The following is a 72,089-nucleotide window of genomic DNA, read 5'->3' on the forward strand; positions in this document are numbered from 1 at the left end:
TGAAACCTGTAACCAATGAACCTAATGAACATAGGGAGTCAACTAAAATGAACTCGGGGTAAAAGTTGTAGGAGCTAATGCAAAGGCTTGGGAGACATCCTAAAGTCGCGAAGTCGCCCTACAATTTTGAACCGGTCACATGAGGGGAGTGTTTGTCGAGTCGTATGTGTGTTTGGTTAACTTGTGTAAGAATGTGATGAAATGTGTTAATTGTTGGATGTTCGAAGTAGAAGGTTGAGAATGTGAAAGAAAGGTTAATGAAATATGTAGACTTGTTGTTGGAGTGATAACATGTTGGATGTTTTACAATGTGGCGTTTAATAACATGATGAAATGATCTCGTAGATCGTATGAAAAGATGCGTAGCATGTTTAGTTATGATATAATATGTGGTTTTATAAAGTTTAGCATGTTAGCATATGATATAGCATGCGGGTAGCGTTTCTGAGTTAGCATGACTCGATCGAGTGGGACTGACTTGATCGGGTGGGTTTTTGATGATTTTGAGTCCAGAATCATGTTTTTGGGTACTCGATCGAGTAACTAGGGGTACTCGATCGAGTAGGGGTCACTCGATCGAGTAGCCTAGCTACTCGGTCGAGTATGTAAGAGATCGAAGGTCCGTTTGGGGTCTGATGTTTGGGTACTCGATCGAGTATGTTGGGCACTCGATCGAGTAGCCCGTTACTCGATCGAGTGTGTGTGGGAACTCGATCGAGTAGGTTCTGGGCAGCGTGTTTTCATGTTTTGAGGTTTAGTACGTGTGTTTATGTCTACCCTTTCTTATATATAGTTTCAAGATGCCGCCAAGAAGACGCTTTGTATCGAGAGCCGAGCTTATGAACATAGATGACATCGTTAAGATGTTGGAGCATCAGGATGCTCTCACCGAGGCTTTAAAGACTGTGGGGAAAGATAAGGATAAGGAGAAGGAGAAGGAGGTTGATCATTCTAAAATCAGCCTCTATATTGCGAGGTTTAACCCGAAAGAGTACAAGGGAGTTGGGGAGCCTAACCTTCTTGATAGTTGGCTGAGAGAGATGGAGAACATATTAGATTTGGTTCACTGTCCGGATGAGATGAGAGTGGAACAGCTGCGTTCTATCCGAGGGGAGGTGGCAAGTGGTGGGATACGGTGAAAGTGAGTGCTAAGGAGATATATACAAATCAAGGGTTACCTGCTATACCTTGGGAGGAGTTTCGTAGGGCTGTGAGGAAGGAGTTTGTACCGGAACATGTGAGGAGTAAGTTGAGGGAAGAGTTTGACAGTTTTAAGATGACCCTGAGATGTCTGTGGCCGAGTACTACAGGCAATTCAATGAGAAGTCTAGGTATGCTGAGGATATGGGTTTGAGTGAGAAGAACCTGGCGTTGAGGTTTGAGAGGGGGTTGACCCCTAAGATTATGGATAAGTAACCCGTGGGGATCCTTACTGATGTTAAGGAAGTTTATGAGAGGGCTGGGAGAGCTGAGAGGTTGGTGGAGATGGCTCAGGAGAGGTTAGGTGGTGAGAAGAGGAAGTCTGAGAGCGAGGGTGGTGGCCAATCTAATCACAAGAAAGGCAACCACAATCAGTCTAAGGGATTTTCTTCTGGGTCAGGGTTCAGTGCTGGGGCTTCCTTTGGGCGCGGCCGTGGAAGTGTTAGTAGTAGTTGGGGAGTGACCTGCTATAGCTGTGGTGGTGTAGGCCACAAGAGACATGAGTGCACAAGTGCACCAGGATCTTTCCGGAGACTGCGCAGAGAGCTTCGCGAGCAAGCAGACCGGGTGGATCATGGCCAAACCGGGAAGTCGAGTTACAGAGTGGAGGCAACCGCACGGCGGTAATTCTTATCGAAACCACCAGCGAACAACAACAACAATCAAGGGTCGGGTGCTAAGCCGACCACATCGCCAAGATCTTGTCCACGGAGGTGGCGGAAGACCGATGGCAAGTTATTCATGATGGAGAAGAAAGCGGTGAGGAAGATGCGCACGTTATCACCGGTACTTTTCTTGTAAATGTTATTCCTACCTTTGTTTTGTTTGATTCGGGAGCTTCTCAGTCGTTTGTGTCTTCGAGTCATGTTAAATAGTTGGGTTTGAAGGTATATGAGTCTGTTAGTGAGCGAGTTTTTATACCTTCGGGTGAGTCTGTATCATGTGGGAGATTGTTTAGAGATGTATCTATGATAGTTGGGCAAGTTGATCTACCTGTAGACTTGCTAGAGTTTCCTTTTGACGGTTTTGAGATGATAGTCGGGATGGATTGGTTAGGAAAGTATAAAGCTAAGATAGACTGTCATCAAAAGAAAGTGTCTTTAAGAGGTCCTAAGGGTGTTAGTGTGTCTTATCGTGGGTTTCTAGTCAAACCCAAAGTTAAGTTGATTGCAGCTGTCACCTTGAAGTCTTATCTGAGGAAGGGATGTCCTTTGATCTTGTGCCATGTGAGAGATGACCGGATAGAGAGTCCGAAGCGATTGATGCGATACCGGTGGTGGGGAGTTTGCCGATGTCTTTCCGACGAGATTCTCGGGGTTGCCACCAAAGAGGGAGATAGATTTCACCGTTGAGTTGAAACCGGGGACGGGGCCAATCTCTAAGGCACCGTATCGTATGGGTCCTAAGGAGATGGAGGAGCTTGAGCGATTGGATGATTTGATAGAGAAGGGATACATTAGACCAAGTGTATCGCCATGGGGAGCACCAGTTCTTTTCGTGAAGAAGAAAGATGGGAGTTTAAGGTTATGCATAGATTACAGGGAGCTGAACCGAGTGACGATAAAGAACAAGTATCCTTTGCCAAGGATAGATGACCTGTTTGACCAGTTGAGTGGTGCATCAGTCTTTTCTAAGATTGATTTGAGGTCGGGGTACCATCAGGTGAAGATTAGAGAGGTGGACATACCAAAGACAGCTTTCACGTCGAGGTATGGCCATTATGAGTATGTGGTGATGCCGTTTAGGTTGTCTAATGCACCGGCAATGTTTATGGATTTGATGAATAGAATCTTCAGACAGTTCTTGGACCAGTTTGTAGTGGTATTTATCGATGACATCTTAGTCTACTCTAAGACTAAGGAGGAGCATCTGAGGATCGTGTTGCAAACTTTGAGGGATCATGAGTTGTATGCTAAGCTATCCAAGTGTGAGTTCAGTTAGAAAGTTGCTTTTCGGGGCATGTGATCTCTAAAGATGGGGTAGCTATGGATCCGGCGAAGATAGAAGCAGTGACAAAGTGGGAAGCACCAAAGAATGTTGCCGAGGTTAGGAGTTTCTTGGGTTTAGCTGGATACTACAGACGGTTCGTGAAGGATTTCTCAAAGATATCTAGACCTATGACAGCGTTGATGAGGAAAGAGAACAGGTTTCGTTGGGATGAGAGTTGTGAGACGGCGTTCCAAACATTAAAGGAGCGTTTGACCACGGCTCTAGTCTTAGCATTACTGAAGGGACCGAGAACTTTGAGGTTTATACAGATGCCTCGAAGAATGGGCTGGGATGTGTGTTGATGCAGAATGGTAAAGTGATTGCCTATGCTTCTAGGCAATTGAAGCCTTATGAGGAGAACTACCCTACTCATGATCTGGAGTTGGGGGCTGTGGTGTTTGCTCTCAAGATTTGGAGACACTAGGTTTGGTGCCCGGCTTCGCACGGGCTACCTCTATTTACCGTTATATTTTATTTTCAATGAAATAAACTATGTTGGAGTTGTCTAACTCACACGTTTACTATTTGTAATATATTTTTCTACCACACATCTTGTAATTATGATGAAATGTAAAATTTATTTTCAAATTTTGAGACACGTTCACTACCATGCTATTAATATTATTACTTTCACGACATTCTTTCTTAATATCATTACGCTCACTACTCCTGTGGTTACTATTGTTTCTTTTACTAATTCCTCTATTTTTTCTGTTAAATTCATTATTCCCGTTAATTTTATCCGGCCTATATTTAAATAAATAAAATATTTCTTTAAATCGATTGGTTATTTAATTGTTCATACTTTTCTCATTGTTACCACTGTTACTTTCACTACATTCGTAGTTACTTTCACTACTCCCACTATCATTATTATAACTGTCACGACTCCCACGTTAATACCGTTAATTTATTAATCTCGTTGCTGCTACAATTACTTTTACTACATTTAATTTAATGTATAATTATATGATGATACTAATTAATTCCAAAAGTGGGGCATGTTAATTTTAAGGAAACTTACTATATTCTTGTGTTTTCTAAATTTAATTACTTAATTTAATGTAGTTTCCATAAATATTCTTTATCAAGGCATCTTTATATTATACTTTTAACCAAAACTATATAATATTTATATTGAGGTCCCTTTATCAGATCCATCACACGGTGCTATCGATTTAAAACTATATAGTATAATTAATTTGTATAGATTTCTTTAATTACATTGAAGTCCCTTGGTTTCTGGAATTAATATATAGTATTGATTACCTTTACGGAGCAATCTTTAAGGTATTTTCTGATCACAAGAGTCTCAAGTACATCTTCACTCAGAAGGAGTTGAACATGAGACAGAGGAGGTGGATGAAGCTGATTGGCGATTATGACATGGAAATCATCTACCATGAAGGGAAGGCCAATGTTGTAGATGATGCTTTGAGTAGGAAGAGTGTACATTCTCTGTGTACAGCTCTATCTTTGATGAGGCTGAGAGATGAGGTAGCGAGCTTTGGGATACATATGATGCAGAAAGGAGATGCCATGGGTGATATGACAGTACAGCTTGAATTTTATGATGATATTCGAGGAAGGCAGGCGTTGGACCCTAAGATAGTGGAGTGGAGAGCTGGAGTAGAAAAAGGGACAGTGTCCCGGTTTTCTATTCATACAGATGGTAGTTTGAGGTTTGATGGTAGGTGGTGTGTTCCTAATGACGAGGAGTTGAAAAATACTATCATGACAGAGGCACATTGCACACCATATTCAGTACATCCGGGTGGAGACAAGCTATACAAGGATTTGAAGAAAACGTTTTGGTGGCCTGGGATAAAGAAAGAGACAGTGAGTTTGTGTCCGTTGTTTGACATGCCGAGAGAGTTAAAGGGGAACAAGCGACGACCACAAGGTAAGATTCAGTCTTTAGAGGTACCTGAGTGGAAGTGGGAATCCATTTCCATGGATTTCATTGTGGGTTTGCCAAAGAGTCAACAAGGTAACAACATGATTTGGGTAATAGTGGATCGACTTACCAAGTCAGCTCACTTTGTTCCAATGAAAGATACATGGACTAAGGCACAATTGGCTATGGCCTATCGAAAGAACGTGCTTAAGTTACATGGAGTCCCTAAGGACATAGTGTCTGACAGAGATGCGAGGTTTATATCGAGAATTTGGAAGGAGTTGCAGGAATCGTTGGGAACAACTTTGAAGATGAGTACACGCATTCCATCCCCGCGCTGACAGACGGCAGATCGAGAGAACAATCAAGACTCTTGAGGATATGTTGCGAGCTTGTGTGATGGATTTTGGTGGTAGCTGGGAGCAGAGGTTGGACTTGATAGAATTTTCTTACAATAACAGCTATCACACTAGTATTGGTATGGCACCGTTTGAGGCTTTGTATGGGAGAAGATGTAGGAGCCCAATCTGTTGGGACGATAGTGCTGAGGCAGTGGTTTTAGGACCAGAGATGGTGCATGAGATGGTGGAACAGATTAAGATGATCAGGGAAAGGATGAGAGCAGCTCAGGATCGACAAAAGAGTTATGCAGATCTACATCGCCGGGATATAGAGTTTCAGGTTGGGGATAAGGTTCTTCTGAAAGTGTCTCCTATGCGTGGGGTTATGAGATTTGGGAAGAAAGGCAAGCTAAGTCAGAAGTTTATAGGGCCGTATGAGATCTTAGAGCGGGTTGGGGAAGTTGCATATCGTCTGGCTTTACCAGCTGCATTAGAGAGAGTGCATAATGTGTTTCATGTATCGCAGCTGCGGAAGTATGTGAGTGACCCGTCACATGTGTTAGAGGCCGAGACCTTAGAGCTAGATGAGTCCTTATCATATCTTGAGGTGCCTAAACAGATTCTAGACCGAAAGGTTAGAAAGACTAGGAGTGGTGAGACAGTTCTGCTCAAGATCCTTTGGTCTAACCACGAGACCAAGGAAGCTACATGGGAGCCAGAGGAGGTTATGAAAGAGCGTTACCCTTTCCTTTTTGATCAGGTATGTATGGTTACGGGGACGTAACCTTGTTTCTTTTAGGGGGTAGGAGATGATCGCGAACAGTTTTTAAGAGTTTTATACCCCTTTTATATGTTGTGTCGGGATGTTTGTCGGGATGAGTTGGGTTAGTAACATGTTTTATGTTGAATTTTGTATGGTTGTTGAGTCGGGAATGTTATGGGAGTACCTTTGTTTAGTAGTGGTTTGAACTTCGGGGACGAAGTTCCTTTTAAGGAGGGAAGACTGTAATACTCCGTATTTATAAGTCTTGGGGTACTCTATCGAGTAGGCCTTACTCTGTCGAGTAAGGGTAAGTTGCGTTTTAGAAAGGTTTCTTACCTGTTGGGTACTCGATCGAGTAGCTGGGGCACTCGATCGAGTAAGGGGGGTACTCGATCGAGTACCTCGGGTACTCGATCGAGTAGCCGGTTTTACGAGGAGTTTTCTCGGGTTTTGTTAATTATGCGATTAAGGTATATAAGCTTTGTCGTCATTATTCTAAATCACTTTTGCAAAACCTAAATTACTGTTTAAGAGAGAAAGCAAGCCAGTTCTTCATCCTAATCGCATTATTAGCAATACCCGGAGTTTGGAAGGTCAGTTCTTAGCGTTGATTATACCGTTGAGTTCCTTGCGTCGAGGGTAAGATATATGTACCCTTTTTATTGTCTTTCCTTTGATTTGGTTAAACCCTAATTTAGAGATTTGGGGGTTTATGTGTAGTATGTGATTTGGTAGCCTTTATGTGTTGTATGATAGGAGGAGGGTTCATAGAGGAAGCTTTTGATTCAAAGAAGAGAGACCGTCTGATTGTGTGCTTACCAGGTAGGATTTCCTACTCAGTATTAGTCCCATAATGGGATATTGGTTGATGCGTTGTGTTTGGTTGTTTGATATAGTATTTATATTGTGATTGTGGTTGTGATCGTTGTCTATGGTTCGCGAGGCGTGTCCTCGGCTGAGTGGGGTCACTTGCGGGAGTGGCTTCACGCCCTAGTTTCGCCTTCTGTGGAACCCGCCACAGAAGGGATGTGCACATTAATGGACAGGGTTATCGCTCACTATGTGGAGCGGGGATTTGGTGGGTACGGCTGCGGTCCCCCATCAGCGGCTGGTCCAAGGTGGACGATCAGTGATTGAGATGATTGGATTTGGCGTGATTGTGTGTGTGATTAAAGTCATCTGTTTATCTTATTGTTAGTATATATTGAATTGTGTGATTAGTCGACCCGGTGTTGTTTTGTAAACTGCGGTGATCCATTCGGGGATGGTGAGCAGATATTGAGCAGGTATTGAGATGAGTCTTTGGGATATTTGGGATTGCCACGACATGATGATAGGAGTCTTCGTCGTAGCTTATTAGTTATTTACATTTCGATTAGAAAATCGGTTTGAGAACATGTATCGTACTTTTGGTTTGGTTTTGAGAATTGTAACTCTTCGCTAAGTATTTATAATAAACGTTGTTTCTTCATTGTTATTTGATTATCATTGCCTCGGGTAACCGAGATGGTAATGTCTTCATACCTGAGTGGTCCTGGTAAGGCACTTGGAGTATGGGAGTGTTACAGCCACGGTAGACCGATTCCTAGCATATTTCTCTCTTTTATCTGATTTACCCTTGTAGATAGTAAACCGCCTCCCTGTGGAGATCGACCCTACTTATCGCTAGCTTCTGTTAGTTATATTTAGGTATTTATTTTTGGTACATAACGACCGTATCACTTGTCTCGTACTCGATGAACTTTTTGCTGATGTAGTAGATGGCTCGTTCTTCGCCGTCGACTTTTTGTGCTAGCATAGCTCCCATGGTCGTGTTCGTAACAGTCAGGTATAGGGATAGAGGAATCCCCGGTTAAGGTGGCATGTGGACAGGAGGTTTGGATAGGATTTCCTTTATCCTGTCGAAGGCCTTTTAACAACCGTCGTCCCAATCGGTGTGATCGGAGGCGCGAAGTTTCTTGAATATTGGTTCACAAATCATGGTGAGCTTGGCAATGAAGCGGCTGATGTATTGGACCTGACCGAGAAATCCCCGAATCTCCTTCTCGTTCCTAGGCCGAGGCATTTGTTGAAGGGCTTTGATTTTGATTGGATCAATCTCAATGCCTCTTTTGCTGACGACATGTCCCAAGAGTTTTCCGGAGGTGACCCCGAATGCACACTTCTGAGGATTTAGTCTCATGTTATACTTCCGCTGACGAGCGAAGAATTTTCGAAGGGTGTTGATGTGGCGGTCCCGTTCTCTTGATTTGACAATCATGTCATCGACATAAACCTCTACCTCCTTGTGCATCATATCATGTAGGAGAGTGGTAGCGGTTCTTTGATAAGTAGCCCCGGCGTTAATGAGACCGAAGGGCATGACCGTGTAGCAGTATGTACCCCACTATGTAGTGAATGCAGTCTTGTGCATGGCTTCCTCAGCCATTTTAATCTGGTTGTATCCGGCATACCCATCCATGAATGATAGGAGAGCATGTTCGGCAGTGTTGTCTACCAGAATGTCAACATGTGGCAAAGGGAAGTCATCCTTTGGACTCACCTTGTTCAGATCCCTGAAGTCGACGCAAACCCGAATTCTCCGTCTTTCTTTGGTACGGGAACAATGTTGGCCACCCAATCAGAGTATTCAGACACTTTGATGAAACCAGCCTTGAACTGTTTATCCACTTCTTCCTTGATTTTTAGGGCCCATTCAGAACGCATCCGGCGTAGCTTCTGCTTCACAGGTTTAGCTCCGGGCATAATGGGTATCCGGTGCTCTGCAATTTCCCTGTCAATCCCAGGCATGTCTCTGTAGGACCGAGAAAATACGTCCTTGTATTCGTGGAGGAGGTCAATGAACTGTTGTCTTTCCGAGGGGTCCAGGGTTGTCCCTATCCTAAGTTCTTGAGGTGTGTTGTCGGTTCCTACGTTAATAGGTTCGGTCTCCTCAATGATGGGGGTTCTGGTTTCCCGTTTGTCAAGTTCTTTGGCTAGGTGAGGTGGGTAGTCACTCAAGTCAAATTCCTCATAGTCATTCACAATTGCATTGTAGTTAAATTGAGACGAGTCATAAGCAAACTTAGCGTTCATTAAGTTGACACGAGCGAAAAGCTCGGAGATGACAGACATCTCATGGTCGGTCAGAGGCGACGCAGCAGAGGAGGTGGTTCCTGGAACGGGCTCCAGGTTGTCACCTTTCATGGGAGTGGGGGTGACCCTTGTAGACTCGGCCTCTGAATCAGCCACGGCCTTGTGATAAAATAGTGGGAAGGGGACCTTGACTGGGACATCAGGAGTATTAGGATCTATGACGGACTCTAACTCCGACTCAGATTCAGATCCAGACTCTTCTCCACTTACCTCTTTGAACATAGGACCTTCTCCAGTTGTGATCTTGAGAATGCGGCCTTGGCGATCTGTCCACTTGACGGTTTTCCTCCAGCCCTGTGTAGCTTTCTCCGGGTCAGTGTCAGAGATCAAGGCAGTTGGGTCAAACTGATTGTCCTTCAGGGCGATGTTGATGATGTCCTCATAGTCGGGGTGCTTGATGTTACCTTCTCCAAAGAGGAGAGTGACAGCTTGTCCATCGAGGCATGACGACGGCTTAGACTCGGTTGATTCAGTTTCGGTGTTGTCGGGGATGAAGTAGCAGTCCTGGAAGACTTCCACACCCGGGTATCTATCCTTGGCCAGAGTCATAGATCGGCTCCGGAAAGCCATGGTAGAGCTCCGATTATCCCTCGGGGACAAAGTATCCATTGAGGGTCAGATGGTAGGGACGGAGGATAACTCCGTGCTTCTTGCGTTTTCGAACTAGGAGGTTCATCTCCTGGATATCTTCATTGGTAGGCTCGTATCCTAGTCCGAAGGGAATGTTGGGGACCTTAGCCTGTTTCAAGGGAGGTAAGGTGCTCTTCAGTGGGTTGAGGGGCAAGCCCGGGAAGTAACCCTGGCGCATCATGATGCGGTTGACTGTGAGGTTGGCAAACGGGTCACAATCAAAGGGTGTTGATTCATCAGTTATGGCATTCACAGCTTGGAATCCCCACATTTCATTATCGTCTTCCTCAATGTTCTGGGAGGTTATTCCCTTTCTCATGCAAGCTTTGATCGGGGAAGCAGGAATTGTGATTGTTTCCCGTTGAAGGGGACCCTGATTTTCTGGTGGAGAGTCGAGGTAACCGCCTTGACAACGTGAATCCATGGACATCCCAGGAGCATATTGAAAGAGGCGTCGATGTCGACCACCTGAAAACCGGTTTGCCTTTCCAGCGATCCGGTTGCGACAGTCAGAGTGATGAGCCCCGCGACCTTGCGATGAGTGTTGTCGTAGGCGCGTACTCCTTGGTTTGTCGGGACCAAATCAGCTTCCTTAATACCCACCTTGAGGCGATCTTGAGGGGAATGACATTTACCGCGGATCCATCATCCACAAGGACCATGGTCACATTCTTCTTGAGACATTGTACGGTAATGTACAGGGCAAGGTTATGATTGGCTCCGAAGGTAGGGATATCTTCGTCAGAGAAGACGACTGGGTTGTTCAAGTCAGGGGCGTCTCTTGTCATATGTGCCACTATTTCTTCAGGGGAAGAGGTTGAGGGCACAGTTAGTTTTCCCAAGGCCTGTAGCAAAGCCTGTCGATGTTCAAAGGATGTCGCGATCAGTTGCCAGATCGAGATCTCGGCTTTTGCCTTCTGAAGCTGTTTGAGGATTGAATTCTCAGGAGCCTTTGGTTGAGTGTCTACTTCCGGGACAACTTGGTCATTTGTTGTTGGAACGACCGTTGGATTGTTCGGGTTCTGATATGGGCGCCCGGACCGGGTAAGGTGACCGATCTCTTTTGCCCGTTTCTCTTTCTCTGGGACAAGGTAGACATCTTCAACGTTGTCTCTCCAGATGCCATTGACTTCAGGATCTCGAAGGCACCTTGGAGGGGTATTTCTTGGTGGGCAGGTTTTGTGAGGGAAATTTTTGTGAGGGTAGTTTTTGTGGGTTTGATTATTATGAGGGTGGTTCTTGTGAGGATAGTTATTGTGAGGTGCATGCCAGAATGGTCGCGGGAGCAATCCGTCCTGGTGAGGGTAGTTTTGGGCGCTCGGGGGACTCTCCCTCGGGCGTGGTGGTGGAGGATTGAAGATAAGCCGGCTGTAGGCATCGTCAAGTCGGGTAATCCTCTCGGAGAGGCTGGCTATGGCTTGCTCAACCTGTTGGAACATGGTGAGCATAGTGGCGGCACTGAACACAAATATCCCATCTGAGGGATCTTTCTCCAAGGCATTCACCTCGTCATCAACTGGCAAGATGAGCTGTGAGCAGTCTAGAGTTGGCTCATCGTTGGAGATGGCGTGGATTCCCAGAGGATTTGTTTTGTTGTTTGGCTTAGTCGGCGGGGGTAAAGGCAATTCCCCTTTCTCAATCATGTCTTGGATGATGTGTTTGAGTTTGAAGCAGGTTTCTGTATCATGCCCTTTCCCTTGATGGTAATGACAATAGGCATTGGGGTTCCAGAAGCGGGATTTCTTAGCATCGGTCGGATCCGGGGTGGGTCCGATTGGTTGTAACTTTCCCTGGTCCATGAGCCTCTTCAGAGCACTTGCGTAAGTTGACCTTATATTAGTGAACACTCTCTGGGGGCGCTCAGCTCTCTTAGTAGATGGTTCAACAAGGTTGACCTCATCAATATTGTTTGTTTGGCCGTAAGGGCGAGACCCGAATGAGGTGGATCCTTGATAGCCTCTGCCTGTAGTCTTGGCCAAGACACCCTTCCGGAGGTCATCTTCAATGCGTGTCCCCAGAATTTTCAGATCTTGGAAGGTCTTGATATTTTGGTACCTCAGTAAGTTGGCATACACTGGGCGGAGATTGTTGACGAACTTTTCCACCAAAGTTGATTCACTTGGCTTGCTGACTAGCTGAGTACTTACCCTCATCCAACGGGTTAAGAACTCGGTGAATCCCTCCTTGTTGTTCTGGGTTAGGACCTCAAGGGTACGGGTATTGGCTTGGATTTCAACATTGTCGGCGTATTGCTTAGCAAATTCAACTGCGACATCATCCCAGGTAGTAAGGTTTTTCGGATCAAGGGAGTAGTACCACTGACGAGGGATCGGTTCCAAAGAGGACGGAAAGATCCGGGTGAGAAGTTCCTGTTTGACCCCTTTAATGGCCATGTAGTCTTTGAAGGCACGGATATGATTGAGCGGGTCCTCCACTCCTTTGAACTTGGGCACATCAGTCAGGGTAAAGTTGTCAGGTAATTGATCCCCAACAAGTTCGAACCTTCGGTTGTTCTCAAGATGGATGTTGTTACCCCGGGCTAGGAGTTGTTCTTCCAAGAGCTTTAGCCCATTCCTAATTTAAGTCAGAGGTGGAGTATTATGTTCTCCAAGTTCCTTGTTTTCCAGGGCGTCGATACGGGTCTCGACGCGATACAGGGTGACCTTAAGAGCGGTGAGCAGGCTGGCTAGCTGATCAGTCGTGACATCTCTGTTGTTATCATTGTTGTTGTTGTTAACAGACGAAGTTGAAGACGGGGCCATGGCTCTAAGGCAGAAAAACGGCTCACATTACAACTCAATCCGAAACGGTTCAAAGACTGAATGCAGACAACACAAGGACGAGACAAAGATCAGGCTCAAAAAGACGAGGGTGATCGTGTGTGGTGCCTCGGTGCTGACTCGATTTATGACGTGACGGTGTTGACCGAACTTTTAACACTGTCCAGCATAGCGGCGCGACGCCAATGGACGGGTCTCATGGTGAGACGACACATAAGTAAAGACCCATAAGTACGTTTGCTTCGAGTCGATAGACACGAGGCGGAATTGGAATGGTGGACTGAAGTTTTCGAAAATAGAAATTTTCAAAAAGATTCATTTGTCACTTTGCGGACGACTTTCGAAGATAGAGATCTCCGTAAGTCGGTCAGTTGAAAGGGTTGTCTTAAGTTTATTTGCAAAAGACGGTTTTGAGTTTGAATCGGCTCGGAAAACAGTGTATTGTTTCCCAAGACGGTTTTGAAATTCAAAATTGTATGTTTTGAAAATCGAGTTTGAAATGTTTGAAGAGGTCTCGGGGACGGTGCATGGTCCTCGGGATCTCTAAAGTGTCTCGAGAAAAGGGTGTGTGCTTTTCTCGGGTTTTGCAAGAGCCATTGTCGGCGCGAGACGGGTTAAAGTCCGTGTCTAGACGCGGCAATTATAACGGCGTAAAAAGGTGATTTGAAATGGTTGTAGAAAACCGAGTTTGAAAATCGTCATTACTACGGCCTAGAAAGGCGTGTTGAAATGGTTATAAAAAACCGGGTTTAAAAATCGTCATTATGACGGCCTAAAAAGGCGTGTTGAAATGGTTATAAAAAATCGGGTTTGAAAATCGTCATTACGACGGCCTAGAAAGGCGTGTTGAAATGGTTATAAAAACCAGGTTTGAAAATCGTCATTATGACGGCCTAGAAAGGCGTTCAACGGTCGGAAAAAGACCGAGGTTTGAAAAGGCCATTATAACGGCGCAAAAAGTTGTTTTTGAAAGTTTGAAATTGACACGGAAGGACTTATGATCAAGTAGCACATAAGCACTCACAGTTCATTATATTATGCATTATGCTGACACGTGTTTCGGCTTAGAAGGGTGGGTTACACACCAAGCAATGAAACCTCGATTTGCGAGAGGGATACCAATCCAAACAAAATGTGTAAGGAGGGTGCCCTAGCCTCGTGCTCGAAAGTGATGAAAGCTCTTTGACGAAACAAAAATATGTAACGTCAATGGTATGCTTGACTCAATCATGATTCGAAACGCGGGGATGAGAAAACTCACGCCGACGAGACGAGCCAATTGGCCGATGAAGGTTAGGTTGTGGGCCCGGACAAGGAACCCGACCGTGACCGTAATATCAATTAATGCATTCCAACCAAGACCTCGTTCGAGTCTCACCATCTAGGGATCACAAAGACGTAAGTGTCCTAGTTTTCCCCAGCGGAGTCGCCAATCTGTGGACATGGCCCACCTGCAAGCCCATTTCGATCTGTGGACAGGCGGCGGCCTTTTGAAAGCCACGCTCAGCGGCGTAAAAATGCTTTCGACCGGATCGTTTTAGATCGGTCGGTTTCGTCTCGATAAGGGTCTCGAAATGATTAGAGATGTTCGGAGTCGCCACCAAGCATTTGTGGGATGCTTGGAACCCGTTCGAAATCCACTTTATACCTCGGTCAAATCGAAGCACAAAGCAGCGTTTGACATAGGTACTAAAGATAAGGAAATCGTCCCTCTTTAGCATCCTATCTCTAGAATGACTCTCGTACGCCCTGGATAAGGTCGTCCACTATCCAAAGTTTCTGAATAAGAGGTGAAGGTACGTATTGGGAAGCCCTTTAATCAGACACCCAATCCCACCCGCAGTAGCGGCCTCTACTGATCGATCTTGGTTGGTTGAATACAAAAGTTGATAAAACGGTTTAAATGCATGAATGCGCATCCAATAATTTAAACCTAACATGTGAGAGCTTTCTATGTCGGTTGATTTAATCCAAGTATCAAGTACAAGATGTCGAGTTGGATTTATGGTTGATTTGCATGCAAGACGGGAATTAAACATCCATTTACCGTATTAGGTTTATGGTGTATAATGTGATCCATTTGTCTTAGTAAACCAATTTGCAAATATGATTTTGAATAAACAAATAGTCATCTGATTCGTCCTATATCCGGGCTAACCGGAGTCGGGATCGTCCTAAACGATCTTTGGAAAGGGAATGTGCCCCTGCACTGCACGGCTACATGAGGCGCGAGCCAGCTGGCGGTGTAAAGAGGTCTCCCCTGGTTTTGAAAATGAGAATTGAAAGGCCTGTTTTAGGCGCGGGTCAACCTACGGTGATATGCCGTGTTCTGACCTTTAAAAAAACGTTTATAAAAGGTATTGAAAAATGGGTATTTGACCCGATTTGATTTGAAGGGGTCGTTTAGACCGCATTTGTTGATTTGAGGAACGAGACTCGGATAATCATCATTATTTTGATAATATTCGGTGTCAGGTTCGACTTTGACAAACTTGACATGAATAGTTTTGAAAATGATTATGAACTCATTGTTCTAAGTTCATTTGAATGTAATTAGTCGATACTCATCATCGCATCGGGTTAAAATCGGCATGATGGTATGTAGATCCAAGGATGACTTTGTATCGGTGACTAATATGCTTGTTTTGAAAATGTAAAGAAATGATGAAAGGCTTTAAAATACCTCCCAAAAATGAAATAAAAGGCTTTAAAATACCTTTTAAATGTTATTAACCAAATATTATCACCGAAAAACGGATTTAACCGTCATGGTATGAGGAACCAAGGGTAAAAAATGTTTTATGGTTAAAAAAAATGAAATAAAATAAAAAGGTTCGAAAATATTTGAAATAGTAAAAACCGATTGTAAATATGAAAATGAATTAAAGGGAAATGACGAGAACAAACACGGTTGAGTTCTGACCTGGACACCCCATTGATGCGCGGGCCAGCGAACCAAGGGGCTTCTGTCTCAGGCCAAAAATCAGTTTTGGCTCGTTTATTCCATGTTTTTGTTCATGTTATGCAAGTTTTAGCATGTTATAGTCATGAAACAAATAAAAACATGATAAAAGAAGGATTTTTACACCCTCATACTTACATGTTTGGTTATGGCGAGTGACCGACGTAAGTGTAACAACTTGTTTGGTCGGAAAAAACTCGGTTTAAAACCGTTTTGGTAAGTAAAAAGAGTGTTTTAAGATTAGTGACGGTGTAGTGGTCGAAGTGGTCGGTCAAGTGATTTAATGCACGATGACGGTACCAAAGAATGTGTAAGGCTTGTATTTACGATCGATAGGTCGTAAATACGCATCGGATTGTGACTTAAGAACTCGAGTCGAGAATTTTAAGGGAGAAAAGAGGGGGCGGACACTCGCGTAAGTTCTCAAATGGGGGCATTTGAGGGGTATTTATAGGAAATGAGTGGTTGTGTGAGTTTTGAGCGACGTGGCCACCTGGGCTGCTCAAAGAGGCGCGAGCCACGTCGCGGTTCTTCGAGTTGTCCTGTCACTTTCACACAAGAGCAATCATGATTTGTTCTATCCTAGGATTTGTAGTCATATGTTTGGTACTTGACCATTCATAAATCCGGGAAATCTTAGCATAGAAGGCTTTGAATGTTTATTTTTTGTGGTTGACTCGGTTTGACTCGTGTTGGATTCGGGATTTGAATTTTTGAGTCGATTTTTGGTCCGGTGTCGGGTTTGACTCTAGTTAGTGTCATTGTGTCCCCGTCATCGTGTATTAAACACTCCAGGTATTTTTGAAATGTTTTGAAATGTTTTATTTTCGAAATCGTTTTAAGTTTTCCGACGTAAAGTTATACACAAACTGTCGATCAAACGCCGCGATTCCAAAGCATGTTATAGTCTGATAATCATCGGGTGTTTGTTGGAGTCTCAGCAGATACTGGGTATCTACAGTTACATAGTTTTCTTTATTTGATTTCGGTTTACCAAATTTAATTCCGTTTTCAAGTTTAAAGTTTCGACCTTTATAAAACCCGACATCGTATAATAATAATTATGTAAATCGCCGAATTCTTTTTTTTAAACTTGTTCTCTAATCTGACTTGTGACGGTATTAGTATACATAAACATGCTAAAGCAGTTTTATTCGAGTCATATATCGATCCTAAATTTACCAATGAACGGTAAATAATCCGCGATTCTGACTTCACAGCCAGAATCCAACTTAAGAATAGACGCAGGGATTGCTCCGCCTCTTCCAAAGGACGCAGCAGATGCTGCGCCTGTTCTGGGTAGGCTTCTGTCCCTGAACTCTTTATCGCTTTGACGTAGCTTCTAATTACGGTTTAAATCAACTATTATTCATATTATCACCTCTAATCTGATGTATTTTCATATTTTTAATTATGATTTTATTTTCCTTTTATTTTCTTCTTCGAAATCCCGTTTTTTAGCGTGCTTTTGACGTAGATCAAATAAACTTTGTAATTCTTGTAATTTTAATTATTTTGTAATTATTATTATTACTATTATTATGTATGATTTAATTGTATAGCATTCACATGTATTGAATCTAATCTTCTACTTCGACCCAGTTGAGTGCTAAATTGTTTGTTAACCGACATAGCCTAATCTCGTATGCTAGGATTAATCTATGTTTGTTCCATTGAATGCATTACATCGACGACATATCAAAAATGAACAACTTCCCTAATCATTAGTAGAGGCTGCTATCGAGGCATGTGGGATTAGGTGTTCGACTAAAGAATTTCCTAATACGTACCCTCACCCCTTACTCCAGTTATCTCTGGACATCCGTGTCCATTGGCATCTCGAGAGTCATTCTAGACATAGAATGCTAAGGGTAACGAGTTCTTAGTGTTCATGTCATTACTTTGTGTCTTGACATGGCACGAGGTATTCGAACGGTTTCCAATTTTTCCACAATAAATTGGTGGCGACTCCACAAATGCAGGCTTATTCAACCTTTCACCGGTTTCAATGCCTCACCAATCGGTAACGGCCCATGATGTGCTTTGGCAAACCAAGGTTCAGTGGGAGAAGTGCCGCCGCCTCGAAACCGACGCGCGGGTCCGCGCGGGTGGTGGCCCAAGTCCACAGCCATATCAAGTATGAGGAAGTCAACGGGTATCAAAAACTTACCAACTTTGACGTGCACATCTTCTAAGACAGCTAAAGGTCGCTTTAAAGAACGGACCGCCATTTGCAATGTGATACTTGTGCATTTTAAAGCACCCATGTTAAGTTTTTCACAAATGGAATAGGGCATGACACTCACACTAGCACCTAGGTCGCAAAGGGTCTTATCAATGGTATATGTGCCTATAGTGCAAGGAATAGAATAGCTACCGGGGTCCTTAAGTTTCGGGGGAGACTTGTTTTTTAAGAGTGCACTACACTCTTCGGTGAAAGCAATGGTCTCAACCTCATTGAAGGATCGCTTCTTTGAGAGGATTTCTTTCATAAACTTTGAGTATGAAGGGACTTGAGTAAGCAATTCTATAAATGGGACGGTGACTTGTAAATTTTTAACAACTTCCAAGAACTTACCAAACTTACCTTCCTCCTTGTGCTTTGCTAGGCGGTGGGAAACGGTACTTGAACAACTTCCTTTGGAGGCAAATCCTCCACATTTTCATTCTTCTCTTTCTCTTTCTCTTTCTCTTTTTCAACCTCAATAGGATCATCCACCGCCTTAGAAACGGCATAACCCTCACTCTCCTTAGCACTAGGAGAGACCTCTTTCTCAACAATCACCTCGTCACTTTCTTTGGGCATAGGGGGCTCAACATCCTTGGTATCAAGCTTGCTCTTTCTCTTAAGCATCAATAATCGATGAGGAAATGGTACACGGTCCCTAACAAAAGGCTCTTGACTAGCCTTCTTTTTGTCATTTCCCCAAGCTTGGGCTTTTTAATAACGACCTCATCATCCAAAGTCATGGATGGTCCATCATCCAAAATTTGATACCCGTCGTTGTGAGTACCAAAGATAAAATTTATAAACTCCTATTAAGACTAACCTAGGCTAGTGGTAACAGGGTCGATCCACAAGGAGGCAGTTGTAAATTCTAGTTGTTCTATGATCAGTCTAAGGTAACTATTATGGGGGTTGAATTGAGTTGGTCTAAGTCTAAAGCAAACAAAGATAATAAACTAAAAATACGATTTAAACAGATAGAAGAAAGGTACTAGGATATTCGGGTCATTACAGCTTCGGCGGCAGCAAACTAGGTCGGTCTGAAATAAACACAAGTAAGGCGGGAAATAAGAGGTCCTCTCGGTCCACTCCTAACAATTAGCATCTCTCGATCTCGCTAAAGGTCCCTAATGTCACTAATACTAACTTTCGTCCTGAAAAGCGACTAATGGCCTAAACTATACCTATCTTTCGATCTTAGCACAGTTTAGTCGAATTAATTGACGGTCAAGCAACCTACCCTACCTTTCGGTCTAATGGGTCAGTCACAAAAGAGGTATCTAACTGGTCGCATGCATTCGATTCGTTAAATACAAGTTTAAAAGCAATTAAAACGAGGGTAACCTTACAAGGTCAGTCGATCGACCAACTATGTCAGTCGATCGACTGACACGCGGGTTCAGTCCGTGTCTAACCTATTGCCGCCTAGCCATAAATCGCCTACATCCTAGCACTATAGGTTTAGCTACTCATGACGAAGGTAAAAACAACAATAAGACTAAAGACAATTATGGAATTCATGTTTGATGTAAATAACAATAATAATGAAACGATAATTGGCTTTCGGGAATGCTAACTAACAAATCTATACTAATAACAGCAGTAAACGGAAATAGGGCAGAATGAATACCGAAATTTCAAAGGAAGATTAAGATTAAGAACTGAAAGATCCGATGCAAAAGTCGATATAAAAACCCTAACTCGAAATAAACTAGAACTTAAAGCACTGTATCGTGTTGTGAAACTTAATGTGTTCTCCGATAAAAATTCGATCCTTATTCGATATGCTGCTGTTACGTTATATAGGAATTAACGCAACAACTTGTTCCAAAACCTAAAACTTCACGGGCTTTCTAAATCTCGTCTGGAATCGAAGTCTGGTCGATCGACTGAAGAGGCTGGTCGATCGACTGAATGTCAGCAAACAGTAGCTTCTGGGAACCGAGCCTTGGTCGATCGACTGATTGGACTAGTCGATCGACTGGCTAAGCTGCTACTTGACTTCTTTAAGCTCGTGGATTTGTCCTTTGGCCCTTGGATCGCGCACCAAGCTTGTTCCTTAAGCAGTTCCTTTACGTCATTTGCAATGCAGCTTACTCGGGAACAGATTTGGCTTGATTTCCCGCTAAATTCTCCACATTTCTGCAATAAAGTATAAAAGCACGAAAGTAGAGGAAAATAGAGAAATATGGGCATATATGGCACAATTGAGCTCTGAAATGCGTGTAAAAAGAGATGTAAAACATCATATAAATGGCACGCATCAAATCTCCCCAAACCAAACCTTGCTTGTCCCCAAGCAAGAACTAGACTCGATCTAATGACCTAATGGAACGAGTTCAAACTCAGAGCGAAATGCAAACTGTAAGGCCTAAACCAATTTCATGCACAACCAACAATCAACTAGTAATGTGAATCATGCAAACGAATTACAAAGTCGTCAAAAGCTATTTGAATCGTTGACTATAGAGACTTATCAAATTGGACTCTCGCGGGTCGCTCAAATCACTCAATCAAGCACAGGTGATATATTTGTAAGATAGAAAGAATTAATTTTGTAGTGACTCTCACCTAACTACGACCTATGAAGACATGCCAGCAATAAAATATGAAAATGACCTCTATGACCGTACATACGCATTCCAACCAAACAGATGACCATTGACACATGCCGAGGTGTAATTATGGAAATGTGAGGTATGGGTAAGAAGAGGCAAAACATTTTATGGTAAAGTGGAGGTACAGATGATCAAGCTAGTACCAAAACGGAACCAAAGGACAACATCCAACTTCTTTCTCATAATCAAACGAAACGGTGCTATAGCAAGCACAAAACTCACAATCTCCAAACTATTAAATCAATAAACTCCCCATAAGAAATAAATGAAACATGGGAGCAAAAATCGCCAAAGGCTAAGGATTAAATCATGCGAATTGACTTTTTTCTTTCTTTCACGAATCTCAGTCGATCGACTAAAGGTGGCAGTCGATCGACTGCTTACACAGTACGGAACCTCTTTTTTTCTTCTTTTTCGAATCTTTTTTCATTTTTTTTCTCTTTTCTTTCCTCCTTTATTTCATTCTCCCAACGATATCTCAAACATGAGCATGTACCACCAAAAATTGAGTAACAATCCCAAGAACACAGACTACTAGCTTGACAAAGGACAGGCTAAATGTAGGATGTAGAAAATAGGACAAAAAGGATATTTTTGGCAGATGTGGAGCTTATGGGTAAAATGAGAAAAGGGGACCTCTACCACATGTGTCAACTAACCACAAACCGAATGCATACAGGTATTAAGTAGATCAAATTCATAATCATGCAAATTAAGGAAACATGTCTCATAAGGAGTACTACTCACATTCCTAGATGAACTGGTCATGAATGACACCAGTTATAAGCTCTAAAAACTCAGAATATATGATGTAGCTTGCCAATTATTAAAGTCAAGTCTCGTGCTCAAGCAAATAATTTAACGAAAACTCGTAGATATGCACTAACGATTCTACTAATAACATGTAAGTCAAGCAAGGCTCAGGCAAAACAGATGCAAATGCTAAATCATCATAGAAATACTACCGTTCCGACTCGACCTATATGCTAAAATAAACGTGCATTTTATGGAAATTTTTGAAATTATTCAATCAATTTTTTTTTTGATTTTTGTATATATGTGAAATGAACAATGCAAAACAGAATGTAAACGTGAATGCAAGCAAATGATATGCGACGCAAAACCCTTCCCCAAACCAAATCGCACAATGTCCCCATTGTGCAAAATCATGTAATGAAGAAAAATGGAAAACGGGAATTTGCTAGAAAAAGGGAAATAAAAACATAATGACATAAAGGGATAACTTGGGAACTCACAAGACTCTAAGCGAAAGAAAGGAAACCTCCCAAACCCGTGAGCTAGGAGGTTTCAGTGAGCAGCAGTGCTGCTACCGACAAGAGTGCCTGAAAGACAGAAAGTACCACGCATAAGACTGAGAGAAACAATTTTGGAACGTAAATATTGTGCAAAAATGAAGCAATAAAAGAAATAGACAATATGACGGAAATGAAGTGGAGTAGAAAACTCCCGTAGGTCCGCATATCGACCAAACACAAACAGGGGAAAGGTCGTGAATGAACATAGCAAAGAAGAAGAATCGTCGATCGACCTACGGGGCGATCGATCGACCAGATGATCTTGAACAGTAGCTCCTGTAACCCGCAACCCAGTCGATCGACCACTGAAACCAGTCGATCGACTGAAAACACTGCTGCAGTGTCTTATTTCTTCGTAATTGCTCAATGATTCGAGCTAATAAGCTCTAATACCTGCAAATGCACAATAGTACGCGCCCAAAATTGCGCAAAACCCAAAGCAAAGTCTAAAGCAAATAAAAATCCTAAGCAAACGAAATAAAAGCGAAGTTTCGCGCACACAAAAGCAATAAAAAGAAAGTTTAACAAAAGCAAATAAATAAAGGTTTTTTTGATAAAACTTGTGATCAGCTAATAAAACGGCCATGGTATGGCCCTCTACTAGGCTTCTGACTGAACGCAGTGGCTTCAGAAACTGTGAAATCTTCTCCCGGCCTCCACAACGTGGCAACGGAAGAACAACAACGTCTCGCAAAGATCGGATCCCAATCTTTCACCTTAGCGCCTGACTTCTTCTTAGACGGCATATCCTCATCAGGACCTCCTCCTGGATCATATATCCGGCAGCGCTGACTTCGTGCTAGGAACACCCAACTCACTTCCGGGGTCTTTGAACTTGCCAAGACCTGTAGAAAGAGAAACAAAGCGATGTTCCTCCAATTTGTTCCCAAACTGGGACGGAGGCGTCAATTCTATAACAGCACATGGTTCAACAGAAGGAATAAGAAGGTATACATAATCGACTAAAGGAGTGGAATTACCTCTAATCGGATAAGAGTGGTCTTCATTTACCTTCTCATCGTCATCCGGAATAGGCGTTGGTGACGATTTAACAATTCCCAAGGCTGCAGGGGTCAATCGAACAACGTCACTACTCGATCGAGTAGTTTCCTCCTCCAAAGATAATCGGTCGATCGACCACATTGGTTCCAGTCGATCGACCGCTTTTCCTTCTGCAATGTCATTCGTTCGACCACACAAATCTGCTTGATCGAATTCTTCATGTGGCACATCATTGAAGTCTTCAATTGACGCTTCATCTTCCTCCAAATCATCATCCTCCGAGTCATACACATCATCGTTATGCTCGGCAGCTACTTGAGCCAAGAGAAGCTCAAGTCTTTTGAAAGAAGCTTCTCTGTTCACCATTTCTTGCATTTGGAGTTTAAGCATCTCCATCATAGACTTCATTTCTGCACTCTCTTCAGAAGGATTAGGGTCTTGCTGAGACGGTGCAAAGGAATATGAAGGCTCTTGGAAGCCTTGTTGATAGCACGGATGTGGTGGCACATAATGACCTTGTTTATAATGCCAGTAAGCATAGACTTGGTTCATATCTGCTCGGCATATAGCAGAATCATGCCCCTCAGCGCCACATCTCCCACAAATCTCCATCTGCTGCTCCAAAGAATGGAACATGAGTGGACTCTCCTGAAGTACTGCAAATAGACAACACTAAAGAAGGAGATGAGAACAGCCTCAAGGTACTCAGTCTTCCCTTGAGGCGAAAAACAGACTAAAAATAGAAACAACTAAAATTAGGACTATTGCCTCCCCGGCAACGGCGCCAAAATTTGATACCCGTCGTTGTGAGTACCAAAGATAAAATTTATAAACTCCTATTAAGACTAACCTAGGCTAGTGGTAACAGGGTCGATCCACAAGGAGGCAGTTGTAAATTCTAGTTGTTCTATGATCAGTCTAAGGTAACTATTATGGGGGTTGAATTGAGTTGGTCTAAGTCTAAAGCAAACAAAGATAATAAACTAAAAATACGATTTAAACAGATAGAAGAAAGGTACTAGGATATTCGGGTCATTACAGCTTCGGCGGCAGCAAACTAGGTCGGTCTGAAATAAACACAAGTAAGGCGGGAAATAAGAGGTCCTCTCGGTCCACTCCTAACAATTAGCATCTCTCGATCTCGCTAAAGGTCCCTAATGTCACTAATACTAACTTTCGTCCTGAAAAGCGACTAATGGCCTAAACTATACCTATCTTTCGATCTTAGCACAGTTTAGTCGAATTAATTGACGGTCAAGCAACCTACCCTACCTTTCGGTCTAATGGGTCAGTCACAAAAGAGGTATCTAACAGGTCGCATGCATTCGATTCGTTAAATACAAGTTTAAAAGCAATTAAAACGAGGGTAACCTTACAAGGTCAGTCGATCGACCAACTATGTCAGTCGATCGACTGACACGCGGGTTCAGTCCGTGTCTAACCTATTGCCGCCTAGCCATAAATCGCCTACATCCTAGCACTATAGGTTTAGCTACTCATGACGAAGGTAAAAACAACAATAAGACTAAAGACAATTATGGAATTCATGTTTGATGTAAATAACAATAATAATGAAACGATAATTGGCTTTCGGGAATGCTAACTAACAAATCTATACTAATAACAAGAAGAAACGGAAATAAAGCGAATGAATACCAAATTTCAAAGGAAGATTAAGATTAAGAACTGAAAGATCCGATGCAAAAGTCGATATAAAAACCCTAACTCGAAATAAACTAGAACTTAAAGCACTGTATCGTGTTGTGAAACTTAATGTGTTCTCCGATAAAAATTCGATCCTTATTCGATATGCTGCTGTTACGTTATATAGGAATTAACGCAACAACTTGTTCCAAAACCTAAAACTTCACAGGCTTTCTAAATCTCGTCTGGAATCGAAGTCCGGTCGATCGATCAAGAGGTGGTCGATCGATCGAATGTCGCAAACAAGAGCTTCGGGAACCGAGCCTTGGTCGATCGACTGATTGGACTAGTCGATCGACTGGCTAAGCTGCTACTTGACTTCTTTAAGCTCGTGGATTTGTCCTTTGGCCCTTGGATCGCGCACCAAGCTTGTTCCTTAAGCAGTTCCTTTACGTCATTTGCAATGCAGCTTACTCGGGAACAGATTTGGCTTGATTTCGCTAAATTCTCCACATTTCGCAATAAAGTATAAAAGCACGAAAGTAGAGGAAAATAGAGAAATATGGGCATATATGGCACAATTGAGCTCTGAAATGCGTGTAAAAAGAGATGTAAAACATCATATAAATGGCACGCATCAATAGCTTGTACCACTTCTCAAGGAAATAGAATTAACTGTCGCACGTGGTTGATCACCTTGGGGTGGTAATTGACCCGTTTTTCTTTGAGAGCTTGATGAGGCTAGTTGAGCCATTTGTTGCTCTAACATCTTGATTGCGGCATTGTGAGATTGGTCACTCTTTTGTAGTTGAGCCAACATTTTCGATTGGGTCTTAGCCATTTGCATTACCAAGGCCTCAAATTTACCTCCTCCATGGTTGTTTTGTTGGCCATTTTGAGGTGGTGGCCCTTGATTTTGTTGCTAAATTTGTTGAGGTGGTCTTTGTTATTGGTTTTGATAACCCGATGGGTGATTATACTTTTGTTTTTGAGGGACAAAGTTATTTTGTGGTTGGGGCACAAAATTTTGTTGTGGTTGAGGGTTAAGCACATTGTTTCTTGTATAAGACAAGTTCAGATGAAATTTTGAATTCGGGTTATAAGTATTGGAAAAAGTACCCGGTGGATAAGAAATTTGTCTAAAAGCTTGAAAAGCATTTACCTCCTCAATAGTAGCTTGGCAATGAGCGGTGTAATGACTCGCACCTCCACAATCGTCACAAACAATGATTTGACTAGTAGAGGACACGTCATTGAGTTGTTGAAGAGAATCTCTAGCATCTCGTTCCGCCAATTGTTGTTGGAGTAAGGCAATTTGAGCTAATAAGACGGGATTGTCGGAGGATTCTTATTTACCTTTGAGTGTCACACTTCGGGAATTGACATATTGCGCGTCATGTATAGCGATAGATTGGATCATGGCATGAGCAATATCGGTGTAAATTTGATCAAACCGCCCATTGTTGGCGGAATCAAGAATCCTTCGGGACTCGGCACAACATCCATATTAGAATGTTATAGCTAGAAACCAAGCATCCAACCCATGATGTGAGCATTGCCTTTGCAACTCCTTGTACCTCTCCCAAGCCTCATATAAGCTCTCAAGAGCTTGTTGACAGAATCCGGTGATTTGGCTCCTTAAGGTTTGAGTTTTCTCCGGTGGAAAAAACTTTTGATAGAAAGCAAGAGCCAATGTCTCCCAATTTGTTATTCTCATGGCGGTGCGATCAAGGCTATTAATCCATAGTTTTGCCTTGTCCTTCAAAGAGAAAGGGAAAAGTATTTCCCTAATTTGGGCTTGAGTGACGCCCGTTTGCCGAATCATGGAGCAATAATTGCAGAAGTTTTGCACATGAAAATTGGGATCCTCCAAAGGACTTCCCCCAAATTGCTTCCTCTCCACAGGGCTAATGAAAGCCGGTTTGATTTCGAATTTCGGCGCGGTAATTTGAGTAGTTATAATACCGGCCGGAAGCATGGCCGCGGTGGGCTTTGAGTGATCGGAAAGTTTCACCATCTTTTTAGTTGTAGATGGTGGTGGTGGTGGTGGTGGTGGTGGTGGAGATGATGAACTAGAAACCTCCTCCTCCTCTTCAAGAGCTTTTAGATCATCCAAGTAAGACTTTCTAGAACTTTTAACTTGCACGGGAGAAGCGGCTTCTTTCACTTCTTTCCAAAAACGTCGTCTTCTCCTAAAGGTTTTTCTCGGGCTCGGAATCCGGTGAAAGAAAATCTCCACTACGAGAAGACCTGGGCATAAGACAACAATCTCTAGAAAATGATAAGTAACGGTCTCAAGGAACAAGTGTTCCTTAAGACAAAAGAAAACAAGACAAAAATCGACAAATCAATATGCAATAAAATCGTGCTCCCCGGCAACGGTGCCAAAATTTGATAGGCTATCGCAGACCTATGCAAAGATAATTTCTCTAGACATAAATTAATGTTGTAATAGAGGTCGAACACAAGGATATGGGAATTGCGCTATGAAATGCTATGGAAAGATTTCTATCAAGGTCGATTACGTTTTGTTTGGTTTGTTGGTTGGTTTGATGATTAGCAAATATAAAGTGATGTAAACTATATGATTAAAGGGGTCTAGGGGAGTCGGGTCACACATGCAAATGTAAATATATATTCATGCTAAACTCGGAAATAATAACATTGTCAATTGTTTAGGATTAAAGACACCCACCTCACGATATTAGTGTCAACCATAGACCGGGTCCTAGAGAAACTCTCGTTTATGACTAGGTCGTCCTACTAAACATGCTTAGTCTAATCCGATTCCGTGCCTCTTGACTTATAGAACGAATTAACAAACTTAATCAATGATTATGGCCACTAAACAAGATTAAACGTGACGATGCAAACATGTGATAGAAACAATTAGGCAGTATTATATCAACCTAATTTATCATTTTACATATATTAGATTTTGCATGGCTTCCCTAGTCCCTAGACTAAGGAAATTTAGCTACTCATGACTAAATGTAAACTACAAACTATATTGTATGAAATGTTAGACATGCTTATAGAAATTATATGAACTAAGTGTTGAATCATAAAATGTAATGACAAACTATGTGAAATAATAAAAGTACTAATGATAAAACTATATAATAGAAATGTAAACTAGTAAAATAGAATTAGAATTACCGTAATGGAAATGGAACTTGAATTAGAAACTTGCAAAGAAGAACATAAGAGAACCAAAAGCTTGAATAAATAACCAAATTCTTAACAATATTGAAACTACAAATGAAAACTAAGAGAGAATTTTGCTTAAGGCTAGAGAGTGAAATAGTGTATGAAATGCGTAAAGAAGATGTCCCGAAGATATCCCTAATGACAGATTAAGGCCCCTATTTATAAGAAAATAGGGGCATAATGTACAATCCAAAGAGGGGGTCAACCCCGATCGGGGTTGCCAGCCCCAATCGGGGGCGTGGGTTTCCGGCTATTTCCTCTTAACTTCTTGCTTAAATTCCAAAGGAATCCTAAGTATGCGATAAATGCCCCTTAATGCCTCCGGTTAATGCTTCATAATTCTTCCTAAGAGCATCCAAAGAAGTATCCTAAGCTTGGAATTCTCTTCATAAATTTGGACTTCTTTTGGGCTCTTTTGTAAGATCATTTTGCATTATCTCATACACTCTTGCTTGGGCTTGGAAACACATCTTCCATTGTCATACTTGGTCCATCTTGTTTCCACTTAGCTTAGTGAACTTGGTGCTTGCTAATGTGATAGGAAAAAGCCTCTAATTGCTTAGATTCCTACAAAATGTAACAAATACAAACAATACATCTAGAACACAAGATTAGCTCACAAATATACTAATTAAAGTATGATATGCACTCAAAAACGAGCTAAAATGAGGGGTAAAAATATATATAAAATGAACACATCAACTCGTAATGGTGAGACAGCGTTGGTGAAAGTTTTAAGGTCTAATCATAAGGTGGAAGAATCTACATGGAAAGCTGAAACTGCAATGCAGGACAAGTATCCTGATCTTTTTGTTGAAGTAAGTTGGTTACGGGGACGTAACCCTTTTTTTAGGGGGATAGGATGTAACATCTCCTATTTTCTGACATTTTTATGATAATTCAATAATAAAAGTATCTCATAAGGAATTTAATTTGAATTAATTTGAGTTATTATTTCGGTTATTTGGATGTTTTGGGTGAATTTCGGGGACGAAGTTCTTTTTAAGGAGGGAAGACTGTAATACCCCATATTTAAGACGGTAGAATTATATTAAAATGAGTTTTAAATGGTATTTAAAAATGAAATAAATTGGAGAATTAAGTTGTAAGACGGAAATAAAATAATTAAATAATATTGAGACGGGAATAGTTGGAGCTCACGTGTGGCACGTGTGAGGCGTGTGATATGGGATTGGTGACAGAAGTATAATTGTATGATACTACTAATAATATGTAACTAGGTTTGTGACCCGTGAGATCCACGGGTTTATCTGTTTTAGTTTTCTTATTTTTTATCGTATTGTTTATATTTGTCTGAGCAATTAGTTGATCCATTTAAAAAATATAGTCTTGAAATACATAAAAATTAGTTGGTTAATGCTTTATTTCTTTCACAATTTTGATTTATTTTCAAATTTATATATTGTATTTTAGTTGTTATTTTGATTAGTATACTAAAAACATGTGGTTTTTAAAAAATTTACCTTTCAATGAGTCCAGTAATTCATGACACTGTGTAAAAAAAATTGAATGCTTAAGGTTGCTTTTTTATTAGATTTTGTAGATTTTGTACTAAATTTTCTATGTAAAAGTTTGAACGTCGTTTTGTCTTCCGGCAAATAAAGTTAGTAAGTAAAGACGAAAGAGCAAATTAATGCATAATGTTGAATTATTTCTCTTTTTTTCCTTCTTTTTTTGCGATTAATAAATCTCACAATGTCAGGAGCTTAAAACATATAGAATTATAAGGTTTTTTATCTTCTCAATATTTTAATTGTCATAAACCATATAGTAGCATAGTTATGAACCTTAATAAATGCTAGTCTTACTATATCATCTATACCAATTTGTCAAAAATTCTAAATTTTATATTTTTGCATAAATGATAAAATGAGTTAAATAATGACCTACTACATGCAATCTCTTATGTGTTATAAGACATATGCATTAGATAATATGACATGTACGCATAAATATTAGATAATAATTAACATTTAGTCATTATCTATGTCAATAGAATTTTTTTTTGTCCAACTTGTTAATAAGATTGAGATCCTCGCAACTCCAATTTCATTCTATGAGAGCTATTTTTCAAAGAAAAAATGATGAATAAAAAAACACATACCCAAATAAAACATACATTTGAAAGTTTCTGAAATACTAAATTTTATTTATGAACCTAGAAAGAATTAGTCATTCACATTCATGTAGTCAATTTCGTAGTTAATTTATAACATAATATTGAGTGGAATGGAGGGAATATTTGTTTAAGCAATTCTAATATTTATCTTCTTCAAATAGTTTTCTTTCTCCAATGAACTATCCCTAAAAAAATCCACTGAGTGATTAAGAATAAACAAAATAGTGGAATTTGATTTATGTAATATTAACCTTATCGTTATTAATTTAAGTTTTCCCTTAAATAATGTAAGAAATAGGGTATTGAATCATAAAGATGTAAGTATATTTACCTATGAATAGCACAACTCCACAAATCTTGATAGCCCCTAAATGAGAACAAAACAACATATATGTGAAGGTTAAAAATGTGAAGATTACTTCATAACCAATGGAACTTAAAAATAAATAAATAAATCTATAAAATATAATTAAAAGGCTACCCTAAAATGACAAATAAACGCCGCCTAGACAAAGCCACGTAGGATCCAAAAAGCCTCCTAGATTAAAATTTAATATGACGTGGCATATTTAAATGTGTTGTTGCATATTTTTAATTTGACATGGCGAATTAATGTGACATGGATTATCAATTTATTATTACATGATATTAATTTAAATCATTTATCTATAAATTAATTTAATTCACTTATATTTATAATATGAAAGGATATTATCATTATTCTTAAATTAATTTTGTATATTAAATATATTATCTTCCAAAATTTATATAACCCTTACAAATTTACATCAAATTTCATAATTTATAATTAATATTGACATTTTAATTGAAATTTTTGTAATAAAATATGTTAATAAATTTCATAATTTATAATTATAATTGAAATTTTTTTAATAAAACATGTTAAGGAATTAATTAAACTTCTTCATATTACTAAACACTCACCATTATTAACATTTTTCTATTTAATTCATTGTTTTTAAAAATTTTGTAATAAAACCTGTTAATAAATTAATTAAACCTCTTCATATTACTGAACACCCACCATTATTAACATTTTCCTATTTAATTTTTTTTTAATTAAACATGGTAATAAATTGATTAAAACTCTTCATAACACTTAACACACACCAAATTAATTAAAAGTTTTCCCTATTTAATAAATTTTGTAATATAATATGTTAGTAATTTTATTAAAACTCCTTATATTACTCCACACCCATAATTTTCATTAATATTTTGTCCTATTTAATTCATCTCTTGAGGTCCTCGGCAATCAATTATATAATTTAATAATACCAGAAAATAAATTAAAATATGGGAATTTATGGTTGTGTAATGACTATAAAACCTACAATACCTATAATATTTTATATTCACTTTATTTATTTAAAATATGCCCATTTGTCATGAGTTTCGAAGTTGTGGATTGTATTTTATGGTTTAATTTATTTATTTGATTATATTGAGTATTATTGTTGAGTATTGTTGTTGTTGTTGTGTCCAATAAAGTATATTTTAATTTGTTATGTTGTTGGTTTTATGAATCATTTGATTTATATTTGAATTCATATTTTTCAGTTGGTTTAATTTAAGTGACCTACATGTGACAATGTTTTGATTTGTTTGTCAAGTTTTTGCCAGGTTGATGTTTTATCTTTTGATCAATGTATTTTTTATATAACTTTAAAGCACCATGAAACGTATGTGAATGCAGATAAGGCAAACCATCGCGTGGGTAATATGAAGAGGGAAGAAATACAAAAGGCACGAAACTGAGGTAAAATTAAAGGTAAAAAAACGTAAGGTAGAAACTGATAAGTAATGGATGATTGTTGATCTCAAAATAGAAGTCTTATAATATTTCTTTTAATTTGTTATTAAACGTATATTGTGGTGTAATTTTACTATTATACTTTCCTGATCAATTATTTGAATTTGTATTTTTGTATTCGCGAGTATAATCATCTCTAACATATATTTTTCTTTTTCATTTTATATGAACTATTATCAGTGCATGTAATAAAAGAAAACTAAAGTGAACCTTCGGGTAAATATAAAATAGTATGATTTCTAAATTCTACTTTGTATGTTTTTAAGTTTATGTGTTTTTTTTTTTTTGTCAAAACAGAAATAATACATAAAACTTACTCTCAAAAAAAAAAAAAAAAAAAGACACCTACTCTCATAATTAATGGTAAATAAATAAGTACAAATAATTGATTGAAAAATCTTTAAAATTTCACAATTTACTTTTTGAACCATCATGACAATAATTAATCATTTAATTATATCATTTCCTCTTCCAATTTAAGTTTTCTCCAAGTCCCACTTTTTAATTGTTTTTCTATAAAATTTACTTTACTTTTTTAAGGGTTTATGCTTTTTTAACCATTATAAGATGATCGTTGATCTCAAAATGGAGATCTTATAATATTTCTTTAAATTTGTTATTAAGCGTATATTGTTGTGTAATTTTACTATTATGCTTTCCCGACCAACCTATTGGAATTTGTATTTTTGTATTCATGAGTATAATCATCTCTAACATATATTTTTCTTTTTCATTTCATATGAACTATTATCAAGGCATGTACTAAAAGGAAGCGTACTAAAAGGAAGCGAAAGTGAACCTTCAGATAAATATTAAATAGTATGGTTTCTAAATTCTAATCCGTATATTTTTAAGTTTATGTGTTTTTTTTTTCGAAACCGGAATATATTATTTTATAGTCTTTAATACTATTTTTATTTTTATATAGGATCGTGGACATAAGTATAACAAGAGATGGATAAAATTCTTGAAATAGTAATAAGGAACTTAAAAAATTTTATGAATCTTGTGGAATTCGAATTTAGGGAATATAGTTTTTTAGATTATTGAGCAATTGAAATGAAAATTTAATTCGTAATACATGGAGTAGATACCGACCATACCGTTGAATCGTATCTAATATTTTTCTATCGATATAATAAATATTTTTCGGATGTAAATAATATTTGAAGCATGCACGTGGTGATAAGACTTCAAAGATATTTCTATGGGAGGGTTGATGGAGAGGTATGGAAATAATTTGGAGATGACTATACTGAGGTATTGAGTTTACAACCTTATAAGGCGTCATTGAAGATTTTTCCATACGGAATTTATTATATACGGATGGTTTCAACTTTAATATTTAAAAAACACACTTTATTATATTGCGGAGTAAAACACACGTATATATAATGAGTCGTCTTTGTCATTTCTCTGTTGTTAAGTTTCTCAAAATTAGTAGCTACCACATTATCACTTGCAGGATTCGATTTAAAAAAATAAATCAAAGTTGTCAAAGAAATAAGGTATTAACTAACTAATTTCTATGCATTTCAAGACTGTATATTTTTAAATAGATCAACAATTAATTGCTCGAACAAATATTAACAATACGATAAAAATATCAAAACTAAAACAGATAAACCCGTAAAATTCACGGGTCACAAACCTAGTTATTAATTTAAAACCTTAGTACACTTACCTTGATGTTGATACAATGATAAGAAAGATTATTGACACACACACACACACACACACACACACACACACACACACACACACACACACACACACACACACACACACACACACACACACACACACACACACACACACACACACACACACACACATATAATTCTTTTGGCGATGGGGGTAAAAAAATATTCGCTTGAATTTCGGCTCACAAATGTTGCCTTCCATTAAACATTTATAGCCAAATGAGGATGTGTTTTATGACTTTTGACTTTTTTTTTTATTATTACCAAATTTAATATATAAATAAATATGTATAAATGTTATATGACTTTTGAGCATTCATTTTATTCCTATTCCATGGAAGGAATGCATCAAGGAAATTAGAGAACCCGTGCAAATTGCACGGATATGTATAAATGTATTACATATTTTGAGCATTAATTTATAGCCAAATGAGGATGCGTTTTATGACTTATAATACATAAATGTATTACAAGGAAATTGTTCGTTTACATGGCATTCCAAAAACTATTGTTTCTGATCGAGACACTAAGTTTTTAAGCTAATTTTGAAAGACATTGTGGTGTTTGGTGGGTACTAAGTTGTTGTTTAGTACTTCTCACCATCCTGAAACTAATGGCTAGAAGGAGGTGACAAACTGTACTCTTGGAAGCTTGTTGTGAGGGTTAGTGAGTAAGAGCACCAGGGATTGGGATGTGAAGTTAGAATATGCTGAATTTGCTGACAATAGAACACCTTATATGACTATTGGTTGTGCACCATTTGAGATCGTTTATGGGGTAAATCCTTATCTCCCTATTAATCTTATTCTTATTCCAAAGAAGGAGATGGTAAGTTTTCAAGCTAAGGAAAGGCAGACTGCATTTCTGCGTACTTGTGAGTAAATCAAAGCTCAAATTGAGAAGGCTAATGCAAGATACATGGAGAAGGATAATAAACATAGAAAACAGCCAACATTCACGGTTGGAGATCTTGTTTGGCAGCATCTTCGCAAAGAAAGATTTTCATCAAAGCGAAAGAACAAGTTAATGCCAATGTCTGATGGTCCATTCCGAGTGCTTAAGCACTATGGTGATAGTGTTTACAAGATTGAACTTCCTAATGAGTATGGCGGTGTAAGTGCTACTTTCAATGTTGGTGATTTATCTCCATACTTGGATATGAAAATTTGAGGACAAATTCTTTTGAAGAAGGAGAGAATGACGTAGGAGTAATATTGAGCTCTAGTAAGTCTTTCTAGGGAATAATAAAGGGTTCTTTTCATGAATTCCAAAGTTATTTAGTTATGCATTTAGTCATATTTTCAGTTTATTTCCTCCTTTATATAAGGGAGCTTGTATTTCATTTTCAATAATCCAATTTTTTAGAAATACAAAATTAAGCGTCGAGAACTTTTCTCAACTTTGAACTCTTAGAATAATTCTTTTCTTCCTTGCGAGGTTGACGCCCTTATTTCATCCTTGTTCCAATGTGGTCTTGGTTAAAATAGCCCTTGTTTCACTCCTTGTTCCTGTGTGGTCTTGGTTGGAGAAAATCAGTTTTAGCTGAGTTATCTTGCAAGGTCTCTTAGTTAATTCATATTCATTTTACTTAACATTTTCCGTTGCAGATTAGACTCGAAAACACAAAAATATCCCTCAAAATACTTCACCAAAAATAGGCCCCTTTAGTTAACACTCCGTTTTACATCAGGACCAAAATCTAGTCCGGAATCAAGAATGACAGTAGAATTTCAACGTCTCATGTGAGATTCAGTCTTTAATGGCAACTTCATAAGTACTACTGTTCTACATCCCGGTTCGTAAACATCGACGACGTTTTCATTCCGAAAGACGTTTTTGCCTCTCGCATCTCACTAACTTTACTCTTTTCTCTCTAACTCAAAAATTCCCAAAATAATCCCAACCTCAAACACCATCACCACCACCTATCCGGCTACCACCACGTCGCCACCACCACAGTCACACCGCCACTGCCATCATCACTGCCGCAAACCGCCACCACCGCCAATCAATAAGGTTAGTAATTTTTTTAAAACAAATTAGCTTTATAATTGAAATTAAATCGTTTATTGTTTTTAATAGATTATATGACTTTATTTTTTAGTTTTAATTGATTATATGCTTCGATTTGGCTAGTTAATTGAATTTATTTTGATTAGTTTAGGTTTTATTAAACTTAATTGAATTAGTTTTTGAAATAGGTTGTAATTGTATTGTTGTAATTGTATTGTTGTTTTTCTTGTGAATTTCTTGCTAATTAGTTGTAATTGTATAGTTGTTTGTGTAAAATAGGTTGAATTATATGTCGATTAATGTTGTTGTTGGTGTCGAATTTGAGTCGAAAAAATTGGGGAAGGGGGAATCCATGGTGAAACGTGGGAAATTGACGTTTCAACCATGGAGAAACGTGGGAAACTAACGTTCTACCATGGTGAACGTGATATCTCAACGTTTCATCCATGGAGAAACGTCCAATTCCTACGTTTCAACCATGGTGAACATGGAAATGAGGCGTTTGACCTATGGTGAACGATGGGTTTTCTCATTTGGCCATAGACAAACGTTGGATCTGTTGGTTTGATCCATGGTCGATTGTTGAATTTCGACTTTCGTCCATGGTCAAACGTTAAGATTCAACTTTCATCCATGGTCGATTGTTGAATGTCAACTTTTGACCATGATACGTTCATTTTTTTAAAAAAACCGTGTTTTTTGCTATTATTTGCCGATTTTTTTTATTTTATAAGTTTTCTAGTCGATTAGTGTAATTTCTAACAACTTTTATTTTATTAATGCAGATGGGAGATCAAAATGAGAGAGGAGAGGCCATCATGCAAGCTCCGCCTCCGCCACCCGTACACGACCGTACCGATGGGCGGATTGTTACGATGTCGAAGCGTCGTTTGCGTGTTAAGCAAATCCACTAAGAGCCACCGCCACTCCAAGAGCCGTCTCGCATGGTTATGATGCTTACTTCTAGTCACGTCCGTAGTTATTCGGAGGAGGCGAGGTCACGGGAGGTTGCCAGTAGTTACCGGCATGTTAGAGAGGATGAGCCGTCGGATGAAGGTTCGGAGGAGGAGGATGTTGGAGAGTGTCGGGTCCAAGAGAATCCGTCATCCCAAAGATTTTTGACTCAGAGGTTTGGCCGGGATGATAGAGGACGCTATTCGAGTGTTAGAGAGACGTCATCTATCACGGATAGGTCGAGGAGGCCGAGGAGGGATATTTCTTGGATCCTGAGAGAACCCGTTCCTGGTGGTCCTAGTAACATTAACATTTTAAGGATTTTTGGTGGACACGTTGCGTTCAAGTGTTGGTTGGACCCTAACCCAGAGAATATGAGGTCGTGGATCAAGCTCTACGAGAGATCGAAAGCTGGGAGGGAGATTAGGGAGATATATCTCAGCGAGGTTGTTGTCGCTCGGGTACAGGCGAGCGGGCTTGGGATTTTGAGGGAGTGTTTTACCACCGGTCTAGACGATAACCTCCTTAGTGCTTTTATCGAGAGGTGGCACCCGGATACTAACACTTTCCATATGCCTTTTGGAGAGATTAGTATCATGCTCCATGATGTCCAGCATATTCTTGGGATACCTGACACTGGTGAGCGGGTGTTTGTGGACGGTTCGGCTGAGGCTGATGATAGTGGTCTGAGGGGGAAGATTGCGAGGTTTTATGGAGCTCCTGAGTCCGAGGTTGTACCACCGCACTATAAGAATGGTGGTTTACTTACATCAGAGTTGAGGAATGTTGTTCAGCGAGGGATCGAGCATGACTCGTTACGGGCTTACCTCTTGATTTTACTGGGTCATACTCTTTTCATGGATAAGAGTGGTGATAGGGTGAACGCTCGGTTGTTTCCCTTGTTTGATAGTCTTGATCGGGTTCATTTTAATGCTTGGGGTACCGCTTGTTTGGCTTACTTGTACCGACGGTTAGGGATAGCATCGCGCCGAGATAGTACTGGTGTAAGTGGGTGTCTACCGTTACTCAAGGCATGGATATACGAGTGCTTTCCCAAGTTCTGTCCCGGCGCCATATTCTTTCTTGAGGACCGACCTCTAGTCTAGGCTTGGGCCCGCTTGCCTCGGGCTAAGGGCGATTCTCAGACTTTTCAGATGTATCGCCATAGTTTGGTCGATCTTAGGTCGGAGCATGTCCGATGGTTACCCTACAGGAACCGTCCCCAGGTAGCTTGTAGAGTATCGCTTTACTCGAGTTTTATCCGACATCTTGATATAGTAGAGTCGTACCAGCCGGATCGGTGCATGCGTAAGTTTGGGTACCGTCAGGCTATCTCGTACCCAATGCCGATTCCGTCTCTTTAGTCTCGCCCGGCGAACGGGAATTACAGGCTTCAGTTCGGGGAAGAGCCTGATAGGACATGGGGGATCGCAACTTCGATCATATCGTTACGGCGTCTGTCAACTAAAGCATTTATGCCTTTCGAGTATGGTGAGGGGTACATGAGTTGGTATGCAGAGATTTCACACACCTATTTGTATCTCCCCTCACACCGTCTCCATTTTCGTACTGTCGAGTTTCATGAGGAGCCGGAGGTCGCCCTAGCTCTTAGTCGTAAATTCAAGAACGTCTTCCAACAACCTAGTGAGGAGATGGAGAGAGAGACTCTAGAGGACTTGTTTGCGGACATGCGTCTCTACTATGAAGACGTGTATGACGACTAGTTTATTTTACTTTTTATGTTTTGTCTCTTTGTATGGATTATGTTATTTTAATTCTAGTATCTTTGTATGGATATTTTTTATGTTTGTTTTGTTTCCTTAATTTAATTTTAGTAATCATTTTATTGATCAATCCCGTAGTTAACTATACAAATTAAACCTAGTTAACGGAAATTAAACGTAGTTTAGGAAACTTAATTTAAACACGATACAAATTAACAATAGGACATAATACAGAGATACAGCTTAATTAGGTAAAACATAAATTGAAAATACAACGGGAATTAAAACGTTCTTTTTTGTGTTTTTAGCTCTGTTATTTGCTTTAACCAAAGCAAACCCATTCTCGAACGCAACTTTATTAGCCTAATTGAAAGCATCGTCACGCGTTTCGAAAGTAGTCTGAAACAACGGGTTGTAATCAACTGAATTCTCGCCAAAAGTCTCCCACGAAACCTGATCCAAGCAATGCGGACTATAGTAAGACAAAAAAACGATACATAACCTAAATAAATTGCGTAAAACGAAAGCTAAACAAGATAAAACGAGTAATCCATGGCTAAGCCACGAGACTCAACAATCGACCATGGCCAAACATTGTGTCTATACGTTCAACCATGGCCAAACAGGGAAAACCAACGTTGAACCATGGCCAAACAAGGAAACTCAACGTTCAACCATGGCCAAACATTGGTTTCCAACGTTCAACCATGGCCAAACAATGGTTTCCCACATTTGGTCCATGGCAAACGTTGGTTTCCCACGTTTGGTCCATGGTTGAACGTTGGATCTCAACGTTTGGTCCATGGTTCAACCTTGGGTGCATAAATTTCAGATTTACGCAGAAAAATCGCAATGTTCGCTACTACTAAGTTAATACGTGACGTAAATCAACTATCGAATAGAATTAACGATGCGCAAAAAAATGAAAATTAAGCAAATAATGAAGCGATTAAATTGTTTACGTACCGGTGATTCAAGATCTGTCATGTTAATTAATCTTGTTAATTGTTGTTTTTTTTTTTTTAATAGTTGATTTTTGCTAGAATTTGAGAGGAAATTTTTTCGAGAGAGAGTAGTATGTGAGTGCAAGGGTAGTTATTGTCTTTTTTTTTTTTTTTTTGAAAAACGTCATCGATAGTTACTAAAACGTCGTCGTCGATGAAAATCAACTAAATTGTTAGTAGACAGACAGTAGGCCTACCATATCATTTTATCAGGAATGTAGCAGAATAAGCGCAGTATGTGTACCTTCTAAAGGGGAAAAAAATAATGAAGTAAAGATTACACCTCTAAAAGGGAAAAAAATAATCTAGTACATGAATATAAAATAATACGGAGTACAAAACCAGAGTTATCTAGACTCTTTATTTGGACCCCCTTAAATATGAAAAACGAACCAAAATAAGGCTATTTAATCAATTTTTGGTCCCTAAAAATAAGGATGTCAGAAAAGCTTATTCCTTGAAATCATCCTTGTCGTCTGCAGGAATAGGTTGGTTCCGCCAGTACACAGCGAGAGCACTTCCACCAAGCTGTGATATTGAACACGAGTGAGATTGGTTCTATAGAACTCCGTATAGATGATATAAGCTGACACTAAAAAGTTTGAAAGACAAAGAAGTTCGAAAAGATACCGCCATGAAAACCACGCTCACAGCCGAAGGGACTGCCACCAGTGGGTTTGTGAAATGCTTCTGTGCCAACAAAAACCCCAGTGCTGAACTCTATAAAAATAGACACAAAGTTAAGAAGAGTCGGGTATAGGAACTGACCATCAAGAGTCACTATAACCTTTTAGTTAGTACGTCCTCCTATGTTCCCCTATTCCAAAATTTCCCTTCGATATTTAGAAAAAAGGGGCAATTTGAAAGAATGGGAGAGATTATATAAATTTTCAGAAGTCGACAATGACTTTCATTTTATGTGGGTAGTGGACATTCATACAAAAATCTATTATTGCAAGTAGACATGACAAACAAGTTATTTGGATCCGATCGTTATGAGTTCGGATCATTTCAGCTGAAGTGTTATCAGGTCATTTCAGGTGCAGACTTGCAGTTAGTTCGTGTTCAGAATGTTTTCGGACGAGGCTGTTTTGAATCCTCTGAAATTCTAATGATGTGAGCAAGTGAACCAAAGAGTATATGTTGATTTTGATAAAGCTCTTCCCAATTGAAAAGCTCTTAAATTCATGAAAATTAGAAACACAATACCAAAAAACAAAAAAACAAAAGGGAAAAAGAAGATAAGAGTCACATATTCACATTATTAGTCCAAATTTATCTTAAGAAGAGAACCCAAAACCAAGTCTGATTATTCTGGTAAGGACTTTGCATATGAACATCTCTAATAGTAGTGACAAGAGGGGGTGAAAGGGGGGAAGCCTCAACAATCTGAAGTAAAAAGCCAATGTATATGTGAATGGTTGTACTTCGTATTAAAATTAAATCTCAGTTTCAGATTTGATTTCGGAATCAAGGCCAGATCTCAGTCTGCTAAGAGCTCCTATTTGTGGTTTACCCACATGTGAGTAGAGTATCCCACATTGGTAAAACGGGAGGAGAGTTCACTACATAAACCAAGGGCTCCTCCTCCTATCACCAATTTTAGGATGGAACCTCTTTGAGCTTATGAAGTGGGCTCTCTCTCCTTGTGGGTGCGGCCCAAGCCTGTTTTCATGGTTTAACATGGTGAGTTTAAACTAGGCCCAAATTATGCCAGCGGAGGGTGATAATTCTCACTCCGGTGCACTCCCATGCTTTTGAAGGGACCTCACATGTGAGGGGGAGTGTAAGTGCTCATATATGTGGTTAACCCACATGTGAGTGTCCCACATTGGTAAAATGAGGAGAGAATTCACTACTTTATAAACCAATGGGCTACTTCTCCTATCACCAATTGGAAACCTCGAGTTTATGAAGTGTGCTCTCTCTCTCTCTCTTCCTTGTGGGCCTTGACCCGTTTTCATGGTTTAACACGGTCATTGACCAAATCTGCTGTGCCTATAAATGCGGCCAATATGCGCTTAATATAATAGATGACGATAGATCAGATCACCATTTTCGTCACTGAAAAATGCAACAAAGGTATTCGAAATACGGGGGACCCCTTAAGTATTAAAGGGTTATATAGAACGAATCACACTTTTACCACTTAACTATACCCGCTACAGTTCAATTATAAAGCTAATGTCTCCAGGAATAGATACTATGTCAACATGTTATTCTTATATGTAGAAGAAAATGAACAGAAAAGTCTGAGAAGCCATTTACCTGCATTCCACATTCAATAGAGATTGTACGTGATGTGGATTCACCAAATGACAATTTTGAAATCCAGTACCCAAGAGCAAAAGCAGCAGCATGCAATATAGCCACTGGAAGAATCAATTGAGCTCCTTGAGTTTTCAAGACATCTGCAACTTGTCCAATCTGGGAGGATGGGCAAGATGACCCGAATTATAAGTCGGTTATCCGAATTCCCACAAAAATAATAATTAAAAGACTTGTGTGTAAATTCTTACAGGGCTAGCACAGAGTAATGTGGTTAGGATCACTCCAATCAAAGGTGTCACTGTTATGATCTTCGAAGTGAACTTGGGGAAAAATTCATTTGCCAGTACTACAACAACAGGAAATGCACCAATTTAAATTCTTTTAAGCAGGCCATGCTACAGACAGTAATGACAGTTCACGCAAGACAATACTCTTAATAGTGAGACAAACCCATTAATTTATAAGCTTTGTCCACATGCTTGTGAATCCACTAACTCAAACAATTTTTTTTAGTAAATACTTCCTCCTCTTCTCTGGATAAGCACCATTTTCCATTTTCGATTGATTCGCTGGATTTTCACCATTTCTTAGATGGCAAAAATAAACCTAGCAAATGACCCCTATTCCACCACACCCACCACATGAAAACCCACCAGAAACGGAGTCCAGCTCAGTCCCCGCATCCAAGCAGCAACTTACCCTATCGCCTGATCTGACCTCCCTCATACCCATCACCACAACACCCATCTCTACTATGAAGCCCCAACTCCGGCAGTCTGGGCCCTCATCCCCCATTGCCCAACCAGTCCAACCAGTCCAACCAGCCACCACTTTTTTCATACCTCGTCGCACATCCCAATTTCCTCCCTCAGCCATCCACCCAGTGCGACATCCTCTTCTCACCAGTAGATCTGCATACCATTTGACCCTAACCACTCGATTATGAGTTGACAGCTGCTTTTTTGTTTTTTTTTTTGTGGGGGGAGGGAGGTCAAGGCTTTCTGGTTGTAAGTTTAGTGGAGTGGGGTTTAGCGGTAAGTGGTATGGATGGGTTGTGGACTTGTGGTTATTGGGTAAGAGAGAGGTGAGCGTAAAGATGGTAAACAGTGCATATAGCCATGTACCACTTGCTTGCCTAACTATTGGTGTCAAACTCAAGTGGTGTGTAATGTGTATCCTGATTCATGAGGCCACCTCATATGAGAATTTGTGATAAATTATGAATATCAAACACCTTCAAATTACCTCCAATTATTGTTGGTACTAGAACAACTTGGAAAGTGCTGAGAGCCAGGCCCTGAAACAATAGAAAATAATCCAATAAATTTTTCCATCTAAACTATAGCTTTCACCAACAAGTTCTCAGTCAAACCATAATCCACAGATCAATTAAACAATTAAATACACACGTTAAAGCATAGCTTCAATCAATCACCATTAGACAGGGCTTGAAAAACACTTATGTGCATAAAAAAGTTTCAACAAGAGAGATACAAATAAGAGTTTCAATAGACATACTGAAATTATGCGTCATATATTACGCTTTAATGTAGTCCACACTCCACAGTCCCCCCTTTTATTATGAAAAGGAGTGTGGAAAACTCATACTCCCTCCAATCTATAATTATATACATAATCCATTTTGTGCAATTAAATTTGATACTATATATTTCCTACCAATCTACTGACTTATATTAGTACTTCCTAAATCACAAAATAATCCAGGACCACAAAATCTACAGACGAATTCTCGAGAGAAAAAAAAAACACACACAACTACAGATACTCCCCAAATCACAAAATCATCCAGGACCACTGATAACGTTGCAGTGACAGTTTTAACTGACTTACAGCTGCATCGACAGGGACCAGTTGGCCAGCTAAAAGCTTCGTTAGAAGCGGTGTCATAATAATAGCTCCAATTGTGGAACATCTGCAGATACATATATATAAATAAGCAATCTCATATGGGAAATGATCACGCAAATTATGTTTAAATGTGTCCATGACTATCTGCATGGACCACGGCTCCATGTCACACGAATTTTCAGAACTCAGGTTTCTAGTGGCAGAAGGAGAAATATCTCTTTTGGATAGGATGGGCATGATAGCCATTGAATTGGCAAGAACAGAATTAATTGGACCTAGGGTTTACGATCAAAGTCATGTTTCTCCTTATACCTATGTTACTCCGACTCGGTCGATATAGTGTCAAGTGTTGTACACGGCTATTTTTTTCAGAAAACTTTAATATTTTTGGTCTGAAATGAAGTGTCAAAGTGCACTGACTTGTTGGAATGTCATAGTGTCAGCCATGCAAAATTTTCAAGAGTGATTGTTGGAGTAACATAGTGTCGAGTGTCAGACACGACTACGTATTAAAAAGTTTCATGTTTTCGTTCTGAAATAAAGTGTCGAAGTGTACTAACGTGTTGAAATGTCAAAGTGTCAGCCATGCAACATGCTTCAAGAGTGAATTGTTGAAGTAACATAGCCTTATTATACAGCACTGAAAGCATGCTTGCCTAAGATAGATTTACTATTTTGATTGGGGAGTTTCTAAACCAAAACAAAATATTTTACAAATTATCCCAACTTGCCTTCTCCATGCGTTTAAAAGTTCTCTTTTGTCAGCCTTAAAAAAAAGATAAAGAACATCTATTGAATTAGCTTACGTTGTCATAAGAACGGAGAGGGCCACGTTTCCCTTAGATATATAGGTTGCAACATTTGATGCCTGACCTCCAGGGCAGCAAGAAACAAGAATCAAACCAGTCGCAAGAGGTGCTGACAATTTCAGGGTCTGCACACGAGATTAATGAAAGTTGGTTAAGGTAATTAAAACTATTTGTTTGTAGACAGACTACACCAGCAAAGATAAAATCTGAATCAATGGGAAAGTCACAGTTAGTAATCGGCAAGTCAAAATTAGTAGACATTTTGATTTTAGATCTTCAAAAGTCCTAGATATAATAGTCAATAGCGGCAACCATGAGCTCAAGTGGTTTTTCTCGTAAAGCCGAAACAGGTTGTTGAAAAATGGGTCTTTGATGGGATGTTTCCTTGTTACCATTTATGAAATATGGCATGTGCATAAATTAAGAGTCTTCACATGAAGTTTAGGACATACTAATTTAATTTGTAGGAAAACATAATCCATATGGTACACTGTACTGGAGACAACCAGTTCCATTCCCAATCATATTTCAGACTTCTCCAGATACACGGTGATGGTAATATGATCGGAAGGTTTCGGGAGAAGACCATTCTCTGACTCTACCCCAGTGCCTCAATGGCTCCCACAAATTGTGGAGGTATGTGTGTGTGTGTGTGTGTGTGTGTGTGGGGTGGGGGGTGGGGGGGTTGGATAAATACCCAATTTTACCCTTGTGTTAGCATACAAAGAGGCTGTTTTCGAAATCCGAATGACCCAAGATGAGAAAATTGCGTCAATTATTTCAAAGAATGGTTCCAAAATCAATCAAATAACATTTTAGTTCTAAAGACGCAGGCTATGACGTACCAGAGCAATGACAAACCCTAGCATGGGTTTGATCATATATTGAGCTAGAAAACCAACACCAACCTGCACGTTAAACAAAAACAGTTTACTGAGATGGCTTCACTAGAACATTTTAATGTCTATAAAAGGGTAGCTTTAGTTGGGTGGATGAAATTTAAAAGACTTCTTACAGTCCATGGGTTCCGCAAACACCGTCTGAAATCCTCAAAAGTCAATGTCAACCCCATTGAAAGCATGAGGAAACCCAACCCTACAGTAAAAAGATCTGTTTGTAGCCAAGTTACCTGAAAGAGAAGAACATGGAATTCACATATACAACTTACTTCTAGTCCTATAAAGTGGCAAATAGCATCCTATCTCAAAAAATATAAGGCCTTTGAATCGAACTTAATAAAGCTGAACTAAATAGAGCTGAATGAAGTAAGGCCCTGTTCTTTTGGACTTGATTGATTGATTGATTCAGTCTTCAAAAGTTAACTCTTACTTTAGTTCGATTCAGCTATTTTCAGCCGAAAAGAATAGGGCCTAATGGTTAATTTGTGAACAAATGAGCTGAACTAAAATGAATGAAATCGAACTAAAATTAAGCCACAAAGAATAGGGCCTAAATACGGTATAAAAAAACCGGAAAAAAGAAAAACAAGTACAAAGAAGAGTACCGCAGCAGGTTTATAGATACCAATAAGTGTTCCAACTATGACTCGCATAAATGACATAGCTTTTAAATCCATAGTCAACTCAAAATAATTAGCGCATTTGAAACGAACAAATGAAGATACAGCAAAAACATACCCAAACAGGAAAAAGAGTTGTCAAGGTCTCAATAATCTTTTCATACTGACTTAGTTCCTTTGGGGAGTCGCTAGGAATATCTCCGGAGTAACTGTCATTTGCCTTGCATAAGAGAAGAGAACTCCCGCATGGACATCTAGTCAGCTATCCTATTGTTACCGCATAGGAGTAAGGCGCAAGTGAAAGCCAGCAATCACAATGTTAAGCCATCATTCCACGAACAAGGGTGAGTAATAGTGCCAAAACAGTTTCACAGAACTATTTTCTACTTCATAAGTGATGCATATAACATCAGTTTATACAATGAAGCCCAATTAAAAACGATCTTCACTTATTGGGCAGCTACCCTGTTTCCTAACATGCAGTATTTGCCGTTTTTAGAAGGCTTTAGTAGCCCCATAATGCCAAAAAAATGCCCACCGCTTTGCTAAAATTGATATCTATCACTGCACATTGCACAAACCTATGTTTATGCCGTCATCTAAACACTTCAGACTATTGCCAAAACCCGTTTATACACTAAAGCTAAACTCAGACCCATGCGGCCAATCTCAAATACAAATGTTTGACCTATCAAATCGAGTCAGTTATAAGGTCATTCCTCAACATATCAGAAACCAAATTGTATCAAAGTATCTATATACAGGTCAACTGTGAAAGATTTCCAGTAGGATGACATGTTTAACATCACATTCGGGCAAGTTGATACGACATAATAACTCCAATTAGTGTTTCAAAAAAGCATGATCATTTAATTAGCAGGTCCAGCAGTTACAATAACTGCATACTCGAGTTCAAATTCAAATTGGCATTAAGAAGCAATAGTTTTTCCAACTGCTGCAACATGTAGTATCATAATAATACCTTGAAGGTTGACTTAAAGGAGAAAATGAAGTAACAACAGGACTAAGTGGCTTCTCCTTCTTGTGGGCAGTAGCAAGACACCTTGTTTGAAGTGAAGATAACCCATGTCTTAGATCTATCAACCAAAGAAAACAACACATATTACAAAGATCAAAACTTTGATGAATTGACAAGGAAAACATCATTGAAATGCCAAAATAAAGCATACCCAAATGAGATTGTACTCTTCTGTAAGGATAACAAGAAGTTGGTCTAGTAAAAACAGCATCATTCAGCTGAAATTTACAATCTTTAAGCATACACCTTGACATGGAAGCCATACCAATGAGGTAAATATTGCACAAATGTTAAGAAAAACCCCAGAAAAATAGTGAAATTGCAAGGGTTTTAGTAGGAGTGATTAACAATAATGTGGTGATTTTGTCTGTGTATGGTAAGGTCAAAGAAGAGCATTATTGGTGGGACAAAAGGAAATCAAAAATGTCAGTAAACGGGATAGATATTTGGGAATGGTGGACTATGAACCACACAAACTGATTTACAGTCATTCAAAGTGTCAGTAGATGGATAAATTTTTGGCAATGAAGGGCAACCTGGCAATGTCGTTTGATGTTGAAGCTGATGTTTGAATGATTTGGGGTTGGAATGAGTATCAATATCTATCTATATTAATAAAGGAAGCTTTTTTCGAGCGATTATAGAGTCTCCAATATTTGTAAACTACCTACAAAATAAAATAAAATAAAAAATAAAAAATTACATGATCATATTATAATACTACGTTGTAATCCGTACTAAGTAGAGTTTTATTAATAGTCCAACCTTATGTACGTGTATAATCCCATATCAAATACTCCAATTGAATTATTAATACTCCATCAACACTATGTATGTGTATATTCTTAAAAAAAAAAGTATCTACATAAAAGCAAAATTTGTCTGATTAGAAAATAGGTACATGTATGAAATCATACGTACGTAGAATTTGCAAAGCCGAAAGGGATAGACATCTAATACTATTATAATAATTTGCAAAGTCACAAAGGATAATATGGAGTATGTATTAATTAAATTTAAATTTAAATAAAGTCAAATAAAATAAAATGATAGAGTTTGTAAGCAATAATAAATATTAAAATTGATCATGGGTAGGATTATTTAGTGCGTTAAAGAGTCCCATATTTGCATCAAAAAAAGAAGTCTAACATGACACAAATACAATATCTACCTCCGTCTGATATTATATATATACTCAATGCCATTGCTTAATCATTCAACTTCTTTCCATTGTTTTTCTACGTAATTTTTGATCAATTTTCTCATAGTACTACATCATTGATATTGATTATTGATCGATGATTTTTGTGTTATTTTTCCTTTTTGCAGCACAATTACATTTATAAAGACGGGCTACTTCATTATTGTGGTGTTTGCTTAAAGGTAAGTAGGCAACAACTAATCAAGTCTTTAACTCACGCAGAGTATCCAAAAACTATACTATGCTATAATATCGAGAGATTCTAACATATAATAAGTCTGATATTTTGATTGATATATGACCCTATATATTACTTCGTACTACAGCATCATGAAATTCGAAAAATAAGGGCAAGCATACATAACAATAAGATCGAAGAGTATGTTTTTCGTTATTGAAGATGGGTCATCATCACTTCATCAGTCATCACTATTGAAGTTGCAACTACGATAATCCAAGGGTCATCATCACTTCATCAGTCATCACTATTGAAGTTGCAACTACGATAATCCATGCATATTGCTTTTAGTAAGAAGGCGATCGATCAACTGTACTACATTATACTGTGTAATAAAATTATACCGTAGTGTTCCATAGCGATTCATAATCAAGTTCATTTTATATACCGAATGTATCAAGTCACGAACCGCACATTAAAAGTTGACGTTTTCGACTTTTACGTTCTTCTTTCGTAGGCTTTGCCTTATGTCGTAGTAAATAGAAATCCTCGAGTAATTAAGGTTCGTCGTCTAACGTCTAATGCATATAAATAATGAAATTCTGGATGGTATAACCATTAACTCTTTATCTTAGAACACTGCAACAAGTTCATCATTATATATTTTATAATTTCCCGTACTTTGCATAATAAACTACGATCAATAGTTGAACTACACACAAGAACAAGTGAAATCACACTTGTGAAAATAAGTGAACAACTCTTCGCGAAGGCTCAACCTCAGGCCTTGATCAACTTTGAAAAGTGGGGTATGTTTTTCGTTAATAGTATCCACCACAACGAGGTGGTTCGACAAGATAATTTTTAAAACGCTTATAAAATTCCTTCTTAAAAAAAAGCTTATAAAATCAAGGAGTGTGTTTTTCGCTATTAGTATTCACCAAAATGAGGTGGTTGACTGGTTTGATTAGACAACGTTTAAAACTCATATACACATACTTAATAATAAAATCGAGGAGTATGTGTTTCGTTATGAATATCCACCACAACGAGGTGGTTAACTGGTTCGACTAGACAATGTTTGAAACTCTTATACACATGCTTAATAATAAAATTGATAAGATATTATTATTATTATTATTATTATTATTATTATTATTATTATTATTATTATTATTATTATTATTATTATTATTATGGTTGGTGGTGGTGCTGTTAATAAAAAAATAGATTTTTTTAGTTAATTCAAGTTTAATTAAACTAACTCGATCAAATTAAAATTAGCTTGATAGGTTTGGTTTTCACAAAAATATTATTTCTTTTAGTTTACAATATGATCTTAATAAAAAAAATCGCCAAAAACAATATACATTATTATTTTAATATAGAGTTTGTTATATTTTACCATTATATGGTTTACATCCTATTGTAAACCATTAAAAGAAAACTTTAGAAAAACGATATTATTTTAGGCCCGTGCATCGCACGGGCATTAAATCTAGTATATACTTAAAAGAGGAACTTTTCGAGCAATTTTATTGGTTATTGCTTTTGTTCAATAAATTATGTATATAAAAATAAGAAGATAAACTTACAACTATATTACGCATTAAAATTAAAATAAAATATTGTGTAACCGGTGAAAAAAATAGCAATAATAATAGTAAGATGTTACGGAAAATATGATCATGATTTTCCAACTAAACTTTGACCACAACTAAAAGATTAACCGTATGCAAATTGAAAGCATAATAAAACACCTTTATTTAATCATAGATAACTAAGAATCCGTTACATGAGAACTAACCTATATAAAGAGTTGTTGATTATTGATTTCAATGTTCACTATTGTCTCAAATACGTGAATATAACTCATTGATTCATCGATTGTATATTGTGTGGAACAAACTTTAGATTTGAGGGCTAATCCATTGTTGTTTTGTTTTATTCGTAGGATTTAGAGACATAAATCGAAAAAAAGGCCAATGATGAGACTTATTAAGGTAATTCAAGTTTCCTCCTTTCATTTAGTTTCCTTATAGCGATGATTAATTATATCTCACGCATTTATGTCATTTTTTGTTTTTATCGATAAATGAAAATTTATTGTAAGATGTGGTTTGCGCAAGATAAAGCTACGTGAGAAGACGATTTTATGGATAACAATGCTAAACCAAGTATGAGGAATGACTTGGATGCTTTGTTTAAGGAAGATCAGCTTAGGAGAATCTGATAACGTAAGATGTATGTAGTATTGAACGGTATTGCATGTTTTATCTGTATCGTTTATATATCCGATTCATTAGTTTAATGATATTTTCATCGAGTTGTTTTCGTTTGTTTGGTTTTTAATTTTCGTTTTACGCAAAAATCGTTCTGATAGGATACTGGTAGTGGCTAACAATATTGTGATATTATAATTTAGAAACTCCACACACTTTCTAATATAATATTACTATAACCGATAGTTTCGACTTTGCTTACACCAGAAGGCAGAAGTAGTTTGTCATACAATATTGATTGTGCGTGATCAGGCCTATTTAATTTTAGAATTAACTCATCTGACTTTTTTAACGATGTGGTTCATAGAAACGCCTCAATATACTTATTTGTCTCCAATCTTTCAGCTAAATAAGGATTTCAACATATAAAATTTCGAGTGAAAATTGGTTAGGGAGATCAAATTTGTGTAGATGTAAGTTTAATAAGATTTCTAACTTCAAAAAGTGACCTTATTGTTATCTAAGAGTTCATATTTTATAACCTATTATAAATTTAAAAGTATAAATTTATTACATATAGTATTACAATATTAAAATCTACCATGAATTTGATCTGTCTATGAACTCTTATCTAAACATTCCTCTACTATCAATACCTTTGAAGCAACGGACGGAGATTTGTTTTGTAGAAGCAAACTTAATCATTTACAACCGATTCCAACAAATTGAAAAAAAAAAAAACTGTATGCATAATTATGGATTATAACCAGGGTAAGTCTCTAAAACGGTTTTACAATAAAATATTTTAAAGCCATATGTCAAAGACTTTAATACCCTCAACATGAAACCATAGTGGTTAGTTGATGCAACTAATTTTATGTGGTTGTATGGTGCATTGGTGCAGGTAATTTTAGTAGGGTTATTTAAGTAGAATATTAACTTCAGTATACAACAACACTTATTAAGACAGTTTTATACACAAATTACCGTGACAACATAAAGTATATTTGGGTAAGACACAATTATATTTAATTATATTTATAAACTCCTTGCATTGTATCCATGAGAAATGCTCTTCTCCGTCAAATTGTTGTGCCTTTTCATATGACGTTGAGTTTGGTTACTAAGGATTGTTTTTTATGACCCGAGACAAATAATTCCTTATTTTTCTTTTTCTTTTTTTTAAAAAAAAAATTCACTTACAAAAGCATCCACCTTAACTCAGCCTTGCAATACGGCTTACACAACGTCATGATAAATTCTTGAAAGCCACTGTTACGATGTGACCTGATACTTAAAGATAATTGTACTCGAGTAACTCGGTCTTTATGTACGCTCATTACACTGGTACATTTGGGTTCAGATAGATTGGTAAAAGTCAGAATGGGCAAATTCATCTCTCGAAGAACACATGATTATGGGGAATTGGGTGATAAATATGAATTTTTTTTAACCTGAAATATCATAGTAAAGTTAATACGAAGTATTAAAAAATTATATATGTCATAGGGTAATTTTATGTCACATCAATTTTGTATGGTGCAGTCTAAAAGTTTCATGACGGGTTTATTTAAAATACAATTAAGCGAGTCAATTCCGTTTCAGTTCAAGTTTATTAGGTCGGGTCAACATGTTCATGCTAAACAGTCTTGCTCTAAATAAACAATAAAACAATTGTTGTCTTTGATATTTATACAAAGTGACCAAAACTCAGGTAAATAGTCGGCGTAAAAAATCATTTTGAGCAACAAACAGATGATAAATATTTAGAAACAATTGTTAGGATTTGGCCCGGGCAACGCCCGGGCTTGAACACTAGTTCATATTTAATTTGGGACAAGTTTGCATCACATCTATGGCTGTATTTGTCACAATTTAAGGTCAAAGTTTTTGGGTGGAATAGTAGCCACTCTGGACTAAGCTAACTATGACCAAAGCGGCCTTAGAGATGAGCGATGGCAATTGGGTCAGTCGGATTGGGTTTAGACTCGGGTTAGATTATATTGGGTTCGGGATATCGGGTCATTTCGGGTTAAATGATGTATCAAGTTGGGTCAGATTTGGGTCGGGTCATTATCAGGTCTAGTTACTTTAACACATTACTTTCATTTCTGACCATTAAGTTTAGTTTTCAACTATTATTTGGTTTAGTTACTCCATTATTAAATCAAGTGTATCAAATTAAACACTAAATCATAAGTATTCATTTTGATCGATACTAAGGTTAATAATTGTCGGGTCATCAACTTAATCGAGTCAATATCAGGTCGAGTTCATATTGGACCGGGTCGGACTCGGTTTCGGGTCACTGATCATCGAGTCTTGTCGTGTTACGGGTCGTCATTGGGTCGGGTTGGTTAGGTTTGCAACATTCTCGGGTTCTGTCGGGTCAGGCTTGCTCGAGTTCGGGTCGGGTCAGGTCAGGCTTGTTAGCTCTAAAAGCGGAACATACAATTTCATGTAGATTAGACAGAATTGTAATTTATTTCGTCCGGTGTACTGTTAGGCAATTTATGCTATTCGGGACGTAACTTTGATCGTGGGCAAAAGTAAATGGACTGCAAATCGAACTACTTCCAAAATATATTATATATATATATATATTTTGAATTACATATTTTTTTCAGAAAATTTATAAATTTTAGTTAATTAGTTAATTGTTGTGAGTTTGGAAGTTAAGTCGTCACACTCGCAATCAAACAATTAATTTATAAAATCAATAAACTAACTAGTATAACAAGTAAGTGGAGGTTGATCCATGGTACGGTTGTTTTTAAGAAATTGTTATTGGGTTGCCTAGAGTGGTGTCTTGTGTCACAAGTAATTGGGTTTGGGTTTTGATCTAAACTAGTGTGTAACCCGTGCATTTATGCACGGGTATAATATGAGTTTATGTATAAATGATTATTTACGCAGGTAAAATATAAGTTGTGGAAATTATTACTACCTTGTAGAAATATTTAGATGAATATATAAGTAAATAATTAAATGTGTAATCAATATAAATAACATTATGAAAATTGGTACAGACACTTGGTTACATACTACGAAAAAAGAATATAGTGTATGCTTACAACAAATATTATTCCAAATATTCAAATATTTCATGGTAAACAACATTAGAAGTTAAATTACATGTGTCAGTTTCGTTGTTCCAAATAAGTATTTTCAAACTTTTTTGCTGGTCACCCTCGAGATAGCAACATAGAGTTGGCCATGACTAAAAACAGGTCTAGGAAGATGAAGACCAACATGGGATAATGATTGTCCTTGACTTTTATTGATTGTCATGGCAAAACAAACGATTATTGGAAACTGTCTTCCCTCAAATATACTGGAAATTTTGTTGAATTAGAAGGAATTAACGTGATCCGAGCAATATGGACTTTATCTCCCTTATTAGTGCCAGTTAAAACAATTGCTCTAATAACGGGAACACCCAAGTTTGTTACGACCAATCTTGTGCCATTACATAATCCTTGTCGTTGATCAATGTTTCTTAGTAGCATTATTGTTGCCCGAACCTTCAATTTCAACTCGTGGTTCGAGAGACCTGAACATTTAATTGAGTTGAGAAAATCTGTAGAATAAACTTCGTGTGTCTCTGAATTGTTCTCTTCTTTGCTTATTTCATCTAAACTGTACTAAATTTTTTCATCGGCGAGAATAAGGGACAACACATAGTCATTGATAGTCTCCACAATCTCATGAGTTGGCGCAAGAATTGCTCTTTCTTGAAGATAATCTGAATTCCAGTATTCAATAACAAAAGATGGATAAGTATTATGAACAATAGCAGCAATGGGGTCGTCGACATTCTTAATAAGGATATCATCGGGGAGTTCTATATCAACTTCTCCGTCATTTTGTTCTCCCTCAATACCATCTCCGACCTTCAAAATCCACTCAGAAAATTCTCGGATTTCATTAGCATTAGAATTTGAACTTCCATGTTGAAGACACATGTTTTTCGTTAATGTTAGTACCTTGCATGACAAAAAAAAATATAAATAATGAGGAAAGCAAAATCGTTGAAAAAAAAAGTGTAGTTAATTCAGAAGCTTATGAAAATAGAATTACCTTGTAATAAGCCCAAATATCGGATGGACACAAAGAAACAAACACGATATCTGCTCTGCTACCTTTAGGAACAACTGGTAAGAATTGTCAAAAATCACCACCGAATACAATGACTTTGCCTCCGAATGGCTGGTCATAGTCTACATTATTTGTAAATCGCATGATGCCCCTTAAACTTCTGTCAAGAGCTTCAAAACAATACTTACGAGTCAATAGAGCTTCATCCCAAATTATCAATTTTGTTCGTATTAACAATTCTGACAAATCCGTTCCAGGTTTAATTCTAGAACATGTAGCATTCTCAACAGCATTGATCGGAATGCCAAATCTAGAATGTGTTGTCGTCCCGCTGGGTAGCAATACCACTCAATGCAACTAGAACAACAATTTCTCTGATACTACGTAATGCAACGCATAACGTTCTCCAGATAAATGTCTTCCCAGTCCCTCTATGACCATAAACAAAGAATACACCTCATTTACTAATTTAGACAGCATCCATGATCTCGTTGTATACACTACATTGCTCATCTGTCACCGTGGATATGAGTTACTTATGCTCTTCATGCAACAATTTTTTCTCATATGATAGCTCTTCCGCAACTAATGTATTAACATAATTTACTGCAACTAGGGAATCAGGAAATGGTATACAATCAAACCTCCGTAAGGTGGACCCATTTCGTTGGAAAGATGCTTCAAGGTCATAGAAAGCATAATTCTTCAACTCCGCATCATTTAGGCTTAATTCTGTGAATGAAATATTATATACCGTTAAAATAATGAAATAAAAGGACATACAAATATTTGTTTACAAGTAAAAGGATAAAAATGTAATCAACATACCTATAAAAGTAGGTGAGAAAATAACCTAGTCTATTTGAAATGCGACGTTGACGATGCAGGATATCATCTGAAAGTAGACGCCATGTTTTTTCCCATACGAATTCCGGCCTTGGTAAAGTATCCGATAATAAAAAAGTTACAAAAAGCCTTCTAAGACAGACACCGGAACCTCAATCACTTACTTCCTCAATAGAATCTATATATTCCTTATCATCACCAAGCAACCCAGGGCCTAACACGCTTCCCTGTAAGTAGGGTATACAACACGATCAACTGTTCTAATATTCTTGTAGCATGTAGGGCCCTTAACAAAATTCAACATTATAAGCATGATCGGTCCGTTTCGTGTTCACAATTGAATAGGTGTTGTCGTTGGGTCACGTCCGAATCAAAACACAATTTATAGCTTCACAAACAACTCTACAATTAGTAAAGAGGCAAGTAAAGGTCGGATCCCAAGGGACGGGAATTGAGATGAGATTTCTATTGAAACTAGTGGTGTCTTAGGGGTGTCACAATTTTGGTTGATGTAGAAGGTTACTAAACTAAATAGTAAAGAAAGTAAATAAGTAAGATGAATTAAAAGGGTTGTAAACAATTGATAAAAAGCACTAGGGTATCATGGGGTCATAGGGGAATCATGGGAATTGATCATACAAATATGTTCTCAAATTATAAGCAAGCAATTATTGTTATGATGGATTGAGTTGGGTTATATCTTACAATCCTAGGAAAGTTTGGGTCCCGGAGCCGAATCGGTTAGATTGTACAACACAACACCTACAAGTCGACTTAATCTTCCCTACTCAACAACATGCATGGTCTAATGAGACTCGAGTTGGTTTATGTCTTACAAGTCTCATTGAAAAGATAGGTGATGGGTAAAAAATGCAAGGATTCATAGGCTCACATTTCATCAAACATAACATGTGCAAGAGTTGAGATCAAAACAAGCAAGCAAATAAACCATGAAAGCATATTAATTTAAGCATGAATCATTCCCCATGTTGGTTTCCCCTAATCACCCATTAACCCTAGCTAAGAGACTACTCACTCATTATCATGTTGATCATGCTAGCAAGGTTGTCAATCATACCAACAAAAGGAAACATGATGAATAAATGAAAGTAATTAACAATAATTAAAGAGGGATTAAGAGAATTATACCTACTAATGATTCCAATAATAAAGCAAAGAATAAAAGAAGTACTTGATGCTTGATTGAGAGGTTGTCAATCTCCCAATAACCCAAATAATCTTCAATTACCCAAAATAAAGGATGAACAAAAGAGAGATTAAGGAAATAAAACTTGTATTAGAACTTGATTAATTGTTGATTACAATACTAAAGAGAGATTTGATTGATATTAACTACTCTAATTATTGATAAGAAGAACATGCTCTTCTAATTAGACTAATGGGGTATTTATAGTGGAAATTAGGTGGATGCATTAGGGTTAACTAAAGGCTAAACTAGTAATTACACTTTTTTAGTTTGAGCAGGGAGGAGCCGGTATTTTTCGAAGGAAGGGCTTCTTTCTTTGTAGCTTGAGAAGACGAAATTATACTGCATCGGAATCCGTGCGTTTTGGAGTCGGGACGGGCGGATTCAGGCGGTGGAACACAGGCGTCTTTGGAGGAATCCGGGCGGATTCTGGTGGCTGCTAACCCGGGCGTCTTTGGAGGAAAACGCACGGATTGTGCTTGTGGAGGACGGGCGGATTGTGGAGAAACCGCACGGATTGTACCTCAGCAACATTTCTTCTTCTTTTCTTCCCTTTTCTTCATAAATTCCTTGGGGATTTCCTTGGGGACTCAAGGATCCTTTCTCAACATTGCTCATCTACTATAATATGTACAAAGGCCTTCTAATCTTGTCTCTCCTTGATGCTTGGTCATTGGATTCGATCAATTTAGTCTCGTTTTGCCATGCAAATGCAAGATTCTTACTCCTTTCCTACCAAGGGATCAAAATCTCAAAGAATATGCAAAACAAAGAACTAAAGATAATAAATTACCCAAATATGCACTAAAAAGCATGGGAACAAGGCAAATTCGGGGGCTAAATATGCGCTAATTATGGTCACATCAAATATCCCCAAACCGAACCTTTGCTCGTCCTGAGTAAAGAGGTGACAAAGACTAGGACCATTATTTAAACTAACCTAATAACATAGCCGATATGAGACAATTAGCCGGTCTCACTCCGCCCCTTCAACTCACAACAAGACAACCCTGAGGTAGGATGCCTTCTTGCAAGGCAAGGTGGGTCTTGCCAAAATGGCGACACATCCAAACATTAAGCACACAAAATCAAATAATGGATGCATCTACAAAAGGAATAGCCACTTCCTCATCAAGTGGCGGACGCACTAAAGAGGAACAAATTTAAGAGCATGTAATCTGATAGCAATGTATTGTGTCGGTCTAAGAGGGTGATTTTATCACCCTCGTGTTTTTTAATATGGGTCTTTTGGTACACTTTTCCTAACAATTGGCAATTGGTTATATGGTGGTAACTTGTGCATTTTTACTCGGTTGGGCACTCAATCCTTATGCATGGAACCCGAGCGGCAATAGAGCACCTTTCAAAGGTCAAGACAAGGAACAAGAGGATCACTTGTAACCCGGAAACCAGTTGGGAGAAGTAGGAATGAAGACTAGAAGAAATGAAGGCAATTGAAGAGGTCTAGCTCGTGGAAAATAGAAGTCCGTAAATACGAGCTCAGTGCGCACTCGCGCAAACAAAGTCTTGCAGTGCGCAAAATTGCGCAGAGGCATGAACAAAGTGCTTGCGCGACTGCGCGGCTACCGCTTTACGGGTTTTTCTAATCTTCTTTGTGGGCTTCTTAAGTGAAAATCTTTCTAGGTTTTCGTGAAGGCCTATAAATACCCGAGAGTTTGAAGACCTAAAACATTCACCTACCATCATATCATCTCATCTAATCTCATTCTTAAGGGTTTAAGCTTGTAGTAATTTAGAAGACTATTTTGATGCAAAGTTGTAATCTTTCTTTATTTCTTTGGGTTTTGAAGACTATGGAAGGCTAAATCCTTCCCTTCTTGGTGTAATTCATCCAAAGTCTCCAACTTTGGTATTGTAAGACTATTTTAATCTCCTCTTATTTATCTAATGATCTTTCCTTATGCTTAATCTTCATGTTGAATGAGTTTATGTTTGGGTTGGCCATCCATGCTTGTTATTTGTTCAACTATTGCAAATTCTAGAGAAATGGTTTAATCTATCTAGGATTGTTTGGAGCAAGCTTGTTGTATGTTGATTTGGTTTAAAGGATTCATGCAATAAGTAGGAAATTTCATGTCTTTTCTCATTTGTATGATTTAATCTTGTGAGAATTGATCCTAGCTTCTTGTCTTGGCACAACTCTTAATGCTCATATTTGATTTGCACTCATGGTTTAATGAATTGTTGATTAAACTTGGAGAATATACATAGATGGTTTAATTTGTGTATGTCATCATCTTGACTTGAAAGTATTGGGTATAAATTAAGAGGAGAGTTGTTAAAGAGTTAAAACTTTACCATAGTTGGTTACAAAGGAAGAATTGCACCAAGTTTCTTTTAATTATTGAATCATCTTACTCACCAAGTGTTTGTTATATTGCTTCTTAGACAAAGATTGCAAATTTTACCTTGTTTTCATGTCACCAATCAACTCAAAAACCCCCCTTTTCATGTCTCTCTATTGTTTGCCATTGTGAATAACCATTGTTTGTCTATAGCTTTATCTTTAGTAGTCATTAGTTTACATTTCAAGTTTTAAGCTTAAAAGACCTTCTCTTGGGACCGACCCTTACTTGCACTATATTACTTTATCATTTAGAGTAGTCTAGAGTATAGTTTGGCTTATAAATTGTTAATTTGGTAGGCTAATTCTAGTATATTACGACACCTAGTTTGTCCTTACCAAATTTTGGCGCCGTTGCCGGGGAAGGGCAACATAGTTAAAGGCTTGATTGTTAAATTGCATGTTAGTTATTTCTCTTTTCTTTGTTTTGATAAGTAAGTAGAAGTTCTAACTTGTGTGTGTAGTGCGAAGGTTTATGTTTAGTTCTCCACAACACGGTGAATCAACCCCCGTGGAAGAGGACGCTTTTGGAGCATATTCGTGGTTATTAACTAACCCTTGGTACCAAAGAGCACAAAGAGAACATAGAGTAGAAGAAGCACCTTTAGAAGCACCTATTGAAGTAAATCCGATTGACGTAGAGTATCCCCCTATGGCGAATGACACAAGAACCATCCGGGAGATACGAGCAAGGAATTATGATGAGCAACCCTTGTGTATCACCTATCCCCCTCTTGGAGCCAATGCAAATTTCGAACTCAAAGGCTTCTTTATCCATAACTTGCCTAAGTTCCATGGCCATGCGGGGAATGACCCAAATCGTCACCTTTCGGAATTTCACATGATGTGTGAAGGTGCAATTCCGAATGAGGTGACGGAGGATCAATTTAAACTACGGGCCTTCCCATTTTCTTTGTTGGATTCGGCCAAAGATTGGCTCTTTTATCTTGAGCCGGGATCTATAAGAACTTGGAAGGAAATGAAGGCGGCTTTTCTTGATAAGTACTACCCCGATGCCCGTCACAACCGTGCTAAGAAGGCCATTACTACCATAGAACAAGACCTCAATGGTGAAACCATGTATGAGTATTGGGAGAGGTTCAAAAAGTTGGTAGCTCAATGCCCATACCACGGGTTGAGCGATGATGACCTTCTTGTGAACTTCTATGAAGGGCTAGGCCAAGATGATCAAAGAATGGTCAATTCCGCTACCGGAGGAGGGTTGGAAAATTTTTCCATAGTGGATGCCAAGGAAATCATTGAGAGACTTGCCTCTACTACAAGGAATTATGGAAGAACTCAAAGGGGAACAAGGAATACTTCTTCAATGGGAACATCTTCCTCATCTACTCAAAACCTTGAACAAAGTGTGAATGATTTGACTCACTTAGTGAAGAATATGATAGTGAACAATCCAAACAAGGATGGGAGAAAAGGGAATCAAGTGGAGTGCAACTATTGTCAAGGTCCTCACTTGGAGGAAAATTGCCCCATCATGATTGAAGAAGGAATTGGAGTGGAGAATGTAAGTGCAATGGGCTATGGGAATTACAATGCTAGGAATCCTCAAGGGGGAGGATACTACAATTATGACCCTAGTGGCAACAATTACAATGTTGGGAGTAGAGACAATCCTAGACTTGGTTGGGGTGATGACACCTCAAAGAGCTTTGTGAATGGTCAATTCAACCACTTGAGGGACCAAAATTCCCGACAAGGTCAAGGTTCAAACTCTCAACGAATTAGGAATGGGAATTTCAACAACCAAGGTAGGAACCAAAACCAAGGTCAATCATCCCAATTTGGCAATCAAGGCAACAACAACAATCCTAAAAAAGAACCAAGTGTTCAAGACTTGCTTAAGAACATTTTGCAAGAGCAAGTCAAAACGAACAAGAGGCTTGACAAGATAGATGCCGACAAGAATGTTAGTGATGCCAAGGTTGCCAACCTTGAAGTCCAACTTGGCCAAATTGCCCAAGAACTTGCCAAGAAAAATCAAAGGACCTCAACTTCTATTCCCTCCACTACATTTCCTCCTAGAGAGAATGCTAGTGCTATGACATTGAGAAAGGGGAGAACTTTAGAATCCCCTCCCAAGAAGAAGAGAAGGGGCAAGTCACAAGAAAGGGTTATTGAGGTTGAAGATCAAATTGAAGAAGAACTTGTGGTTGAACAAGAAAAAGGATCATCTTCAAAAGCTAATGAGGAAAAAGAGAGGAGTTCTTTGAGCATTGGCAAAGGAAAGGAAGGAAGCACCGACACAAAGGATTCACTCCAAGAGATTGAAAAGGAATATGAACCGGAGGTACCATTTCCTAGTGCCCTCACAAGTCCCAAGAAGTTTGATAAAGATACCGATCTTTATGAGACTTTTAGGAAATGTGAGGTCAACATCCCTCTTTTTACTATCATTAACACCGTTCCTAGGTATGCAAAGTTCCTCAAAGAACTTTGCACCCCTAAACGGAAGCCAAGGAAAGGAGTTGAAAGAGTCACGGTTAGTAGGCATGTCTCGGCAATTTTCAAACAAAATCTTCCCAAAAAGTGCGATGATTCGGGCATGCTAACTATACCGTGCTCAATTGGAGGCAAAGCTTTTGCTAGAGCTATGCTAGACTCGGGGTCCTCTATTAATGTCATGCCTTATTCCATTTATGAGACCTTAGAATTGCCTCCCTTGTCTAGGACCAATGTTGTGATACAATTGGCGGACCGTTCCACAATTCACCCCAAGGGCCTTGTAGAGGATGTGTTGGTAGAAGTTGATAAATTCATGTTTCCGGCCGATTTTTATGTTTTGGATATGGAACCGGACTCTAAGGCTACACCCCTCTTGCTAGGGAGGCCTTTCATGAGAACCTCTAAAACCAAGCTTGACATGTATGATGGAACTTTGACCATGGAATTTGAAGGGAAAGTTTTGAAATATAATGTGTATGAGACGATGAAAAAGACCGATGATTTGAGTTGTTGCTACTTTCTTGACAAAATTGAACATTTGGCAAATCGAGTTTACCAAATTAGTCATAGGGACCCACTTGAGGTGGCCCTCACTAACAATGTCGAGAAGGAAGGGTTGCGGTTTTTGTTGTCTCATGATGTGCAGGAAAGTATAGAAGCATTGGAAAAGGAAGAACTGTTGGAGCCGTGTCCTCCAGTTAGTGCGGATAACGTTATTGCACATACACCTGTACGGACAAGTGGGAGCTTGTTGGGGCTGGTGTCATCTACAGTTAGTGCAATAACATTTAAATCTCTAAAAGGATCAAAGGGTATACTTTTGTATTATTATCAGTTGGTCCACGTTTATCAATAACGGTTGGCTTGCTAGATAAGTTTGACGTTATTGTCATACAGATGGCGGTGATCAACTGGTCCCTAAAAGTCACACCTATAGGATACGTTTGAGAGATGTGACGGTATGAAAATACAGTCATGTTGATGCCTAATATGACTAAGCAGTTAGTCGGAGTTATTGACTAATAATTAGTCAAACGCGATGTTGAGATATTTTATTTAATACGGATTAAATAATAATGGCTAAGGCGAATTAAACAGTTAATTCGTAAATTAAATATAAACGATTATATTTAATTGATGTATATTGAATTAATTATACAATATTGTCTTTGTCGGACATGTATTAATATTTCGATTAATCCATGTTATTAGTCGATGTTTTAATAACCGATAACCGATGACGATTTATAATAAAACCCGTCATATACATTTTAGCGGAATTAATCGGACCACGAGTTAAAAATGAGGAGGAAGTGGAAAGCCCACTCCCTCCCCATGTACACGGTTTGGACCGAGAGGAACAAAAGGGGAGTTTCTCTCCTTTTGTAACCTAATCATTCATTTGCAAAAATATTAGGGTTTTGAGCAATTTTCTCCGAAATTTCTAGATCTCACATCGGAAAAACTCACAACAACTCTCTCAATATTGCAAGTCAATTAGAGAGTATTTCTAGCACAAGGGGCATAGTCTCAGACGGTCTTGGGTGCAACGATTAGGAGGAAATCTACGTTGATTTCTATCTTAGGCCAAATTCTCAAGGACCCGAGGTTAATTCTTGTGCTTTATCGTTTTCTCTTGTATTTTTGTTTTATGACAATAATCACATGTTAAATTTTGCGTTATAGTCCTAAAATTTAAGGGTTTTATACGGATATTACCTCACAAGTGGTATCAGAGCGAGGCCACGTAAATTTTTCTTTGTGATTTTCATAAAACGATTGGAAACGATCTTGTTTTGCATAGAAAACCGTGCGTCCATATGTGTATCACAGCTGTTTTATTTTTTTTGCAAACCGTGCCATGTATACACGGTTATTGTTCTTTTTTTGTTTTTGCATATTGCTATTTTAAACGATCATTATAGCGATATGTTAAAGTTTTGTCAATTGTTGATTTAATTTTTACAAGGATTAGGTCAAAATTGCCATTGATTTTGCTTTGTCAAATCTTTTTCACGAGGGTTTTAATTTTCAGAATCGTTTTGCTTTCGATCGAGTGGTTTACTACTTGATCGAGTGTTTTTCTGTCTTGTTTTTACTCGATCGAGTACATGCTATACTCGATCGACCAATTTTAAAACCCTAACTGTTCGATCGAGAAGTCCTCGTACTCGATCGAACAGCTTTCCTAATAAAAGTACTCGATCGACCTTGAGTTCAGTCGATCGAGCACTTTCTGTTGGGCAAACCTTTCGATCGACTGGCAGTATCAGTCGATCGAGTCCTTTTTGTTTTGGCTGCGCTGAAAAATTTATTTTTCGTGTTTAATTTTTCTTTTGGCCATTACATATGCATAATACGGATTTTATGCATTCGCTTGATAGTGAAACGGTTCACTCACGTACCAGTTAGTTATTTTAAAGCGATATAAAGTAACGGATTATCATGGATTAAAATTAAGTTGATTATAGCGGTTTTGTCACATAATTTTAATCATTAAAGGTGGTTTGGATAAATTTAACATAATTACGGAATTATGTCACGAAAAATTGTATTTTAGTTGATGCATTTTATTTATCGTTATTTTGAATGCCTTGAATGTTTTATTACGTATTTAATTTTTACAAACAGTTGTAACTTAGTGTGGCCTTAGTAGAACGTGTTACCGTAATGATGGAACACGGTCTTGGTTGTATTTTGAGATCTTGTATCTCCGTTTTGGTTTTTTCCTTGTAATTACAGTTTTTATTTAGAATGTAAATAGGTTTATATTTTGTAAATTTTAATTGTAATTTTGAGAAGACCAAAGATGGAGACCGGATGCTCACTCATTTTGCATGGACAAAGATGGAACATCAAGACAAGCTTCTCGGGTCCAACGGTGGATTCCAAAGTTGTATTATGTTCTTTTTACTAGGATAGGCCACACTAGGAATTTTTATTTACGTTTTGCATTCTTTTATTTATTTTATCGTAACGATAGATTGCATCATTTTCCGCCTAAAACCAAACCACCTAATAAATGCATGAAAACTGACTCATATAGAGGTCACGCGTTAGTTTTCTTTGATATACAGATATCACATGTTTTTATTTAAGCCATCACCTAAGTTAATTCATTCACGTAATGCTAGTTTTTCGTTCACTTAAAATGAATTAAAACTAAGTTGATGGGATCTTCCTCGTATAAACAAAATTGAGAGCAGTCTTTATAGGTCAAACTCCAATGAATCCCTTCTTCGTCGGTAGGCATAATATGACCCCTTCTACGTCGGGTAAGTTGGAACTGATTGACTTATTTTATCTCAACACTATGGTCACTCGTACGATCCTGTGATTATGGTGGACTATGGATAGGATTTACGGAAATCTATCGACCAAGAGTTCTAACGATAGAACTAGCTAAACAATTGGCTTATCAATTTACGGAAATTGAGTCTTGGGATCACTTGTGTTATTCTTGAGGGAGATCAATTATGCAAGTGCAATGAGTCTACACGATTAAAATGAATTTTTAATAGACTTAAATCACCTCGATGAGTTGCTTATTTCGTTTTGTTTTTCCTTTCTTTTTCAGTGTAGATCACGATCACTTAAACTGCTAATAACAAAATGGTGGCCGTCTTGCCGACGACCCAATGCCAAGTGCCACATTGGACCGTGAGTCCTGGCTTCGGATCTTCATGAATCAGATGAATCAGTCAACTCGACTGAAGAATGATGGATCAAACTTCGCGGACTGGGAGGCGGCATTACGGAATGCCATTCCGCCGACGGAAGCTCAAATTTCGACAGAGCCCATCCCGTCAAACCCAGGTCCTACGGTGGAGCTAACAAGATCGCCAAGTATAACGATTTCGTCATGGAAGCGGGTGCGATTAAAAACGTACTCATTTTTGCAATGGAATCCAATTTGCAGAAACGCTTCATAGCCCAAGGTGCAAACAAGATTTTCACCACGCTCACTAAGGAATTCTCGAAAGCACCGAGAATCGTGACCTATGAGCATACCACTCGCTTCTTTGATGCGAGACTCCAGAAGGGCCAACCAGTTAGCCCACACATTCTCAGCATGATTGAGAATGTCGAGAGACTGGAGGCGCTTGATTGTAAAATCAGCGAGAACATCGTGATTGACCGCATGCTTCATTCACTCCACGATGGTTTTGCGCTCTTTAGAGCGAATTACTATATGAATGATTTGAAGAAAAGTCCTCATGAACTACACTCCCTACTCGTACAAACCGAGAAGGATATGAAGTTTAGTGGGAGCTTGAAACAGGATGTTCTCGTTGTGTCAAACAAGGGCAAGGGTAAGGGCAAAGCTCGAGCGCAGACCTAGCGGTAGGTAAACCGAAGTTTAAGAAGTCGGGATCAGGTAAGAGTGGGCCTGGTGAGGCAAGCAACTCATCAGGCGCGACAAAGAGCAAGACCGAAAACATGGAATGCCATCACCGCCACAAGATGGGCATTGGAGGCGTACATGTCCTGTTTACCATGAGGACATAAAAGCGGTCGCGTTAAACTTTGTTGGTATGTCTTCTTCCTCTTCTACTTTTATTCATATGATTGAGATTAACCACGCAAGTTACGGAACTTGGGTACTAGATACTGGTTGTGGTTCTCATCTGTGTAATCATGTGCAGGGGCTCCGAAACATCGAACCCCTCGTAAAGGGTGAGGTGGACCTGCGTGTCGGGAATGGAGCACGAGTGGCTGCCATCTCGAGGGGAACATACGTGATCCAGCTTCCTAGCGGATTTGAGTTATTTTTATATAACTGCTATTATGTACCCAGTCTTTCTAAAAACATTATTTCAGTTTCTGCACTTGACAAACTTGGTTTTTCATTTGTAATAGAGAATAATACTTGCATTTTCTCATTACACGATATGATTTATGGCAAGGCAGTCTCCATGAACGGAATTTATGTTTTAGATCAGACCACCGAAATATTACACGTAATGAATAAGAAGTTAAAGGTTGGTGACAAAGATCAAACGTATCTATGGCACTGCCGTATGGGACACATTAATGAGAAACGCGTAAAACAGCTCATAAAGAATGGAGCTATCTCGGCCTTTGATTTTCAATCATTTGGCACGTATGAATCATGTCTCATTGGTAAGATGACTCGAATTTCCTTCAAAGGTGTTGGAATGCACGCTGCTTACCTATTAGGACTCATACATACGGATGTGTGTGGACCTATGTCAATCACCGCACGAGAAGGCTATAGGTATTTCATCACTTTCACGGACGATTTAAGTAGATATGGCTATGTCTACTTAATGAAGCACAAAAGTGAATCCTTTGAGAAATTCAAGGAATACCAGAATCGGGTATGTAACCTCGGGTAGAAAGATTAAAACACTGCGATCAGACCGTGGTGGCGAGTATCTTTCTCACGAGTTTGATAAACACCTCAAAGATCGTGGGATTTCCTTACGCTTAACTCCACTGGAACACCTCGGCTGAATGGTGTGTCCGAACGGAGAAATCGAACACTACTTGATATGGTTCGATCCATGATGAGTCACACCGTGTTGCTTGACTCATTGTGGGGTTATGCTCTTCTGTCATTTGCTCTAATACTTAATCAAGTCCGTCTAAAGCTGTTGACAAGACTCCATATGAACTATGGAAGGGAACGGTCCCTAACTTGTCCTTTATACGGGTTTGGGGCTGCGAGGCTTATGTCAAGTGGAGACACGAGGATAAGCTCGGCTCGCGATCGGTCAAGACAAACTTTATAGGTTATCCTAAAGGAACACTTGGTCATTACTTTTATTCGCCAACCGAACAACGTGTATTTGTTGCGGCTAGTGCGACATTCTTAGAGAAGGAATTTCTCGAGAACGCAAAGAGTGATAGAACCTTCGAGCTGTCGGAGGTTCCAGAACCAAATACCGAGCAACCATTGGAGGAACCAATTCCTTCAATCCCGGCTGCGGTGAATATTCTTGAGGAACCTAGGAGGTCGGGAAGAGTCTCTATTCCTCCGGACAGATACATTGGTATGGTCGAGGAACATGACATAGATGACATTCTACTCTTAACGAGTAGTGAACCCGCAACCTATAAAGGTGCCATGACCAGTTCTGACTCAAAGCTATGGCTTGAGGCCATGCAATCCGAGATGGACTCCATGTATGAGAACAACGTATGAGATCTTGTTGACTTACCTGCTAAGGTTCATCCCCTTCAATGCAAATGGCTTTACAAGATAAAGCATTCTGTGGAAGGTCAACAAGACATCTATAAAGCACGATTAGTTGCTAAAGGTTTTACCCAAGTGCCAGGTTTGCACTACGATGAAATTTTTGCACCCGTAGTCATGCTGCGTTCCATTCAGATTATCTTAGCGATTGCCGCTTTTCATGACTATGAAATTTGGCAGATGGATGTGAAAACCGCCTTCTTAAACGGTTTTTTGGAGGAAGAGTTGTACATGGTACAACCCGAAGGTTTCATCGACCCTGAACATCCTAAGAAAGTGTGCAAGCTTAAGCGTTCCATTTATGGACTTAAGCAAGCTTCTAGGAGTTGGAATCATCGTTTCGACCAAGTGATAAAAGAAAATGGATTTACTCGATCGGTCGAGGAACCATGTCTATATATCAAGTCGAGTGGGAGCAAGATTGTCTTCCTAATATTGTATGTCGATGACATACTCCTGATTGGGAATGACATACCTCTCTTAACTTCGGTAAAAGTATGGTTGAAGAACCATTTCCAGATGAAAGATCTGGGTGAGGCACAAAGAATTTTGGGCATCCGTATCTATCGAGATAGATCACGTCGGATGTTATCTCTCAGTCAGAGTCTTACATAGACAAGATCCTAGAGAGATTCAAAGCATGACTAACTCCAAAAGGGGTTTCTTCCTATGGCTCCAGGGGGTGCATTTGAGCAAGTCTCAGGCACCAGAGACACCGGAAGAGAAAGAGCGCATGACACGGATTCCTTATGCCTTGGCTATAGGATCAATCATGTATGCCATGATATGCACACGTCCGGACGTGGCATATGCATTGAGTATGACAAGTCGATTCCAACAGCATCCAGGTGAATCACATTGGATGGCTGTCAAGAACATTCTTAAGTACCTACGGAGGACTAAAGCTTGGGCATTGACTTATGGAGGCGAACAAAAGCTATGCGCAACCCGATTCAGATGCTAGCTTCCAAACGGATCGAGATGACTCAAAATCTCGGTCCTGGATTCGTTTTTACTCTTAATGGCGCTGCAATCAGTGGAAGAGTTCCAAACAAAGTGTTACAGCAGATTCTACGACTGAGTCCGAGTACTATGCCGCGTCTGAAGCTGCAAAGGAAGCGATATGGATGCGTCAATTCTTACAAGGACTATCCGTAGTGCCTAGTTCGAATGACCCGATCACCATCTATTGCGACAATAGAGGTGCCATCTTCCAAGCTAAGGAGCCTAAGTCTAGCAACAAATCTAGACATGTACAACGGAAAGCTCATCTAATCCGAGATTACGTGGAGCAAAAGGAAGTAGTGATAGAAAAGATTGCTACAGATGATAACATAGCAGATCCTCTCACTAAACCATTACGACAAGATAAGCATGAAGGGCATGTTAATTCCATGGGAATTAAACGTGTTCCTGAGTTGTAGTACTCTTTTATGGATTAGATTCATTCTCTTTTGTACTCTATACGACATCATCGTTTTGATATTTATATATTCTGTTTTTCATGTGGATTTGTACGACAATTTTGAACACCACAAAGTGAACTGAACAAACATTATATTTTTGGTCCTTAATTGCCCACATGAGTGATAACTCGGCAATTATTTTGTGACGTTGGTTGATGGTGGGTTCAACGAGCCATAAGTCAAAAGGTTGACTGACCAATCACAGAGGCGATTTATACGGATATCTCGTAGGACACAATTGTGACATCGACGTGGAGTCCTAAATGTTTTATAACATTCGGTGCCAGGTCGTGGATAGGACCTCCATGGTGATCCTAAGAGTCGATTCTTTTGACTATCGACTGTCTCTTGAGACTAAGGCAGATTTTGGGTGACTTTGGTTTCTTTCTCATGGTCATCCGTAACAGGGGGCCAAGTAGATTTTTTCTGGGTCATTTCATGCTGTGCTTAGATCGGAAGGAGTCGAGTTGATGGAAATATTAAGCCTTTATCAGGTACTCGATATTTCTCAGGGCCACTCGAGGAGTCAGAATCGAAATGCATGGCCATGCTCGAATACGAATTCGTTTTATCAGTTAAGTTACTCTCTAGTCGGGGAAACCACTCTTGATACAGATCGATTGTAAAATACGACCTTTGCGGATCCGGATCTGCAAATTGTTTTACATTGAGTGGGAGAAATTTTAAATGAATATGAGAATCGGTTATCGCACATACACTTGTACGGACAAGTGGGAGTTTGTTGGAGCCGTGTCCTCCAGTTAGTGCGGATAACGTTATTGCACATACACCTGTACGGACAAGTGGGAGCTTGTTGGGGCTGGTGTCCTCTACAGTTAGTGAAATAACATTTAAATATCTAAAAGGATCAAAGGGTATACTTTTGTATTATTATCAGTTGGTCCACATTTATCAATAACGGTTGGCTTGCTAGATAAGTTTGACGTTATTGTCATACAGATGGCGGTGATCAACTGGTCCCTAAAAGTCACACCTATAGGATACGTTTGAGAGATGTGACGGTATGAAAATACAGTCATGTTGATGCCTAATATGACTAAGCAGTTAGTCGGAGTTATTGACTAATAATTAGTCAAACGCGATGTTGAGATATTTTATTTAATACGGATTAAATAATAATGGCTAAGGCGAATTAAACAGTTAATTCGTAAATTAAATATAAACGATTATGTTTAATTGATGTATATTGAATTAATTATACAATATTGTCTTTGTCGGACATGTATTAATATTTCGATTAATCCATGTTATTAGTCGATGTTTTAATAACCAATAACCGATGACGATTTATAATAAAACCCGTCATATACATTTTAGCGGAATTAATCGGACCAAGAGTTAAAAATGAGGAGGAAGTGGAAAGCCCACTCCCTCCCCATGTACACGGTTTGGACCGAGAGGAACAAAAGGGGAGTTTCTCTCCTTTTGTAACCTAATCATTCATTTGCAAAAATATTAGGGTTTCAGAGCAATTTTCTCTGAAATTTCTAGATCTCACATCGGAAAAACTCACAACAACTCTCTCAATATTGCAAGTCAATTAGAGAGTATTTCTAGCACAAGGGGCATAGTCTCAGACGGTCTTGGGTGCAACGATTAGGAGGAAATCTACGTTGATTTCTATCTTAGGCCGAATTCTCAAGGACCCGAGGTTAATTCTTGTGCTTTATCGTTTTCTCTTGTATTTTTGTTTTATGACAATAATCACATGTTAAATTTTGCGTTATAGTCCTAAAATTTAAGGGTTTTATACGGATATTACCTCACAAGAACCACTAGAAGAATCAATGGAAGAAAAAGAAGTGAAAAAAATTGAAGAGGAAATGTCGAGCCCATGCGCAGCCTGCGCAATCCTGCGCAGCCTGCGCAGACCCTATGCGCAGCCTGCGCAATTCCCAGCTCATCCGAATCATGTTTTTCTTCCTACTCTTATGACAACCCATCCCATTTTCTTCCCTTAGAGGCCTCCCTTGAAAGGCCCCTTCCATCCATCATTAAGCCACCCACCCCCAATCTCAAACCACTCCCCAACCATTTGAAATACGTCTTTCTTGGGGCAAATAACACTCTACCCCTCATAATTTCAAACCAACTTGAGGGTGATCAAGAAAGGAGATTGGTGGATGTTTTGCATAAGTACAAAGAAGCATTTGGATGGAGCATCGCGGATATCAAGGGGATAAGCCCAAGCACTTGCATGCACAAAATTCGATTGGAAAAGGATGCAAAACCCGTCCGGCAACCACAACGGAGGCTTAATCCACCTATGATGGAAGTTTTCAAGGAAGAAGTTATCAAACTTCTACAAATGGGTATTATCTTTCCAATTAGTGACTCCCAATGGGTAAGTCCTACTCAAGTTGTGCCAAAGAAGGGAGGGGTGACGGTAGTCAAAAACACTTAAGGGGCATTGATCCCCACCCGTTTACAAACAGGATGGAGGGTGTGTATTGATTATCGCCGCCTCAACCAAGTCACTTGGAAGGACCATTTCCCCTACCCTTTCTAGATCAAATGCTAGAGAGGTTAGGTGGGAAAGAGTACTATTGTTTTTTGGATGGGTATTCTGGGTATTTTCAAATCCCCATTCACCGGGAGGATCAATCCAAAACAACCTTCACTTGCCCATTCGGTACTTATGCTTACCGCCGCATGCCCTTTGGATTGTGCAATGCCCCCGACACTTTCCAACGATGCATGATGAGCATTTTTTCGGACTATGTGGAGCGCATTTTGGAAGTCTTCATGGATGACTTCACCATCCATGGGGACTCATTTGACTCGTGTCTAGACCATCTCGCTATGGTCATATCACGGTGCATAGACTCTCACCTCATTTTAAATTCTGAAAAGTGTCACTTATTGGTGAGTAGCGGAATCGTGTTAGGGCACATAGTGTCGAAAAGAGGGATTGAGGTGGATATGGCAAAGGTGGATGTGATTAAAACCTTACCGTATCCATCTAATACTCGAGACGTGAGGTCGTTCTTAGGACACGCGGGTTTTTATCGAAGGTTTATTAAGGATTTCTCCAAAATAGCTAACCCCTTGTGCAAACTTTTGCACAAGGATGTGGAGTTCGTGTTTGATGATCATTGTAGGGAAGCATTTGACTTGTTGAAGGAGAGACTTATATCGGCCCCAATCATTCAAGCACCCAAGTGGGATCGGCCTTTTGAGATCATGACCGATGCAAGCGATTTTGCCAT

The 72,089-nt window shown here is 38.9% G+C and overlaps 2 protein-coding genes and 1 non-coding gene across 3 annotated transcripts; 1 reads left to right on the forward strand and 2 right to left on the reverse strand.

The window, feature by feature from the left end:
* The first annotated feature begins 26,042 nt into the window (after positions 1-26,042).
* LOC141638189 (small nucleolar RNA R71) lies at positions 26,043-26,150 on the forward strand. The gene has a single exon (XR_012542037.1). It is a non-coding gene; the product is annotated as a small nucleolar RNA R71 (small nucleolar RNA).
* Positions 26,151-39,257: 13,107 nt separating this feature from the next.
* LOC141638183 (sodium/pyruvate cotransporter BASS2, chloroplastic) lies at positions 39,258-47,167 on the reverse strand. Its single transcript, XM_074447591.1, has 13 exons — positions 46,745-47,167; positions 46,536-46,651; positions 45,671-45,795; positions 45,540-45,579; positions 45,051-45,164; positions 44,881-44,943; positions 44,033-44,160; positions 43,209-43,290; positions 42,603-42,654; positions 41,606-41,703; positions 41,355-41,513; positions 39,717-39,806; positions 39,258-39,614 (listed from the first exon to the last, which is right to left on the reverse strand). The coding sequence occupies exons 1-13, from the start codon at positions 46,854-46,856 to the stop codon at positions 39,537-39,539; spliced, it is 1,257 nt and encodes a 418-aa protein (XP_074303692.1). The 5' UTR covers positions 46,857-47,167; the 3' UTR covers positions 39,258-39,536.
* Positions 47,168-53,838: 6,671 nt separating this feature from the next.
* LOC141638184 (uncharacterized) lies at positions 53,839-54,159 on the reverse strand. Its single transcript, XM_074447592.1, has one exon. It carries the CDS (start codon positions 54,157-54,159, stop codon positions 53,839-53,841), a length of 321 nt encoding a protein of 106 aa, XP_074303693.1.
* Positions 54,160-72,089: the final 17,930 nt, after the last annotated feature.

This window comes from Silene latifolia, unplaced genomic scaffold (genome assembly GCF_048544455.1).
Source record: "Silene latifolia isolate original U9 population unplaced genomic scaffold, ASM4854445v1 scaffold_194, whole genome shotgun sequence".
NCBI classification, from domain to species: domain Eukaryota; kingdom Viridiplantae; phylum Streptophyta; class Magnoliopsida; order Caryophyllales; family Caryophyllaceae; genus Silene; species Silene latifolia.

Bases quoted from the DNA above. Each gene is read 5' to 3' on its own strand.
- LOC141638183 (XM_074447591.1), bottom strand. From the start codon at position 46,856: ATGGCTTCCATGTCAAGGTGTATGCTTAAAGATTGTAAATTTCAGCTG. The intron at 42,655-43,208 runs GTAAGTCAGTTA...CTATTGTTTCAG, and splicing joins TGGTCCCTGTCGATGCAGCT to GGCCTGGCTCTCAGCACTTT. The intron at 41,514-41,605 runs GTAAGAATTTAC...CCATCCTCCCAG, and splicing joins CATTACTCTGTGCTAGCCCT to ATTGGACAAGTTGCAGATGT.
- LOC141638184 (XM_074447592.1), bottom strand. From the start codon at position 54,159: ATGTGTCTTCAACATGGAAGTTCAAATTCTAATGCTAATGAAATCCGA.